The 72,089-nt window shown below is 40.1% G+C and overlaps 1 protein-coding gene across 1 annotated transcript; it reads left to right on the top strand.

Annotated features, from left to right (window-relative positions):
• The first annotated feature begins 15,330 nt into the window (after positions 1–15,330).
• On the top strand, positions 15,331–53,513 carry gabrd (gamma-aminobutyric acid type A receptor subunit delta). The gene is made up of 9 exons (XM_017467219.3): positions 15,331–15,666; positions 41,845–41,960; positions 42,632–42,699; positions 45,935–46,155; positions 46,639–46,721; positions 47,770–47,907; positions 48,111–48,266; positions 51,290–51,498; positions 52,812–53,513. The coding sequence occupies exons 1-9, from the start codon at positions 15,602–15,604 to the stop codon at positions 53,094–53,096; spliced, it is 1,341 nt and encodes a 446-aa protein (XP_017322708.1). The 5' UTR covers positions 15,331–15,601; the 3' UTR covers positions 53,097–53,513.
• Positions 53,514–72,089: the final 18,576 nt, after the last annotated feature.

The following is a 72,089-nucleotide window of genomic DNA, read 5'->3' as shown; positions in this document are numbered from 1 at the left end:
AAGGTCTTGGCTAATCCAGGGGCAAAGTCAAGGCACGAAGGGGCAACAGAGAGATATCGTAGATCTTCTATTCGCTTGAGAGATGTCAGGGCCAGCAGAAAAGCTACCTTTAGAGTCAGAAGCATCTTAGAGGCTGACTCTAAGGGCTCATATAGGGCACCTGACAGACCTTTCAGGACCACAGAAATGTCCCAGGAAGGTATGCATGGTCTGCAGATGAATGCTCTCAGCTGCCTGACACCACGCATAAACCTCAAAGTTAGAGGATTTTGCCCCACAGAGGCTCCATCAATAGGGGCATGGCTGGCCAAAATGGCGGCCACACAGACCCTGATTGTAGAAGGAACCAACCCTGCTGAGAAACGTCCTTGTAAGAACTCCAGGGCTGTAGCTATTGTGCAGGTCACTAGGTCTAGCTGACATTCATCACACGACGATACAAAGTTGCTACTAGCAGTAGACGTAGATGGTCTTGGCAAACTCTAGCTAGAAATTGTGGGAGCAGAGCGATCAGGGGAATATGTGTGATATGTGCGATATGTGCACCATGGCGTCCAGCCCCAATGGTGTGGGAGGAGTGAGGGAGGACCACTGCAGGCAGTGTGTTGTCTCCTCAGAGGTGAACACATCCACTTCCGCTTGGCCGAACCTCTGCCATAAGGACATCACCACTTGAGGATGGAGCCTCCAACCCCCAGGCCTCAGCCTCTGCCTCAACAGGATCTCTGCCACCATGTGTGAAGGTGCAAGGTGATAAAGCTAGCCTCATGGGAAGAACCCAATATTGGTACACATTGTCTCCAAATGTGAACCTCAGGTACTTCCTGTGACATGGTGATATTTCTATGTGGAAATATGCATCTTTTAGATCTATTTTCACAACCCAGTCCTCGAATTGAATCTGTGCAACGGTAAGTTTGAGGGTCAGCATCTTGAACCTCTATGTCCAAAGATCACGGGTCAGATGATGCAGATCTAAAATTGGCCGCATACTCCGTTCTTTTTTGCAGACCAGGAAATAATGGCTGTAAAAACCTCCCTCCCTCAGGGAATGGGGTACATGTTCTATGGCTCCTTCGTTCTTTGCTCTGCTCTGTGCTGACTACTGTTGTGAGCACACCTTTGAACCAGGGGGTCAAGCTCTGAACTGGACCCGGTCACCCTTTTCTACGGTACACAGAACCCATGGAGACACATTTGGCAGTAGTTCCCATGCTGCCAGATGGTCTTTAAGTGATGTTAACTTTTCCACATTCTATTGGAGGGAAAGCATCAGATTTTCATTGCCCTGTGACAGCTCGCTGACCAGAGAACACTAAAAACTTGGGACAGTCTTGGCTAGGGGAGGCCCTACAGTACTACTGGGAGCTAACTGCCCTAACAATCTCATGTCCTCTGATACGTCCCTCTGCAACACTGCCATTGTATTCAGTGACCCACAAGCAAGACCCACTGCTGCATAGGCCTTGCTCACAAGTGCCTCCTCCACCTTCGGCATAGCTAAATAACCATGCCATTCATTCTCCATGATGGCTGAATAATCCAACATCATGGGGTTATAAATACCTTTTATGTATGGTTTTCCTCAGGAACGTGATATTTCATCATGCACTTTTGGAAAAAAGGTGAGTTTTCTGCGTTGTGAGGGAGATTTATTTTCACTGGGGAGAAAAAAGCTTGTCCAAGCTTAGTAATCACTTCAAGCAGCTTGAGAGCAACTCTCCGTTTTTGGCACACCCTTCTATCACCTCGGAGTCAGAGATGAATTTCCATAGCAGAAGAAGGAGTCGCAACGCGAGCTCCAAAATCCAGTGGAGAGTCAGACCTGGAAGACACAGCAAGAGATAGAACAGCGCTTGTCTCCGGCTCCTCTTCCAAATACAATATCCCCAGGACCTGAGCCGGCTGGCTGTCTTGTCAGCTGATCCCCGAGGCTCTGAAACCCAACTCCCTTTGGCCGCGAAGAGAGCAAGTCACGAGTGGAGCTGCCTGATTGTAAGATGTTCACAATGCACACAATCAGACCTGTCGAGGGCTGCCCTGGCATGCTCTATCCCTAGACACTTCACACAGAAAGTGTCCCCCCCCGCCCCCCAACCCGGTGAAACGGGTGCAAGGTGTGATACACTTCCTGAATCCTCTCTTACTCATACTTTTCTCTCTCTTTTTTTTTAAAAAGACATACAGTCTCACTGAAGATATTAAGGCTGACGGTGTGGTTCAAAGGTGCCGTTTTTATGTCAGGTGATGCACTTAATTGCCATGTCACCTGATCACGGAAGGCCTATAAATATGCATGGTGTTACACAAGCTTCAGATACCGGTCAAGCGCGAGGGCGCTTCCCACACCATAAAGTTCTTGCAACGTTGAGTTCCCTTTGAAAGGGAACATGACTTACGCTAGCTCATAAGCTGAATTTCAGATTCTAGATTCATGTGTAATGGACCATAGGAGATTTTGGTGTGTGTGTGTGTGTGTGTGTGTGTGTGTGTGTGTGTGTGGGCATGGGATAAGATAAGATAAGATAAGATAATACTTTAGTAATCCTCAGATGGAGAAATTATGGTGTCACAGCAGCAGCAAAAAAAGAGATAAAAGAGAAAAAGAGATAGAAAGGAGAACAACACAGGGATATTTAAAGAGTATATACAAGATGTATAAATATGTATAGACATAAGTACAAACGCTATACACACACACACACACACACACACACACACACACACACATACACATATATACAGATGAGCAGTATATACAACAAACAACAATGTACAGTTCCACTATACAAATAGCCCATGTACATATCACATATGTACAGTGTACACAATACTATATACATATTGCAGCTGTACGGTACAATGTAGTAGCATACAGTATCTCACAAAAGTGAGTACACCCCTCACATTTTTGTAAATATTTGATTATATCTTTTCATGTGACAACCCTGAAGAAATGACACTTTGCTACAATGTAAAGTAGTGAGTGTACAGCTTGTGTAACAGTGTAAATTTGCTGTCCCCTCAAAATAACTCAACACACAGCCATTAATGTCTAAACCGTTGGAAACAAAAGTGAGTACACCCCTAAGTGAAAATGTCCAAATTGGGCCCAATGTGTCAATATTTTATGTGGCTACCATTATTTTCCAGCACTGCCTTAACCCTCTTGGCATGGAGTTCACCAGAGCTTCACAGGTTGCCACTGGAGTCCTCTTCCACTCCTCCATGACGACATCACGGAGCTGGTGGATGTTAGAGACCTTGTGCTCCTCCACCTTCCGTTTGAGGATGCCCTACAGATGCTCAATAGGGTTTAGGTTTGGAGACATGCTTGGCCAGTCCATCACCTTCACCCTCAGTTTCTTTAGCAAGGCAGTGGAGGTGTGTTTGGGGTCGTTATCATGCTGGAATACTGTCCTGCGGCCCAGTCTCCGAAGGGAGGGGATCATGCTCTGCTTCAGTATGTCACAGTACATGTTGGCATTCATGCTTCCCTCAATGAACTGTAGCTCCCCAGTGCCGGCAGCCCTCATGCAGCCCCAGACCATGACAATCCCACCGCCATGCTTGACTGTAGGCAAGACACACTTGTCTTTGTACTCCTCACATGGTTGCCGCCACACACGCTTGACACCATCTGAACCAAATAAGTTTATCTTGGTCTCATCAGACCACAGGACATGGTTCCAGTAATCCATGTCCTTAGTCTGCATGTCTTCAGCAAACTGTTTGCGGGCTTTCTTGTGCATCATCTTTAGAAGAGGCTTCCTTCTGGGACGACAGCCATGCAGACCAATTTGATGCAGTGTGCGACGTATGGTCTGAGCACAGACAGGCTGACCCCCCCACCCCTTCAACCTCTGCAGCAATGCTGACAGCAATCGTACGTCTATTTCCCAAAGACAACCTCTGGATATGACACTGAGCACATGCATCCAACTTCTTTGGTCGACCATGGCGAGGCCTGTTCTGAGTGGAACCTGTCCTGTTAAACTGCTATATGGTCTTTGCTACCGTGCTGCAGCTCAGTGTCAGGGTCTTGGCAATCTTCTTAAAGCTTAGGCCATCTTTTAACACTAACAAGTCACATGATACCAGGGAGGGAAAATGGCTAATTGGGCCCAATTTGGACATTTTCACTTAGGGGTGTACTCACTTTTGTTGCCTTTTGTTAGACATTAATAGCTGTGTGTTGAGTTATTTTGAGGGGACAGCAAATTTACACTGTTACACAAGCTGTACACTCACTACTTTACATTGTAGCAAAGTATCATTTCTTCAGTGTCGTCACATGAAAAGGTATAATCAAATATTTACAAAAATGTCAGGGGTGTACTCACTTTTGTGAGATACTGTATGTATATGTAGTGTAGTAAAAGTAAAGTCAAGGGAGGGGGTGGTTAGGTGTTGTACAGTCTGATGGCTGTCGGCACAAAGAAACATCTGAAGCGTTCCATCTTGCCCCGGGGTGGGGGGGATGTAGTGAGCCTACGGCTGAGGATGTTCTTGCTCTTATGTATGCTACTGTTTGTATTTAAGCAAGGAAATGCTTTTAAATATTCTGTTCTGTGCTAAAATGCACAAATGGAGAAGATGAACATGGACAGCAGGATAAGAACACGGAAATTCATTTACATTATCAGATTTAAATTAAACAGCATGCAAATATATGCCCTCCGCCTTTCATCGTAGTGGCAGTGTTGATAAGGATCTTCTTCTCATCAGCAGAATTTCTAGAATACCTGAGGAAAAAGCACAGAATAAGCTGAATATCAATTCATTGAATCCTTCAGATGCTTCTGATTTGTCTGTGTGCATGTGTGTATGCCAAATTCAGCTTCTTATTTTAACATAAGTAGGTGAGTTAAGTATATAGTGAAAACCAGCATTTGTGCCACAGCCCATACAGCACAACATAGAGTTAAATGAGCAGTAATGTATCTCAAATTATCCCATGACACTTCTGACGATAAAGATGTGTAGTGTCCTGAGGGCAGGAGACAATGCTCTTCATGCTGAAACACCTACTCTCGTCTCTTGAGGAATGAAATGTGGAAACCAGGGCAGATAGGAATACGTTAGGAAACGCAAGCTGCGTCTCAAACCTCCGGAGAACTGCAGTGACACAGATACTGTACTTCAGCCAGTAGCTGAGAGCTCCTTCCACATTGCTGGGCAGATAAGTGAAAAGCCAAACATAAGTCGGTCATGTTTTGGCAGCATGTGTTGGACAGACCTGTACTGCTTATTTTTTAGATACAAAATGTAATATTATGATTCAATGGACTGTAAGTCGCTTTGACTCATGAAATCTGCATCCTGGACATGATCCATCTCAGCCGTCATGATGATTTATTACAGCATTTAGCTTTAAAAAAAAACATCAATGGGTTGTTTTGTGATAAATCGCTTGCTGGCTGTTTTGAGCGATTAAGCTTTCAGCACAATATCAGTTATCCAGGATCCACTAAAATAATTTCTTTTGGAAGTAGCAGGATTTGGGTTGACCCTGAAAAGCTCCAGAAAACGGGTCAAATGGTTGCATAGGAAAGTATAGGGTGAGAGTACAGACAGCCTCAACCATCCACAGATCATGAAAACCCTGTCAGGTAACTGTTATCAAGCAGTCTATCAACTAATTTTAAATAATAGGTCAACACTTTATGCATGTTGATGTGTAGTAGATAATCTATACATAGTCTATAACTGGTAGATGGCAGTCTGGATACAGACCCAGCAACTTGAAGGAAAAAAACTGGCCATCAACTCTAATATTTTTAAATATGAACTTGCGTGGCTTCTGTAGCAGACCCCCTGTCGCTGTTTATCCAATCACATGCATTTATGTAAATGATTTAGCAGAAGGCAGCTCATCGGACCAGGCACTAGAGACACTATCTCAAAAAGGGAAAAGTTTTCACAGATTTGAATAGATTTATCATTTTATTTATCCTCTCTGGTCTGATAAGGGCACTGATGACATGTATTTATTCTCCCTGCTTCAAATACAAAACTCTTCCAATCTATTCAGAGTTTTGGTGATAGTCAAAAGTGGTAAGATGAAGCACCACTTTTAAAAAAAATATTACCACTTTATTACCAATTATCTCAGTTAAAGCCATAAAATCATCATTGCTGGCTAAACATTTACAGTGAACTGGTGCCACCATTCAGTCATGTTAGTTGATTTTCCAGACTTTTGTAAGCAAGGCATTTTATGTTTTATGTTCACTTTATTTGGATGGTCCAGTTTACAGCTATTGATGTTTAACAGATCTAAACATCTATAGACTATATCAGTTCATCCCCAACTCATTCAGTTTGTGCAGACATTGACACATTGTAGACTGCTACATTTTATGCTCAGTTAATGTTTTTGAAAGATTGCTAAAAAATCAGTTGACACATTGAGAAGCAGTTGATGGCTGGTTCATTATAGGGCTTTTGTAGTGTCTGCAGTTGACTATTCAAAACTATATTTTGTTATATTTCATAAAATAAATCAACAAATCTGAAAAATGTGTTTGGTAGGAGAGTGTGTTTAAATTTTACATTCTTGTTTTTTTTTTTTCTTTCTTTTTAACAATGCAGGTAAAATTATCCCTTATATGCATGCGATAGGGGCATGGTTGCTTAGTGGTTAGCATGTGTGCCTTGGGTGTTCAAATCCTGCCTCCACCCTGTGTGCCCGGAGTTTGCGTGTTCTCCCTGTACTTCGGGGTTTCCTCCGGTTTCCTCCCCCGATCCAAAGACATGCATTGTAGGTTGATTGACATTTCCAAATTGTCCATAGTGTGTGATTGTGCACTGCAATGGGTTGGCACCTCATCCAGGGTGTCCCCTGCCCTGTGCCCTGAGTTCCCTGGATGGGCTCCATGCTCCTGGTGACCCTGTGAAGGTATGGAAAATGGATGGATGGAAGGATACATGTGATATTCCTGGTATGCTGATATTTGAAAATGGTTCAAGTTATTAAAAAATACCTGGACCTCCATACTGGCCTACATATTTACTACAATGCTTAGGCCTTCACATATAAACACATGCAGTGCACATTGTGGTTATTCTCAACACAAAAAGACAAATAATGAGTAATAAAGCCAGCAAATTACCCTGCAACACATACTCATGTTCAGTAACCAATTTATCCTGATTGGGGTCATGGTGGATCTGGTGCCTATATCCTCTGAATACTGAGCGTGAGGTGGGAATTCATCCTGGATTGGATGCTATGCATCATGCACAGAAACACTGACACACTCATTCACCTACTACCATGTTTTTAGAACAGTATCGAACCTGGAACACTGAAGCTGTGAGACATCAATGCTACTCACTGCACCACCATGCCGCCTTCCAACATGCACGCATACACAAAATGTATATATGAACAAATAAATTATTTAATAACTTCCCACAGTTTTTCAGAGAAAATCGTATATGCAGGGAAAACAGTACACACACACACACACACACACACACACACACACACACACACACACACACACACACACACACAAACACACACACACAGAAACAATAGCGAGAGAAAGCACTGGAAACATGGGGAAGGGGAAGAAACAGGGAAATACACAAGGCTCCGACCCGGACCATGACACCTGGATAGCCACAACACTGCCTAATTTCAGTGCTTTGATACACATGAAGAACTTTTTCAGCAGTGGGTAACAAATACAATTGAGTCACAAATGAAATCAGCAAAGCAGTGCACACTAATGAGTGTGCAAAATAGACTGCATTGTTGTTCTGTACAGACAGGACTGTGAACAATGTTTAGTAGAAGATTGGATTTTGTCTTGATGCTTGCAGCAATTTACGTCCTCACACACACACACACACACACACACACACACACACAAACACACACCCTCCCACGTACAGTAACTCCTTATGTATATTTATATACCACGTATATTATTGCTCCTACAGTGAGAAAGATGGACTGCTGGTGTTAATGCACCACTGGAAAACAACTAAAGACTGTGTTGTTGTCTGTTAAACAATTCTGTGTTTTTTTCTATATTCTCTCCTTTACCTGCTCATTGTGCTTCAGTACACTCAAACCTATGGACAATTAATGCATATTCATGTGTGGATATGCAGATATACACATATACAGAAGCTGAAAGATACTGCAGGGATTTTTTTCCTTAGGTTGTTGTGGCAACTGCATTGTGTCTAGAGGAGCCTATATATACCAAGAAGGTCAGAAAATTACATGTGTGCACTTAATAATATAAGACCACAGTGATAATTTAACACCTACAGATTTTATTTATCACATGCAGTGATGTTGCAGGTAGTGTTGTGGCCTCACAGCTCCAGGGTGTGTGGTTCAATCCCAAACTCAGTTTACTGTCTGTGTAGAGTTTGTAGGTGTGTTTTCCGTGTGTCTATTTCCTCCTGAATCTCTGGTTTCCTCCGAAAATTATGTTGGCAGGTTGACTGGCTATAGTAAATGTGTGAATATGTGTGTGAATGTGTGTGTGCATGTTTTTCTGTGATGGACTGGCATCACATCCAGTGTGTATTCTCACCTTGCCCTCAATGTTCCCGGGATATTCCCACCTTGCCCCAGCGTTCCCGGGATATTCCCACCTCACCCCCAGCGTTCTTGCAATATTCCGACCTCACCCGCAGCGTTCTTGGAATATTCCCACCTTACACCAGTGTTCCCGGGATATTCTTACCTCGCCCCCAGTGTTCTTGCAATATTCCGACCTCACCCGCAGCGTTCTTGGAATATTCCCACCTCATCCCCAGCGTTCCCGGGATATTCCCACCTCTCCCCCAATGATCCTAGGATATTCCCACCACGCCCACAGCATACCTGAGAAATTCCCACTTCACCCCCCGTGTTCCCGGGATATTCACACTTCGCCCCAGTGTTCCCGGGATATTCCCACTTCGCCCCCAGTATTCCCGGGATATTCCCACTACGCTCCTAATGTCCCAGGATATTCCCACCTCACTGCCAGTTTTTTTGGGGATATTCCCACCTCTCCCCTGTCTTCCCAAATCATTCCCACCTCGTCTGCAGTGTTCTGGGGATATTCCCATCTTGCCCCCGCGTTCTTGGGATATTCCCACCTCCCCCACAGTGTTTCTGGGATATTCCCACCTCCCCCCAGTGTTCTTGGAATATTCCCACCTTTCCCCTAGTGTTCCTGGGATATACCCACCTCACCTCCAGAGTTCCCGGGATATTTCAACCTTGCCACCAGTGTTCCTGGGATACTGCCACCTTGCCCACAGTGTACCAGGGATATTGCCACCTCGCCCACAGTGGTCCTGGGATATTCCCACCATGCACAAAGTGTTCCCGGGATATACCCACCTTGCTCCAATGGTTCTCAGGATATTCTGACCTCACACCAAGTGTTCCCGAATATTCCCACCTCACCCCCAGTGATCCTGGGATATTGTGTACTCACACAAAGTGCTCCCAGGATATTCCCACATCACCCACAGTGTTCCCAGGATAATCTCACCTCACCCACAGTGTTCCCAGGATATTACTACCTCGACCACAGTGTTCACGCAATATTTACACCTCGCCTCAAGGGTTCCCGGGATATTCCCACCTCGTCTTCAATTTTCTTGGGATATTTCCACCTCGCCACAGTGTCCAGGGATATTCCCACTTTTCCCCTCAGTGTTCTCGGGAAATTCCTACCTCATCCAGTGTTCCCAGGATATTCCCACCTTGCCCTCAATGCTGTCGGGATATTCCTACCTCACCCACAGTGTTCTGGAGATATTCCCACTTTTGCCCAGTGTTCTCAAGATATTTCCAGCTCGTCCACTGTGTTCCTGGGGATTTTCCAACTTTGCCCTGAGTGTTCCCAGGATATTTCGACTTCACCCACAGTGTTCCTGGGATCTTTGCACCTTGCCTCCAGTGTTCCCAGGATATTCCCACCTCACCCCAAGGCCCCAGTGTTCCTGGGAAATTCCCACGTCACCCTCAGTGTTCCCGGGATCTCCCCTCCTTGGCCGCAGTGTTCCTGGGATATTCCCACCTTGCCTGCAGTGTTCTTGAGATATTCCCACATAGCCCCCAGTGTTCCTGGGATATTCCCACATTTCTCCCATTGTTCTCAGGATATTTCCACCTCACCCATGGTGATCCTGGGATATTCACACCATGCCCCCAGTGTTCCCGGAATATTCCCATCTCACCCACAGTGTTCCTGGGATATTCCCTCCTCGCCCGCAGTGTTCCTGGGATATTTGGACCTCACTACCAGTGTTCCAGGGATATTCCTACCTCAATCCCAGTATTCCAGGGATATTCCCACCTTGCCCCCAGTGTTCTCAGGATATTCCCACCTCACCCCCAGTGTTCCAGGGATATTCCCACCTCATCTGCAGTGTTCCCGCGATATTCCCAACTCACCCTCAGTGTTCCATGGATATTCCCACCTCGCCTCAACTGTTCCAGGGATATTCCCACCTTGCCCACAGTATTCTCGGGATATTCCCACCTCGCCCCCAGTGTTCTCGGGATGTTTCCTCCTCGCCCTCAGTCTTCTACGGATATTCCCACCTCGCCCCCAGTTTTTTTCGGGATGTTCCCACCTTGCCCCAGTGTTCCCGGGATATTCCCACCTCACCCCCAGTGTTGCATGGATATTCCCACCTCGTACACAGCATTCTTGGGAAATTCCCTCCTCGCCCTCAGTGTTCCAGTGATATTCCCACCTCGCACCTAGTGTTCTTGGCATATTCCCACCTCGCACGCAGTGTTCTCGGGAAATTCCCACCTTACACAAAGTGTTCCTGGGATATTTCCACCTCACCCACAGTGTTCACAGGATATTCCCTCATCGCTCCCAGTGTTCCCGCAATATGTACACTTTCCCCCCAAGTGTTCTCGGGATATTGCCTCCTTGCCCCAGTGTTTTCGAGATGTTCCCTCTTTGCCCCCAGTGTGCTCGGGATATTCCCACCTCGTACCAAGTTTCCCGGGATATTCCCATCTTGCACCCAGTGTTCTCGAGATATTCCCAGCTCACAGAAAGTATTCCTTGAATATTCCCACCTCACCCCAAGTATTCTTGGGATATTCCCACCTCACCCCCAGTGTTCCTGGGACATTCCCTCCTCGCCCCAGTGTTCCTGGGATATTCCCACTTTTCCCCCAGTGTCACTTGGATATTCCCACCTTGCCCCAAGTGTCCCGGGATATTCCAACCTCACCCCCAGCATTCTCTGAGTATTTCCACCTCACCCACAGTGTTCTCGGGATATTCCCATCTCGCTCCCAGTGTTCCCGGTATTTTCCCACCTCGCCCACAGTGTTCTCAGAACATTCCCATTTCACGTCTCGTTTTCCTGGGACATTCCTACCTCACCCCCAGTGTTCCCAGGATTTCCCCACTTTTCCCCCAGTGTTACAGGGATATTCCCACCTTGCCCCAAGTGTCCCAGGATATTCCCACCTCACCCCCAGTGTTCTCCAGATATTCCCACCTCGCCCCCAGTATTCTCGGGACATTCCCACCTCGCCCCCAGTTTTCTTGGGACATTCCCACCTCGCCCTCAGTGTTTCCAGGATATTCCCACTTAGTCCCCAGTGTTCTCTTGATATTCCCACCTCATCCACTTTGTTCCCAGGATATTGCCCCCTCGCCGCCAGTGTTCATCGGATATTCCCACCTCGCCCCCAGTGTACTTGGGATATTTCCACCTTGCCCCCAGTGTTCTCGGGATATTCCCACTTCTCCCCTGGTGTTCTCTGGATTTCCCATTTCACCCATAGTTTTCTCAGGATATTTCCGCCTCGCCTCCAGTGGTTCCTCCATATTCCCACCACGCCATCCATGTTCCTGGGTATTCCCACTTCGCTCCCAGTGTTGCCAGGATATTTCCACCTTGCCCCCTGTGTTCCAGTGATAGGCTGTGGTTCCACAGTGACTTTATCCACCCGGCTAAAGCATTGTTTAAAGATGCATTACAATTCATTTGTATTCACTTTGGCTCACATCAACACTGAACCCTTTCCTGCCATCTTTATTTAGCGTAGTAACATTTTCAGGAGTAAATCCTGTGCAACAAATCTTTACTCTTAAAGATGATAGAAAACATTTAGAGTGATACCTTAGAATAACCAGTTTGGTGTTCATAGTCTTTCGATGTGTCTTGGAGAGCACAAAGATGTTTTAAAAAGTTTGTGTTAAAAATCAAGGAAGACCAGGACTGATCAAAAGTATGACTGGCTCTTTTGTGCTCACTGTTTTTTTCTTCTTTTAATTGGTGCCACAAAGAATAATTAATAAAATTACCACCATGTTTAAATGATGATGACGATGATGATGATGATGATTTCGGTTGTTGTTGTTTTATTGGGGCTCCAACAAAAATGGATAAAGAATCATAAATATTACAAAAAAGTTCTCTACTGAAAAAAGATTTCATTCCTATTGCATCCAGGGCTGGTTGCTCCCTATAGGCAGAGTAGGCAATTGCCTAGGGTCTTGGGCTTGGAGGCAGGGCCTCCATAACCGTAAAAAATCACTATACAATAGTTCACAAATCAAGACAATCAGCAAATGACTAGGCTATTTGTCCATTGGATATAGATTAATTGTCACTCACCTGTAGTCAAATCAATTAATGTCACCATTTCAAAGTGGGTCCCACCCTCTGAATGTAGGGTAGAGATAGGGTATTATAGGGTATCTCTGAAGAGATAGGGTAAGATGACCAAAATGAAAAAATGTAACTTTTCTGTAGCTGAGTGACTTTTAGTCAGTGGCATATGATGATGCCAAAACGAACACATCCTACGGGGACTGCTGTGCAAAATGTTAAACAGGCATGCAAAGAAAATGCAGCTCGTGATGAAGGTATGTGAGTTGTAATCATCTACTTTGGAGTGATTGTTATGTATTCTAAAAATAAACTGGGTCTTGTTCTATCGATCAGCATCATTTCGGGATACAGTTGCAATCAAGATTATTCAACCCCTATTACAATCCAGGTTTATTGTCAAAATTTCAGACTTTCAGCTGTTTGCAATGAACAAATCAAACAAAAGCAATTTATATAGATCAACACAACAAATTCTTCAAGTGGTTTCCCAAAATTAAACTGAAAATGCAACTTATAATGACTTTTCCAGTTTTCAAATTATTCAACCCCTTAATGGCAAGCATCTTTAGTACTTAGTAGAGCACCCTTTTGCTGTTATGACCAGCTGCAAACGAGATGCATACCCAGACACCAGCTTCTGTCAACGTTCCTGAGGAATCATTCCTCATGAGCAATGGCCTCTAGTTCAGTAATATTCTTGGATTTGCGTGCTGCAACCGCCTTCTTCAAATCCTACCAGAGATTTTATATAGGGTTTAAGTCAGGTGACTGTGATGGCCCTGTAGAATCTTCCAGGACTTCTTCGGCAACCAAGCCTTGGTAGAATTTTGAGGTATTCTTGGGATCATTGTCCTGTTGGAAGGTCCAATGAGGCCCAAACTTCAGCTTCCTTACAGATGGCATGACGTTTTCTTCTAGGATTTCCCAATACTTCACTGAATCCATCTTGCCTTCCACATGCTGCAGGTTTCCAGTGCCAGAGGATGCAAAGCAGCCCCAGAGCATCACCAAGCCACCACCATGCTCGACTGTGGACAGAGTGTTCATTCTTCATTCTTCTTCCTCCAGACATACCGCTGATCCAGCGTGCCGAAAAGTTCCAGTTTTGATTCATTGCTCAACAGAACAGAATCCCAAAACTTCTGTGGCTTATTGATATGATTTTGAGCTGACTTTTCTGGTCCTTTTGGGTCAGTAGTGGTGTACGTCTTGGCGTTCTGGCATGGAAACCTTCTGTGTTTAGTACGCTCCATACTGTGCTCACTGGAACCTCAGTGCCTGTTGACACCAAGTCTTGCTGCAGGTCTTTTGCAGTAATTCGAGGGTTTTTTACAAGCTGTTTTCTCTGAACTCTGGTTGCAGCCGTTGATAGCTTCCTTTTTATGCCCTGTCCAGGTATTTCATGTGTTCCAACTCAAGCACACCTGGTGCAACTAATGAAGCCCTTGATTAGTTGCATCAGGTATAATAATAATAATAATAATAATAATAATAATAATAATAATAATAATAATAATAATGAGTCTTTATTGGTCACATATACATATGTACAGTGAAATCCTTTTCTTTGCATGCCCCAGCACGTTAGGAGGTTGGGGTCAGGGCACAGGGTCAGGTATGCATGAGACATCACCTGTTTTGCATATTTGTGCTGTTGTGAGGGATTCTATTCAGTGGGTTGAAATTTTTGAAACTGGAGAAGTCATTATAAGTTGCATTTGTAGTTGAATTTGGGGAAACCACTTGAAGAATTCGTTGTGTTGATCTCAATTGCTTTTGTTTGATTTGTTCATTGCAAACATCCAAATGTCTGTAAATTTTGACAATAAACCTGATTTGCAATGGGGGTTGAATCATTTTCATTGCAACTGTAGATCATTTGCAGATGTATTCTGAATTAAAAAGAGCGTGAACGCCATCCACACGTCAAGACTGTCAGACACTGCAAACTACTACAGTGAAAGTAAAGAAGTTTGTATTCAACATCAAAGAACAAACATACTAGAGCATTTTTTTTTACGTTTCAAAAAAAGGACCTAATCTGTCTTTATATTAGCATACAATTTTATGAAGAAATGAACTATTCTTTCTGATTAGTAGTTTGTCTCTTTCACTTTCACTAGCAGTTGATTTGTGTATATAGTGCATATTTAAGATTTTGCACTGCAATAGCTACATAATATGATTTATAGTCTATACTGGTTCAGTAGGAAGGGGAAATCCTGTCCATACCCAGTTAGGAAAAAATGATGAAGGCACTGATGTTCATTTACTGAAGTGGTGTCCATGGAGTTTTCATCTGTAATTATTTGTTGGCAATGTAATGTTGTCTTGTCTTTTTTTTCTTTTCATTTTACTGTATATAGTAGGCAAAACTGTTTGTTATCCCAAATTGTGCTAATTGCGTCACTTATAAGAACATATCCTGACACTGGTAGTAAAACATATAATGTTTAAACGAGAAAGATCACTGTTCTAGCTCTGAGAAATCAAACAAATGATGTTGGAGAGCGCCTGACTCCGGGAGTTCAGCAGAAAACTGAGCGTTATATAAGAACCCGTAAAAAAAAAGAGAAAGAAAGAAAGAAAAAAGAACTGTGGGTTCTCCACGCGCTCGATTTAATCTGACGCTGTTCTTAGACTCAGATGGAATGGGATTACTGCTGATCTGACCGACTCTAAAGGAAAAGGAGAGAGAGCGCGCGATAGAGCGAGAGAGAGAGAGCGAGAGGGAGAGAGAGATAGAGCGCGCGCGAGAGTGTGAGAGAGAGATAGAGATAGAGAGAGAGAGAGCGAGCGTTTCCGTGGCGCTTGAAGCGCTTCACCAGTTGGGACAGTAGGACGCAGGGACGCGGAGACTCCTCTCTCTCTCTGACCGCAGCATGGATCACCCCGAATGTTTACTTTCCTCACTTCCACTCTACACAACTCTGGTTTGATCTCTTAACTTCTCTGGAATACTTCAATATATTCCTGCAAAATGGAAATGACGTTCTTTCTTTCGACGGTTTTCTCACTGATCCTCGTGGGGAACGAATTGGCCAGGTAAGAGTTTTAAGCCTTCTGTTTCAAGCCTTCATAGTGATTAAAGTGTGGAATTAAGTCCTACACTGTTTATTTCGCTCTATATGAACAGAATGAGATAGCCTATTCGAGGCGCCTTTTCCCCCCTTCTGTGCACGCGCACTCGGACCCGCTGTAGCACGAGCATTACCATACACAGTATTACCTTATTAACTCGTTCCACAAACTTGAGTCCAGTTGCACTTCAGGCGTTTTTATACATTTAGCTGTTTGCTGTGCGCTCTCGAACCCTAGAATAAACAGTGCACTTTCATGGCGTTTGTCTTCCGGGTGTTACTTGATCTCTGAGCTGTCACTATCATTTAAGATCATATGTAAAGCTACCAAAAAGTGTTTATGAGTGTGGATGAACCTGACCGTAACCTAGATTATGGCTCTGGATAGATAAAGAGAACAAGCGCACATAGAGAGAGAGAGAGAGAGAGAGAGAGAGAGAGAGAGAGAGAGAGAGATTAATTTTACAGTATTAACTGTATTATCACTCAATTGATCAAGAATTGATTACATCTTTATTGCAATAAAGATAATTTGTACACTCTTAAAAATATAGGTTATTTAATGGTTCTTTACAGCACGATAGGTTCTGCAAAGAACCTTCTTCGTCAAGAACCATTTTTCATTGTATAGGGTGCTTGAGTTGATCTGTATGGTTCTTTGGAGATTAAAGAAGTTCTTTGTGGTTCATCATAGGTTCTTCAGCGCAATGTATCGGTTCTTCGTGGTATCATGCTTTAACAGGTTAAAGTGAACCCTATAAGGTTTCTTGTGGGATAGGAAAAGGTTCTCCTCCATCACCTACAAGAACCTTACTTTGGTTCCTAAAGGCACTAACTAAGGTTTTGTTTTTAATTTATTTAGATAACTTATGATAAAATGGTTCCTTGAGGCACTGCTGTGAAGAACCATTTCTGGGTTCTTTAAAGCACCAGTAAATAGAAGAACTTAAAAAAAGAACTTGAGAGTAAAAGGTTCTTTGTGCAACTTGAAAGGGTACTCTTGAAAAACTGGAAAAATGCTTTTTGGTTCCAATTGGAACCTTTATTTTTAAGAGTGTATTAGTAACACCTGAGAAATGGAGGGAGGTTTTACCCTTTTTTTTTTTTTTTTTTTTTTTTTTTTTACATTAACATATCATACGCAATATTAAGAGAAAGCAAATACATCAAACGGTAACAGAACAGTTAGCACAGATTATTCAGAACTGCTGCTGTAATCAAATGGCCATGGTTTATCTGGTCACAGTCCCACTGACAACCGACAACGCCACACACATCACCTATTGATACCAGGCAACACCATCGGCACTGAACCCCCTTCAGTACATAACTCAAAGCAAGAGTGAGGCGAACAGTCAGGTGATCTCTTACAGCTCTGCGGCATAGTGGGTAGTGTTGATGCTGCACAGCTCCAGAGTCCCCGGTTCGATTCTGGCTACATGGAGTTTTGCATGTACTCCCTGAGTTCGCGTGGGTTTCCTACGGGTTCTCCAGTATCCTCCCATGCAAGTACAGTAGGTGAACTGGTGGACTTACAGTAAATTCCCCCTAGGTGTGATTGTGTGTATGGTGTTCTGTGATGCACTGGCACTCGGTGTCCTTGGGATCAGTTCATGATCCAATGCAAACCCAGATTTGGATAAAGCGGTTACTGACAATGAATTAATAGACATCACTAGAAGATACTGGCTAAGTAAAGGATACTGTGGCGGAAATACTGGATTGTGCAACTGATTAGTACATTGTAGATGTAGCCTTTAAAGCAGCAGAAAGTGTAAACACTTTCAGAAAAAAGAGTTCTTCAAGTGTTCTTCCATAAATCTAAGGGTTCCCCTAGAGTGGCTGTTCATTTTCGAAGAGTGTAGAAAATTTTTTTTTGAGGAAATGACTGCTTTTTTTAAGACCTCAAACAACAAATGAATGACGGCTTAGTGTTAGCCCTCACTTTCATCCTGTGATGCAGTGATACAGAAAAACATCCCTGAACACCGATCATCTGAAAATGGCTGTCACGACACAGCTGCAACTCAGCCCCAACACAGATATACAACTAGCATTACTTAATTTGCATAAAAAGGCACAAAACCTTTCTCAATCATATGAATTGTAAATGAAATCCAATCATATCACTCTTGCTTGTTCAAACTGATACTGTTATCAGGTGACTTCAGCATGGTATTGAACAGCGCATTATTTTTGACATAGAAATGAAATGCTGCACATCCATTAGATATGGTTGCTTGCATTTGTACCACTTTTGGTCCAGATTTCAAAGGCTGTGAAAAACTTAAATATGGCTACTTCCAGCTGGGCCACTTTTGGTCCATGTTGTACTTTCCATGATGTTCCTGAAGTGAATTACATTTAGTTGGGAATCATCTGCTCTCCTTTGTGTATTTACATATTTTAGACTAGGCCTATGGTGGAAACACATAGAAAAGCATCATTTTGTAGAAAACAGGCTTCGGTAATACTTTATAATAACATTACATGAATAATCATGCAATAATACCTGAATTAACACTTACTTAAATATGAACTAATGTTGATTTAAGGCATGTACTAATCACATACTAATGAAGTGCTAACCTTAACTACGATGTGAGTCCTATGAATTCATGCGTGAATAATGACCACCTTAAGTACATGTTAGTACATGTTTGTTAGTTAATTTATTAATTAATATGTAGGGGTAAACTAAAGCAAACATGCTCTATAAGAAAGAATATAAATTGAACGTGCATAATTTCAAATTGTTTATATAATTTGCCATATGCAGTTGCGTCCACAAACATCAAGAGAAATGGATGGAGAATGACGTAAAACGGGTTGAGATGAAATTGTTGGCGTTTTTTATTAGTGCGTCTTTCTACGTTCAATAAGGAGGATCGATGTAAATTATGAAAATAATCCAGTGCAATCCAGTGCTGTTTGTGTAAACAACTAATAACAAACATGTACTTACATGTACTTGATGTGGCCGTTATTCATGCATGAATTCATAAGACTCGTGTTATCGTTAAGGTTAGCTATTAGGGTTAGTTCGCGATTAATACGTGCCCTAACCCATCATTATATCAATTCAGGTATTAGTGAATGATTATTCATGTACTGTTACTGTAAAGTGTTACCAAGGTTTCATGTCTTTTATTATGCTGAATTGTCAGTAAAAGGTAGAAAACATTTCAACGGTATTGTTTGCATATCTCTCACTTTCTCAAAGCCAATAAGTGCTGGTGAACTTGTAAATAACACTTTAATAGTGTTTCGCAAGAGAAGGGAAGGGAAGGGTGTACTGCATTTTACATTCATGCACCACACCATAGAAGCAGTAATGAAACATCAATTATTGGTTCATTTCAAGAAGTAATTATTCATTGATTAATCTCAGACTGTCAATACCTAGCATTTTAATTCACTGCATACTTTGATTTTGGCTAAACAGGTATGTAGTTACAAGAGTAAGGGCTGGAAATATGGACTTAAGAACCTTTATTGTTTAATGAGATAAACAAAAAATGGTATTGAGTTGTCTTAAATGTACTCTAAATGAAAGCAATGTTGTTTGACATATGTAATCTGTTATATTGGGTTATGCGAACTTGTGAAACAGTGTGAACCCATGTCTTTCACTCCCATTTCATAAACTGCATCTTTGTTGACTCATTATATCAGTCACGCTGTTTTCCAACGATTCATCCAACACATTTTCTTCTGGCACTTTGAATTCCTGTATCCCCGTTCTCAGGAGTGTGATTTATTTTTGGCAAGTGTGTAGTTTAAAAAAAATATATCCCCCTTTCCCCTCCCCCTCAGTCTTTTTTGTGCCGCACAGTACCAGTACATGCCAGGAAAGTATGAAAGCAGCTGGTGTTACCGTGTCACCTTCTGTGAGCTACAGCTAACAGTTTTTCAATTAACCCTCTGCACTTGAAGCAGAGCTGAAGGTCCCTCGATGCTTAACAGGCACTACAACCTGCAAAGTGTTTCCTGTGGAACTTTTATGGTGCAGAAACATACATTTACTGTATACATGCATTCACACACACACACACACACACAAAGCTCTTTCATAATACATTGCACTATGAGTTTATGTAAGTTCATTTTTACATAAAATCAAATGATGATTTTTATGTACATTCATCCTCAGAGGGATGCTCCATTCTCGGCTTTACTGTGAAGCCGACATTTTATCAGATTTGCTTGGTGCTTGCTAGCATTCAAACCATTTGGCAAAGAAAAAAAAATCACAATCAAAAGGATGCTTTTAACAGCTTTTTTTTTTTTTATCAGACACCGACAATAGAGCCTCATGATGCAAATCCTTAACAATGCAAATCTTTAACAATGAGGCAACTGGCACAAAAAGACTACAAAAAGATTAGTGACTATAACTTAAATTATTTTATACATTACTTATATGCAATCCAACAAACTGTCACTGACTCATTACCTATAGCTATGAATTTTGGGTGAGATCAGCTTTGTCATCTAGGCTATAAATATGATGCTGATCAGTGCAGATTATTGCTGGTCCAAATGCTCTACAATGAAAAAAAGTTAATTTAATTTAAACCAATATCTATGTACTAGATTGAATTGTGTAGAGTGAATGTGATCAATTCACGTTGTATTATAATAATCCAATTACATTATAAAATTTTGTGAGGATGTTGGCATTGAAATGGAAGAAATGACTGTACTCGTAAATTAGCCTGATTTAATCATGTGTGGCATTGTAGCGCAGGCTCCCGGGTTTAATCCTGAACTCGGGTGAGTGTGCAATCTTTCATTTTATTCCAGGGCTTTGAAAATACACAATCAAATCATGTTGGATGTACAAAAACAAATTGTCTTACTGTAACTCAATTCAGTCATCTGGAACAGATGTACACATTTGAATTAAGTCAATTTAAGGAGCTTTTTCCCCCCAGTGTATATAAAATATTAATTAAAAGAACAAGTTAACAAGATGTTAATACTTAAATATTTCCATTATTAATAACTATTCATAGGTGCTGTATATATTTTATTATTTCCTGATAAACTTAGGGTTAGTGCATGTATTAATTCTTCATTAAGTGTTGATGTATACTCTTGTCACCATTTGATTAGATTTGATTAGATATAAAGTTTCACCATTTGATTAGATTCACTTGACATTATAAGACCTTTTGTCACCATCTATGACCTGCATGACCATCATGGCCTCTGTACTCTGCTCTCATTTGTGTTAGTCATGGACCTTTAAAAAAAAAAAATCAATTTTCCATCTAGACCGTCTTAAAAGTCCATTTTATGTTTGATGTACTGATTCCCCATTTGTCACACTGCTGTTATTATATTGGTAATACAACTGATGGGCCATATAATTTCAGTTTATGCATCATCACCTGTAGTTGGTTCTGGCTGTTTTAATGTTGCATGATAATTTATGCTCTGTTTAACAGTCATGGTTGAAGTGTTGCAATGATGCAGGTGCTGCTGCAGTCAAGGAATGAGATTCAAATTTGTTATGCTGATTTAAAAGGGTCTAGCATTTTTTATGTTTTATGTTGGAATTCCTGAAGATGATTGTAGCATTTTAAGGCAGTTGCACTAGACGATGCCGATATTTATGTATGAACAATTAACATAATCATATCTGCATGATACAATACTACAGTATACTGCACAGTCTAACTATATTTCATGAAAGAGGCATGCAATTTTATAGGTTTTGTTTAGACAAACAATTTAAACAGACTTCTAAGAGGATCTCAGCATTTAGCAGTTAATAAATAAAATGTGAGTTTACTTGGTATGTTGGTTCTTTTAGAAAAGCTGGTCACCTGGCATTATATTTGAAATCCTGTAGCATTCCTCAATATAGATAAATCTTGTAGCATTTCTCAATATTTATAACAGTACAGATATAGTATTTAGTATAGAGTTTATTAATACAATTTAATTTTAATTGTTTGCAAATTGCTGTGGTATAAGAGGAATAAATCATGTGCTGTTATAGGGAAATAATCAACTTCAGTGTGGGGACAATCATTCTGATTCATCACACCATCTCATTGTTGATTATTATCATTGATATGATGGTGTATAACAGCACACCCTGCCATGTTGTATTCCTTACATAAGGTCCCAGATTATGTTTGATATGTTTTTTACTTTGGTGTATTTGTATTTAATTTTTGGACTAAAAGTGTGCCAGAATTCACCTCAATGCAGTGGCGAGCTGAGTGCTTAGCAGTGGCTCTATGAAAATCCTATAATTTAAACTCAAAACCATCCTATCTCTAACACAGAGCTTTTACGACTAGAGTCCACCTGACCATACCGCATGTGGTCCTATCATACTGTTTTTGTCATGTAGTTCTATGGTTTTGCTCTTGGTATCACAAAATTAAGATTGTAGTTGATTACACTTTTCTGTTTAGATGTTGTGCATATAATGGTAAGTGTTTGCATCTCTAGTCTGTTCTTTTGAACTTCCTCACTGCACCATGCGTGTTATTAAGGGATAGTTAAAGCCTCAAGGAAGGCTGCATTAATGAAGAGATATAAAAGAGCAAGAGCCGTGGCGATGGAGAGGAAATTACTTCTTAACAGTTTCAAGTGAATGTATTTGAGCGGTGAATCCAGACATTTAGCAATACTCTTAGGGACAATCAAAGGGATGGCATTACGATTTTACATCTTCCCAATTTTTCTCCAAACCATCTTCCTTTAATTTCACCATTAAGCATCTATCCATTCATCCATTTTCCATACAGTGAAGGAAAGAAGTATTTGATCCCCTGCTGATTTTGTACGTTTGCCCACTGACAAAGAAATGATCAGTCTATAATTTTAATGGTAGATTTATTTGAACAGTGAGAGACAGAATAACAACAAGAAAATCCAGAAAAACACATGTCAAAAATGTTATAAATTGATTTGCATTTTAATGAGGGAAATAAGTATTTGACCCCTCTGCAAAACATGACTTAGTACTTGGTTTAAAAACCCTTGTTGGCAATCACAGAGGTCAGACGTTTCTTGTAGTTGGCCACCAGGTTTGCACACATCTCAGGAGGGGTTTTGTCCCACTCCTCTTTGCAGATCTTCTCCAAATCATTAAGGTTTCGAGGCTGACTTTTGGCAACTCGAACCTTCAGCTCCCTCCACAGATTTTCTATGGGATTTAGGTCTGGAGACTGTCTAGGTCACTCCAGGACCTTAATGTGCTTCTTCTTGAGCCACTCCTGTGTTGCCTTGGCCGTGTGCTTTGGGTCATTGTCATGCTGGAATACCCATCCACGACCCATTTTCAATGCCCTGTCTGAGGGAAGGAGGTTTTCACCCAAGATTTGACGGTACATGGCCCCGTCCATCGTCCCTTTGATGCGGTGATGTTGTCCTGTCCCCTTAGCAGAGAAACACCCCCAAAGCATAATGTTTCCACCTCCATGTTTGACGGTGAGGATGGTGTTCCAGGGGTCATAGGCAGCATTCCTCCTCCTCTAAACACGGCGAGTTGAGTTGATGCCAAAGAGCTCCATTTTGGTCTCATCTGACCTCAACACTTTCACCCAGTTGTCCTCTGAATCATTCAGATGTTCATTGGCAAACTTCAGACGGGCATGTACATGTGCTTTCTTGAGCAGCGGACCTTGCGGGCGCTGCAGGATTTCAGTCCTTCACGGCGTAGTGTGTTACCAATTGTTTCCTTGGTGACTATGGTCCCAGCTGCCTTGAGATCATTGACAAGATCCTCCTGTGTAGTTCTGGGCTGATTCCTCACTGTTCTCATGATCATTGCAACTCCACGAGGTGAGATCTTGCATGGAGCCCCAGGCCGAGGGAGATCGACAGTTCTTTTGTGCTTCTTCCTTGAGAGGGGGTCAAATACTTTTTTCCCTCATTAAAATGCAAATTAATTTATAAAATTTTTGACATGCGTTTTTCTGGATTTTTTTGTTGTTATTCTGTCTCTCACTGTTCAAATACAACTACCATTAAAATTATAGACTGATCATTTCTTTGTCAGTGGGCAAACGTACAAAATCAGCAGGGGATCAAATACTTTTTTCCCTCACTGTACCACTTATCCTACACAGGGTCATGGGACACCCTGGAACCTATCCCAGGGAACTGTGGGCACAAGGTGGTGGGACACCCTGGACGGGGTGCTAACCCATCACAGGGCACAATTGCACACACCTTCACACACCCTTTCATACACTATTTGGAAATGCCACTCAGCCTTCAATGCATGTCTTTGAACTGGGGGTGGAAACCAGAGTACCCAGAGGAAGCAACCCTACAGGTGCAAGGCAGACTTGCTAACCACTAAGCCTCTGTGCCTCCTCATAATTCATCATGTCAGTTTCAATCAATGGCATACTTGTGTATATATATATATATATATATATATATATATATATATATATATATATATATATATATATATATATATATATACAGTGTCTCACAAAAGTGAGTACACCCCTCACATGTTTGTAAATATTTGATGATATCTTTTCATGTGACAACACTGAAGAAATGACACTTTGCTACAATGTAAAGTAGTGACTGTACAGCTTGTGTAACAGTGTAAATTTGCTGTCCCCTTAAAATAACCTAACACACAGCCATTAATGTCTAAACCTCTGGCAACAAAAGTGAGTACACCCCTAAGTAAAAATGTCTAAATTGGGCCCAATGTGTCAATATCTTGTGTGGCCGCCATTATTTTCCAGCACTGCCTTAACCCTCTTGGCATGGAGTTCACCAGAGCTTCACAGGTTGCCACTGGAGTCCTCTTCCACTCCTCCATGACGACATCACAGAGCTGGTGGATGTTAGAGACCTTGTGCTTGAGGATGCCCCACAGATGCTCGATAGGGTTTAGGTCTGGAGACATGCTTGGAAATTGTTACTGGAAATGTTTAGTTGTAGTTTTTGCTGCTACAACTGGCATAACCAGTTATTAAGGGGGCAGTTACTTTTTCACATGGTTGATATAGGTGCTGTATAAACTTTTCCTTCAATAAATAAAACGATCCTTTTAAAACTGTGCTTTGTTTTTTCATGTACTTCTTGTTTTATACACCATTTTATATGAGGATCTGGAACCATTTAGTGTGCAATAATAGAGGAAATCAGGAGGGGGCTAATTGTCATGGCATTGACTGGGCATGATCTCTCTCCTACTCCGGAGTTCCCACAGGAGAGGGGCCTCAGGATGGTGTGGGTATACTCACCAGTCCCAGGCTGAGGGCATCACAGTAGGAATTTTTCCCAGTGGACAGGAGGGATGTCTCCATGAGTCTCCATCAGGAAACTCTCACTATTGTTTTTGCACATGCACCAAATAACAGTTCAGAGCATACAGCCTTCTTGGTGAAGTGCGTCTGGGGGATATCACTGCTCATGGTGGGAATAATGGAGATACCTGGAAGGGCGTGATTGGGAAAAACTACCTACCTGATCTGAATCCATGCTGTGAAATGTTATTATACTTCTGTGCAAGAAACAGAAGTGTTCTGGGTAGCAGAGCACCTTGGACAAAAGGTCAATGATCAACGCTCGGGCAGGGTGGAGTTTTGAGAGCATGGAGAAAGACTTACAGGCGGCCCCAAATATGTTGTGGCAAACCATTCTGGGCCTCAGAAGGGGGAGATGAGGTCATGAACAAATTCTCTAAGCAAGTGCGAGGGGAAGTGTTGAACTCTACTGGGAATATTGATGAGCAATAAAAGGAGCACTTTGAAGAACTCCTTAACCCAGTAGACATGCCATTCCATAAGGAGGCAGTTTTTAAGTCCGTCTCTGTGGTTGAAATCACTATGGCAGTTAGAAACCCTTATATAGTAGCAAGCTGCACTACATGAAGTCTGGACAGAGAAAGTTATGGTTGTGTGGATATGTTCCTTTAGTGTTGCATGGATATCTTTGGAAGGGAACCAGGAGTGGAGCCAGTAGTCAGTTGAGCTGGTTTGGGCACCTTAAAAAGATGCCCTCGGGTCAGCTCCCTCTAGAGCTGAATCAGGCACATCCTACTGGAGGGAGACCCCGTAGCAGACCCAGAAGCCTGTGTTCTATGGCTGGGGACAGAGAAATACAGACTGACCTTCTTAGCCAGCAAGAAATGTGGAAGTAAATTGAATGAATGAGTGTGTGTATGTATTTTATGCATTTAGTAATAGTAGTTAATTAATAGTTAATACTACTAAGAAATTAATTCAAGTAATCATAGGGCCTAGTCTTTTTCAAAGTGGACTTGCTGCTTGAAAATTTGAAAATAATATCTCAAGCTAATATAACTTAGAAATTGTTTAAGCTGTGTTGTGTCACGCACATTGAATTACTCATAACCAAATCAGTCCCTTGAAAAAAAACATAATAAAGCAACTAATGACTTCCAGGTATGTTGACCTAGAGCAAAATGTAAGATGACCTAAGCCTCACAACACCACAACTATAAAAAGATGTTAAATGGTCAAACAATGTTGTTGCAATCTTTATATTTACCTGTTATATTTGCATTGTATTAGGCATTAAGGTGGAGTATCATAATATGACTATTTAGAATACAGTCTATTATTCAGTATTTTGGTTACATATTACAATTACTGTATGTGTTTTTGTTAAAGCTGCTTAAATGAGTGTCAATTGTCAATTTGAATATACACATTTTTATTCATTTACATTTATTCATTTGGCATCTGCTTTTATTCAACAGAAAACAACCAGCCAGAATGCAGTATGAAAGAGTTGTGGGACGAACAAATAGTCACAACTAAAACACAAACCCACAACCAGAGTCACAGAGAGACAGAGATACTGTAGGACTAAATATGAGGGTTGGAGTACATGCTCCAAATACTAGTCACGAAGCAGTCAGTCAAACTATGCATGATGCAATCTTACAATTCGAAGAGAACTGAATTGCACAGATTGCAAAATAATACATGTAATCATGAGCAACATGGGTTATCAATCACTTTAACAGATAACACTATCAGGACAGAGAACACACTTAGACAGAAAAGCAGATGGATAATGCAGAGGATAGATCAGTGTTTAACCACATTTTGGATGTTTATGAGATTTATTTCTATTTAATTGCATACATCCTGCGGTAACAGGCAGAAATATACAGAAGACTGTTTCATAAGAACGATTAGAACTTTCGATAGGTATTTAAAATTGATTTTTTTTTTGATCATAGAATTTTTATAGGGAAATAGCATTTTACACATTATAACACCACACCCAACAACCCCAACAAAACAACCACAGCCAAAACCAAAAGAAAGGGGGGAACAAAAAACAATAACAAATAAACATTCAAAGAAAAAACACAAAGAAAAAAAATCAATAAAAAGGGTAAGATGATTAGTGTTCACCGACTCTTAAATGGATTTCAATAATAATTATTTTAGATTACTTTGTTGGATTACGCAAGCTAGTTAAGAGCAATTGTCTAGTCTAGGTAAGATTAATACACATTTCACTATTGAAAGAAGCCCATTTGTTAAGTTGCTTAAGCTAGCTAACATTAGCCGGCTAGTTGAATCATGCCATGTTTGCTAAACAGGAGTCATTCAAAGCACCTGCTCACTTTTAGGATATGTAATTTCTTTCACCTTCAACATTATTGTTCAGAATCAACTATCAATATAGGAATATATTATTTGCTTGCTACTGTTGGCTCTATATGTGTTCTACCACAGGGCCACCAGAGAGACACCAGAGAGTAACTGTGCTCTCACTCAGCAGATGTGCTATCCAGCTCTGAGGCTTCACAGCATGTGTGCCATGGCAGTTGTGCTCTGTGTTCCTGCAGGCATACACACTGCATGTGAATAACACTTATTTCAAACACTTATGCTGCCATCTTTCTGAACAGTAGCTTCTCTTAGATAGGTGACTACACCGGCTGTTGGATTGACCTGCCATTTTCCAACATTAATTAAATAATTAAATAATTCAACTAGGACGCACCAATTGTGCCACCTATGTGCATGTTTTATTTTTATACTACTTCTGTAATACTAAGAAGACAGCAATTACAGCAGCAGATAATTACACCTTCAACAGTCATGCTCACAAATAACGCCCAGTTGTCTGAGCAGTCTGTGAGTCCGTAGTTCTGCCTGAGGTCTGAATACCGTAATGATAATTTCAGTATTAACTCCTTATTGCATGCATGTACCTCAATGCTGAATAGGGATGATGCAAATCATGATTCGAATACTGAAACTCGAAGAGCACTATGCACAAACACATTCATACACTCATTCAGACCTACAAGTAATTTAGATTAGCTAATTCAACTACTGGTATGTTTTTGGGAGGTGGGAGGAAACTGAGGACCCAAAGGAAACCCACATGGACATGGGGAGAACATGTAAAACTCCACAGAGACAGTAACCAAGCACAGGATCGAACTTGGGGACCCTGGTACGTTGAGGCAACAATACCACCGTACCACATACTGTGTAAATATACCCATGTAAATCAAGTTAAAAATGAGAAAGGCAGCAAGTAACGTTTACCTAAATAGGTAAGTATACCAAGTGTATCGGGAGTATAAAAAAAATTCACGAGACTAAATTAGACTAATGTATGAGAATAAATGATGCCAACATAAAGAAATAAATTCCTACTAGAATGATTTTTGTTAGAGGCTAAATGTAGACACGTTCTTTAATTGTTTGAGTGAGAAATTTGAATCAATGTACATAGTTTGTTTCATGCAATGAATAATTCTAGTGCCAGTAATTTTGGAGCTGATTTTATGTAAAGATCAAATGTTCATCTCAGTCTCTTGGGCCTCTAGCTTTACACTGCCCTCCTGTAGCAAATCTCTATGCTATTTACAATGTATATGGAGCAAATAAACTATTAACAAAGAGATTTGTGGATAAAAATGCTTATAAGAAAGCCACTATGAAAAAAGCATTGGGAAATAGGCAAATAAAATACACTATGTGGCCAAAAGAATGTGGACACCTGACCCTCACAACCAGTTGTTCTTGTTGAGTATCACTTTCAAAAACCATGGGCATTAATATGGACTTGAGCCACTACTTTTCCGGGAAGTCTTTGAACATGGCTGTGGGGATTTGCCCATTCAGCTACAAGAGCATTAACAAAGTTGCCGCTGATGGTTGACAAGGAAGTCTGAGGTGCACTCAGCATTCCAGTTCATCCCAAAGGTGTTCAGTGAAGTTGAGGACAGGGCTCTGCGCAGGCGAGCAGCACTTCTCCCTTAGCAAACCATGTCTTCATGGACATCACTTTGTGCACAGGGGTATTGTCATGCTGGAACAGATGTGAGCCCCTTAGTTCCAGTGAAGGGAAATTGTAATGCTACAGCATGCAAAGACATCCTATACAATTATGTGCTTTTATCGTTGTGGCAATAGTTTGGGGTGTTGCGTTACCGTTTCTGATAACATGGAATAATAAAGAGATAGCGTACTGTTTTAACCGTGTGCTTTAATGATAACCTCGTGCGCCACATGCAACAACAATGTATGCTTTTCTACTTCCTGTGTTACAGTCTAAAGTGTCTCCCGCTCCCCAGGTCTACATGCATGACAAAACAGTTACACCACATCTCTCCCTTTTAAGTTTTTCAAAACAATGATAATAAACATAGCTGTAAACTCAGCCTTTATGCCATTAATTACCGAACACTCCCTTCAAGCAAAAACGGTAAACTGTACATTTTTCCACCATAGTAACATAATAACTTATGACATTCTCACATAAACGTCAGTATCTTTTGAAAACGTCTATTTTCTCCAAACTAAACCTTTCAGTGTTTCTTCCATTCATTAATCTCTTTTCTACAAGTCTAATCGACGTGGTTTCACCACTACACGGCCAGATCTGGTTCTGACTGTAGTGGAAGCTGAACCAGGTCCAGGTGTTTGTTGTCCAAGGGAAGACACAACTGTGTCTTCCGGTGTAGGTATCTGAGTGTCCTGTACACTCGCGGGGTTGTCCATGGGGATAAGGTGTTGATGGTTCCTCCGAACAGTCCCATGAGTCACATCCACCAGGTATGATCGGGATGTTGAGTGTTCCCCCACCACACTCCCTGTTACTTTCGTGTTAGTCACCCACAGCTGTTCTCCCGGTGAGATGTTTTTGGGCTCATGTGCTCGGTGACGCTTGTTGAAGCATTTTAAGTCCGCACTCCTTCTCTTGTTTTCCTTTGAAACGACTGCTGTGCTGTCGGGAAGTGAATGGCTCAGTAGAGATGGTAGAGTCGGTAGAGTAGAACGGAACTGCCACCCCATCAGCAGTTGAGCTGGACTGAAGCCGTTGTGAAGTGGTGTGACACGATATGCCAACAAGGCTAGATACGAGTCTGTAGCCTTTTTGAGAATGTTTTTGACAGTTTGTACTGCCCGCTCCGCTTTGCCATTGCTTTGGGGGTACTGTGGACTGCTTGTCACGTGTTTAAATCCGTACGATAGAGCGAAAGCTGACATGCTACTTCCTGAGAACTGCGGCCCATTATCAGTCATTAGAATCTCAGGAACCCCATGGCGTGCAGACATAGATTTTAGATGGGCCAAAATGTCGGTAGCTTTTGAAATGCTGAGGTTTCCTTTCTCGACATACCTTGAGTAATAGTCCACTACCAGCAGATAGGTTTTCCCTCTTAGTGTGAACAGATCCGCCCCCAGTTTTTGCCAGGGTCTCTCTGGGAGATCTGTTTGAATCACTGGCTCTGTGTGGTTGGTACATTCTTTAATGCATGTTCTACAGTTCAAAACAAGTTTGTTCAGTTGCTGGCTCAAACCCGGCCACCACACACTCTGCCGTGCACGAGCTCTACATTTTACCACACCTTGATGCCTCTCGTGCAGCTTGCTTGTCCCTTTTAACAAAAGCCCATCTTGAACTGTGAGGAAAGCTCGCTCTGCCCAGTACAACTTTAAGGTGCCCCCACATGAGCTGAACTCTGGCCACCCATCCCGGCACATGTCAATGACCTTGGAGCACACACTGTGTGCTTTACGCACCCTCAGATTGTCCATATAGGAAGTGCTCATCGGCATGTTTTCCATGATGCTATCCACATAGATATTTGTGCTCTCCATGAGCTCTTCGCTGCTGTCCACAGGTTCTTTCCAGGGGCATGTGAGATGGTGTAAGAGTATCTCATGAGTCTCATCCTGAAACGCTGTATATGTGGGGGTAAGGCATCTAAAGCTTGGGCCCCTAGGAGACTTAATAGTGGCTTATGGTCTGTCTCCAGTTCGAAATGTTGGCCTATGAGAAAGTCTCTGAATCGTTCACAAGCCCATGTGAGACCTAGAGCCTCCTTCTCCACCTGGGCATATCTCTGTTCCACAGGTGAGAGAGAGCATGAAACGTAAGCGACGGTTCTCCAGTCTCCACTACATTTTTGCAGCAGGACTGCACCTAGCCCATAAGAAGACGCGTCTGCTGACACTTTAATGTCTTTCTTTGCATCATACAGGGCTAGCACAGGTGTGCGTGAAAACTCCTGCTTCAGGCTGTTGAAAGCTTTATCTTGGCCCGCTCCCCAGTACCAGTGGTTCTTTTTGGAAAGCAGATCTCTCAAGGGTTTGTCTTTCTCTGCGAGCATCGGGATAAACTTTCCTAGTTGGTTCACCATTCCAAGGAAACTGCGTAACTCACTTATGTTAGCAGGCACTGCCATTTCTCTGACAGCTGCTGTTTTTGCTGGATCTGATTTGACTCCAGTTTCTGAGATAATGTGGCCTAGGAATTTTACCTCTTTTCGTGACAACTCACATTTCTCCGCATTGAGGGTTATGCCTGCTTTTTCAATCTTTGAGAGGACTGCATGCAAAAGGGAGTCATGCTCTTCCTGTGAGCACCCCCAGATCAAAACATCGTCCATGCGGCAGACAACACCCTCCAGGCCCTCAGTAACCTCTGTAGCCATCCTGTTCTGGAAGTGTTCAGGTGCAGAAGCTATCCTGAAGGGCAGTCGATTGAAGTGAAAACATCCAAACGGCGTGATAAATGTTGTGAGCTTAGCACACTCCTCTGCCAGTGGAATTTGCCAGAAGCCCATATTGCAGTCAAGCTTGCTGAAGATACGAGCTGCACCCAGTGAACCCAGCGTCTGTTCCACGGAAGGGAGTATGTATTTCTCCCCTCATACTGAATCGTTGAGCTTGGTGAGGTCGTCACAGATGCGAGGGTCGGCTATCTTTTTAATCACCACCACCATTCCTGAGCACCAATCCGTAGGCTCCTCCACTCTGTTGATGAGCCCAATCCTCTCCATCCTCTCCAGTTCTCTTTTAACTTTGGGCATTAATGGAAGGGGCACCCGTCGTAGAGTCTTGAGGGAAAAAGTTACTGCATCAGGTTTCAGTTTTATGGTGTATGGCTGCTGCATTAGACCAAGACTGCTGCACACCTTTGGATATCTTTTTTTCATTGACTCGATGTCAATGCTGTCCACTCCAGCTACGAGCCCTAGTTCTGTACTAGCAGGTTGGCTGAGTAGTGATGAATGTAAAACTCTGATCACACAGATCTCCTCTTCTATCTGTTTGTCTCTTTTGCATAGCATCACCTTTGTGAACCCCAGCACGTCTAATTAGGTACGTCCTGGTCCCAGTATAGGCTTCTTTGCTCTCTTAAGCATTGGCTTCTCGCTTTGATACACTGTGTTGAACACAGACTCTGGTATAACAGTTACATCTTCACCAGTGTCAATTTTAAATGTGACCTTTCTGTCCTTCAGCTTTAGATCCACTGTCCATGGGTCTCGATAGGTGTTTACTGTACCAAGAAAAGTGCTGTCATCTTCTTCTTGTATCTCATGCACTGTCTTTGATGACATACACACACGTTTGTAGTGTCCTTTTTTCCCACATGCATGACTTCATTTGCCGGACACTGTGTTTTTGCATGAGAGGGGCTTTTCCCACATTTGAAGCATTTAGATTGTCCGTTATTCTCTGCGCGCCCTTGGCTTGGTTTTTCCCTCTGTGGGTATTTCTTCTTTTTCTGGAACTGTTTACTATTGCTCATTACTCTATCCACAGAGCATATTTCTCTTTTGCCCACCATTTCACCACGCAGGCTGGTATGTTGTTGTTTAACTGCTTCAGTCTGTCTTGCCATCTCGATCGCTTTCTCTAGCATGAGGTCTTTGTTTAGCTGCATGCGCTCTGACAGGCGCAGTTAGCTAGTCCTACTACTAACCTGTCTCTAACTCATCATGCAGCGCTCCATGGTTACAGTGTTCAGCCAGGGTGTATAAAGCAGTCACAAATGAGTCGACGGTTTCATTTTCTCCTTGCTTTCTTGTGTTAAAACGTGCTCTTTCATATATCACGTTTTTCTTAAGGATGAAGAAGCTGTGAAATCCGTCTCTTACCGCGGCATACTGCTGTTTCTGGGCGTCGGATAAGTTCAGTCCTTTAAGTACATCATCCGCTTCGTCCCCCCATACAGTACACGAGGGTGTTAACCTGGTTTCCATCCGCAGTTGTATGGAGATTGCTGGCTTGCCCAAAGCGCTGGAAAATCCTAATCCATTTTTCCCATTCTTGAGTTTGGTGAAGTCAAAAGGCTCCGGTGGCTGGATGCTAAAAAGTAATGCAATCTTCATTCCAAATCAGTTAAATTGGTAAAATGACCAGTGCGTTTAGGGTGATTTACCTAAAAGAAAATGTGCAGTTAGTATTCATAGAGCAGTATAGTATATTGCAAGAAATACTAGCAGCAATGGGCATCATTTACATGTGAAAAAATAAGTTTTTGACATATTTGGACAAGCAAACATTTTTGAAACAGTGCCTGTTAATGAAGTTGATATACTTGAACAAATCCACAAGGAAAATGAGCATTTTCAATCATTTATTCAACAGAAACATCAATAGATGTGATATTCTTCTGTGGAAAAAGTAAGTACACCCTTGGCCTCATAAAGCTAGTATTACCCCCTTTAGCAGAAATAACTTCTTCTAGGCATTTTGCATAATTGCCCACCAGTCTCGGACACCGGCTTGCTGGAATTTTTGACAACTCCTCCATGCAATTTTCTTTCAGTTACAAGATGTTTGAGGGTTTTTTTTGCATGTACTGCCCGTTTCAAATCCCCCCACAACATTTCAATGGATTCAAATCTGGACTTTGATTAGGCCATCCTATAATCCCCCATTTCTTCTGTTTGAGCCATTCCTTGGTGGATTCGTTAGTGTGCTTAGGATCATTATCCTGTTGAAAGGTCCACTTTCAGTTCAACTTTCGGACAGATGACCTCACGTTATCTTAAAGCACTCTTTGATATGATACAGAATTCATAGTTGAATCAATGAATGCAAGATGTCCAGTTCCTGAGGCAGCGAAGCAAACCCAAACCATAACGTACTTCACCGTTGGTATGAGGTGCTTCTCCTGAAAAGCTTTCTTTGATCTGCACCAAACACGTCTGCTGTTACTGTTGCCTATCTTTAATTTGTGTGTCCAGAGCACATTATTCCAAAAGGCTTGTTCTTTGCCTATATGCTCATTGGCTAACTGTAGTCTTGCAAAGGCTTTTTACTGGCATGGCTCCCATGCAGGTCAAATTTGTGCAATCTTTTTCTGATTGTAGAAGCATGAACTTTGACACCAACAGTTGCAAGACTTACTAGCAGATCCTGTGATGAAATTTTGTGGTTCTTGGAGGCTACTTCTTTCATCAGATGATCTGCACTTGGGCTGAATTTGCTGGGACGACCAGTTCTGGACAATTTGGCAGTCATTTAAAATCTGTACCATTTGTAGATTATTTTACTTACAGTGGGATGCTGTATTTCAAATGAATTGGAGATCTTTTTAAATCCCTTGCCAGACTCATTGGCATCTTCAACCTTTTTCTGAAGGCACTACAGAACTCTTTAGATATTGGCATGATGGTACCACACACCTCAATACTGTAACAAAGGGAACACCAGACACTAGATATGAGAGGGGTATATATAAAACAGATTCCACCTGCACTCCCTAAGCAGGTTCTAATCACTGGCACCCAATTTTGAACACCTGGTTCTAATTTACTGGATTTGAAGGTGTGATACATGTAGGGGTGTACTTACTTTTTCCATGTGACTGATCTGTTTTTTGCTCATTTTAAATTGTGAAAATTACTACAAAATGTCAATTTTATGTATCAATTGATAGAGTCTATCACCTTTATTAATTGGCACTGTTTCAAAGATGATCAAATGTTTGCTTGTCCAAAATATATATTTAAAAAGCCAACAATTTGCACAGGGTGTACTTATTTTTTAACATGATTGTAGCTTTTAGTAAAGTTTTTGTGTAAGCCAAACCAAACAGATACTTTCCAACTGGTTTGAAAAAGCTGATTTTCTTCATACTCGCATACTTATAATATGTTGATGAATGGCAATCACCCATAAATTACCAGGCACGAGCATGGCACTGATTTGCATTTGATGATGCCCTCAAAAAGGCAAAGCTCCCACAGCTAAAATGAGGATTTAACAAATACCACCACAAGATGAGTTATAGGACAGAGGCAATCTACAACCCCTGGCAAAAATTATGGAATCACCACACTTGGAGGATGTTCATCTGGCTTTTTTACTTCATAGCAAATGAACAAAATCACAGATATTTTTTCTTCAACATTGAGTAATTCCATATTTTTTTCCACTATTTGATCTGGAAAAAATATCCCATTAATTTAAATAATTTCATGTAACTTGTTTGAGGTATGTTTTCACGAAGGCAGAAGGTTCAGTTATTAAACAAAAATTGTTTTGTGTCATATCTGTGATTTGTTTATTTGCTACGAAGTAAAAAACCGAAGGCATTGGCAGATATCCTGACAATCAAAAGAGGGCAGGAAAACAAATTGATTTCATGCTGTGTGTAAAGATGACGAATGACGACAAAACTGCAGTTTGTAATCTCTGTAAGCACTGCTAAAATTTTACACCGGACGCCACAGCAGTGATGCAGGAGTTTCGGCATTGAGTCTAATTTTTTTTTTGCCGCGCTGCTCGAGCTGCTCGTGCTCAATTAAAGCGCCAGTACACAGTTGAAAGATTTAAACGAATATGAGTTGACAAAAAAGTATATTTAGCACAGAAAAATATATTTGTAGAGTAGTACATTTCAAATCCAGTTCATGTTAATATATTAAAAAGTTTATATTATATATTACCAGTTTGATGTCAGTGATGAAGTAGAAATGCTTTTGTCTGTGGTGAATGAATATAAGCCTAACAGGAAGTTTTTTAGAATTCAGTCAATTAATTCTGTTAATATGAATTAATAACATTCAATAAGTTAAGAAATCTTACTTTAATCTTCAGAATTTAGTTAATGTGTTAATGTTAATTTGAGTAATGTGTTCCCTTTCAAAGGGAACTCCCTTGCACGTGAACGGTATCTAAAGCTTGTGTAACATCATGCCTATTTTTAGGCCTACCGTGATCAGGTGACGTGGCAATTAAGCGCGTTGCATGATATATAAACTACACCTGTGAACTGCGTCGTCAGCCTTATTATCTTCAGCGAGACCGCATGTCGGTTGTTTGTTAATACTCGCAAAAAGACTCTTCATTTCATCTCTATCTTTTACAAAACAAAGAAAAATCTCTTTTCTGTCCCTTTAAAAAAAGGTAGAAAAGTATGAGTGAGAGAACTCAGGAAGTGTGTTACGCCTTGCTCCTGTTTCATCACGGGGAGGACTGCACACTTTCTCTGTGAGGTGTCTAGTGCTGGAGCACGCCACGGCAGCCCTCGAAAGGTCTGACTGTGTGCGTTGTGAACGCTTTAAAATTTGGCAGCTCCACTCACGACTCACTCTCTTCTCGGCCAAAGCGAGTTGGGTTACAGAGGCTTGCTGATCTGGGCCAGCCGCTGCCGAGTCAGCCAGCCATCTCAGGTCCGGGGGCTCTCGAATGGATCTAGAAGAGGAGCCGGAGACGAACGCTGCTCTGAACTGTACTTGAAGGACATACATGTTCAAGATGCTGGCACCCAAATTTATCGTTCCACAGATTCAGTTTGAGGACTGGTTTGTGACGATAGATCTAAAAGGTGCATATTTCCACACAGAAATATTGCCCAGTCACAGGAAGCTCCTGAGGTTTGCGTTTCAAGGTAATGCATACCAATATTGGGTTCTTCCCTTCGGGCTAGCTTTATCCCCTCGCACCTTCACAAAGTGCATGGATGTCATTCTGGTGCCATTGTGACTCCAGGGCATCTGTATACCAAACTACCTGGAGGACTGTTTAATTGGGAATTGGGAACTGGCGGTTCAACATCGAGATGTTGTTCTCACCCACATGAAGAGCTTGGGGCTTAGGTTGAACCTCAGATAAATATGCTTTCTCCAGTGCATTGGACAACTTTTCTAGGGGTTATAAGGATTCTACTACAATGAGGGCGCTTCTATCCCCAACACACGTAGGGTCAATCCTATCAACATAGAGCAAGATAAAGCTGGATCTTGGCATCCCCTCCTGTCTCTACAAGAGACTGTTGGAGCTTATAGCAGCATCAGCAATGTTATACCGTTGGGCCTATTGCATAGGAGACCATTTCAGTGGTGGCTGAAAAGTTGGGGGTTTCATCTGAGGATTTCATCTGAGGATCCCTCACGGGCTGGGTTTAATCTGAGGATGAAACCTCTGAGAGTAATCAGTGTCATGCGGCGATGCCTACGTGCTCTGAGAATTTGGAAGTGTCCCCGGTTTCTAGCCTTGGGTCACACTGAAGGAAGGTCTCCTTAGTGCAAGACGGTAACGACAGACACCTCCCTCACGGGCTGGGGCGCGGTCTTAGATGGCTGTCCAGCTCACGGTCTCTGGAGTGGCCCTCATCTGGAGTGGCATATAAATTGCCTAGAAATGCGGGCCATATTTTTAGCACTGAAATTCTTTCTTCCTCAATTGAGAGGTCACCATGTGTTTACAGACAACCAGCGGTGGTCTCATATATCGACCACCAGGGCGGATTATGTTCGCACCCCCTTTTCAGGCAGGCACAATTAATTCTTCTCTAGGCAGAGGTAAAGTTTTTGTCAGTGAGTGCAATTTACATGCTGGGCAACTGAAATGTTGGGGCAGACATCCTGTTAAGGCAGGGGCTGAGGCCCAGGGATTGGTGGCTCCATCCACAAGTGGTGGAGTCCATATGGCAGAGGTTTGGCCAAGCGGAAGTGGATGTGTTCACCTCCAAGGAGACAACACACTGCACGCTGTGGTTCGCCCTCACTCCTCCCGCACCATTAGAGCTGGACACCATGGTGCACATATGGCCGAGGTCACATCTATATGCCTTTCCCCGATTGCTCTGCTCCCACGAGTTCTAGCGAGAGTTCGCCAAGACTGTCTACGTCTGCTGCTTGTAGCACCTTATTGGCCAGCTCGAATATGGTTCTCAGAGATTATATCTCTGCTAGATGGCACTCCTTCGGTGATTCCCATCCGCAGGGATTTACTGTCTCAAGCCGGAGGGCTGATTTATCACCCTCTGCTGGAACTATGGAAACTGTGGGTCTGGCCCCTGAGGGGCACCAGCTCATAGAGTCTGGTCTCACAACTGAGATTGTAGAGACCACATAGAATGCTAGAATGCCATCCACGTCGAAATTGTATGCGCTCAAGTGGCAACTTTTTGTCTCGTGGTGTGAGGAACGTCAGCTAGACCGAGCGAACTGAGCAATAGCTACAGTTCTGGAGTTCTTTCGATGATGTTTATCAGCAGTGTTGGATCCTCCTACAATCAGGGTCTACATGGCCGCCATTTCGGCCAGCCACGCCCCATTGATGGAGCCTCTGTGGGGCAACATCTTCTAACTTCGGTTTATGCATGGTGTCAGGTGGCTGAGGCACGTCTGTAGACCAAGCATACCTTCCTGGGACCTTTCTGTGGTCCTGCAAGGTCTGTCAGGTCCCACATTTGAGCCCTTTGAGTCAGCCTCTGAGAAGCTTCTGACTCTAAAGGTAGCTCTTCTGCTGACCCTGACATCTCTCAAGCGAGTAGGAGATCTACAAGCTCTCTGTTGCCCCTTCCTGCCTTGACTTTACCCCTGTATTTGCCAAGGCCTTCCTGTATCCTAGGCCTAGGATTATATTCCTAAAGGGCCCACATCAGCTGCCCATCCAGTAGTGTTGCAGGCTTTCTGCCCTCCTCCGTTCCTCATACTGGAACAAGAGAAATTGCACCGACTGTGTCCAGTAAGGGCTCTCAGTACTTACGTCCATTGCTCCAGCCAGTGGCGTAAGTCAGAGCAGCTGCTGGTTGTCTTTGGCGGTGACAGTAGAGGTGATGCTGTGTTGAAGCAACGCATGTATAATTGGATAGTGGAAGTAATCTCTATCACTTATGAGGTGCACTGTCTTGCTACACCTCTGGGCATAAGGGCTCATTCCACTAAGGATGTTGCCTCCTCAAAGGCTTTGTCCAAAGGGGTATCCTTACAGGATGTGGGTGCTGTGGTGGGGTGGTCTACGCCTCACGCATTCATTCAATTTTGCAGCCTGGATATACATTCCAGCCCGGGCTCAAGTGTCTTGCTGTGACCCTCGGGCTTGAATCTTTTTAAACAGGCCGTACCCTCAGTATGACGGAGTGGGTGTTCTCATTCCCACAGCATTGAGCTAATGCTGGAGTTGGAATGTGGAGTTCCCTTTGAAAGAGAACATCTGGGTTACGCATGTTAACCTGTTCCCTGAGAAGGGAACGAGACGTTGTGTAGCTTTGTCATACTGGGGCATGCCTGTGAATTGTGTCATCGCTACAGATAATAGAGGCTGACGGCGTGGTTCACAGGTGTCGTTTATATATCACGCAATGTGCTTAATTATCACATCACCTCTTCACGGTAGGCCTATAAATAGGCATGATGTTACACAAGCTTCAGATACCGGTCACGTGCGATGGCGCTTCCCACAGCGTTCAGCTAACGCAACATCTCGTTCCCTTCTCAGGAAACAGGGTTACATGTTTTCTGTTTATGAGACCAGTTACTTTGAAACAACTTGTTGAAATGGATAGAATAAAGTTTTTATTTGCATTTCTTTCAGAATTTTGGAATTAATTATTATTAATTTAAAAGATGGCATAAAAGGCAGAACTATTGGTATTGGCCGATATCACTCTGAATAATCGGTTATCGGTTTCGGCTGGGGAATTAAGTATCGGTGCATCTCTAGTTATACTCTTAACAAAACTTGCAGCACTGATAGAACCAACGAAATTCATGTTTAACTAACTCAACCCCGTAGTTCAAGCTTATAATCAAAATGAATTTCACAAGTTTTATTGAAATGGCAAGGTAAATTATTTTGTTTTAGCTATAAACTTAGGATATTTTGGTTTGACATCAGAAGATGATTGAGATTATAGATACGAATTTCAGCTTTTATTTCCTGATATTTACATCTAGATGTTTTAAACAACTTAAAACGTGGCAGATTTGGTGGAAGACTACGTAATTTTTAGGTGATCAAAAGTAATGGAACAGATAGTCTTAAAGTAAATGAAAGTAAATAACACTTAATATTTGGTTGCATATCCCTTGCTTGTAATTACTGCATCAAGCTGGTGAATTACTGACATCTCCAAATTGTTGGTTTCTTCTTTTGTGATGTTGTTCCAGACTTGTACCACAGTTTCCTTCAGTTGTTGTTTGTTTTCGGGGGTTTCTCCCTTAAGTCTCTCTTCAGAATGGGAAATGCTGATCAACTGAGTTAAGGTCAGGTGATTGGCTTGGACAGTCTAAAACCCTCCATCCCCATGGAGAAAAATGCTTTACTCCCTTAGACAGCTCTCTGGTCTTCATGTTGGTTTATCCTTCTTAACAACAAATGCAGTCTTCACAGTCACAACCCAGGGCTCAAAAGAAGAATAGATATTCAGAGCTATTTATACTTTAAACAATCAATCTAACAGGACACACCTGGGCAACACAAAACACCTGCTAATCATATGTTCCAATATCTTTGGTTGCATGAATAATTTGTGGGTTCAAGCCAAATTTGTCATATTCAAAATTGTTCAACAGATCTAGTTGTATATATCAGGAAATTAAAGCTGAAATTTTGATTTATTGTCTCTAATTTGTCTTTTGATTTCAATGTATTCAGTGAAAATAAAATTATTGTTCTTGCCATTCCAATACCTTTATAAATGACTGTACATAAGCTATTTAAACTTGACAGCGTAATCTTTATATAAAAGTGCATGAACTCATTGAGAGTTATATGTTTAGAAGCTGATCAATCAAAGTTTATGTCAGTTAGACTTGTTATGCATAAATTTATACACACTCAGGAGCACGAGTAGGATATGAGCATTTTTTTCTCTCTAAATTACAGGATCTTGATAAATGTGGCCCATTATCCTTACGAAATAGAGCACTCACACTTTCAAAATGTATAAGAGACAAGAAAAAAATACTAATTCTACAGAAGATATTTGTCATGTAATATCAGAGAGGGAACTCTGGACTACAGTTCCCAGCAGCCAATGCACCTCACTGCATCATGGTCACATGACCACCTGTACCTGAATCACGGTCATGTTAATGAGCACTTATTTGTATATTAGGCACTGTTTGCAGTGCACTCCTAGGCTTGTGTTTGTTCAAGCTGTGTTTATGGTCTTTGTTTTATGTTCATTCCTAGCCTTAGTATTTTTGCCGCTATCCATCTCCGCCTCTAAATCGTGACAATATTAAAGAGTTCAACGTTAACATAAGGTGGTATCAATTTAAAACATTTTCCCCCAGAAACATTAGTTAGATTCTTCTTTCATTCATTAAAAATGCACCACGTTAGCCACAGAACCGCTGAATATTTGTTACAATTTCAGGTGATACTATAATGGAATTCAAATATAAATTGAGGGTTATATGAATATGTGATGTCAAGTCACTTGTCCACAAAGACATGAAATAATATGAGCTTTGGAGATCATGAAATTCATCAAATAAAAATCTCATATAAATAGTAATGATTGTTTTATTTTATAATATAATAATATCATTTCACTGTTCCAGACCATTAAATAATAGTGTTTTATTGCTTCATGAGATCACGCATCCAATGTTTCATTCAGATACATATGATTTTGTGTGCCTTTGCTCTTATAGGGCCATGCTGAATGACATTGGTGACTATGTAGGTACGGATATTGAGATTTCCTGGTTGCCAAATCTGGATGATTTAATGAAAGGCTATGCTCGAAACTTTCGTCCAGGGATCGGAGGTGAGTCATTCTATTGCACTTTCATCCCTCCTTACATTTACAGGTTTTCTTAGCATATGCATTAGAACATAACAAAGTTGTGTGGTTCGATGAGATTGCTGACCAAACTGTGCTCCAGTTCCTGAAATCTAATTTTAACCATTATGTTTAAGCCACACATTTTTAATGGACTCTAAATCTGACTTTGCATATTAATGAGTACTTGATGTGTGATAAGCACGTAAGCCCACCGAACTGCCAGTGCAACTGCGAATTCATTATTAACAAACAATTGTCACAGCGCAGTTTCTATATCTCACAGCTTCACTCCATCAGGGTGAAGATGCATTTGAACCTTATTTTGGTTGTATAATCAACAAACAGTTATGACCATTATGGAACTATAGGATAGATCCATTCAAAAATCCTGTTAAGGGCCACAAATTCCTCACATTAAGGTTAATGTTAAAAAAAACAAAAAACAAACAGGAGCAAAGCTTTCAGACAGTGTGTCCATGTATAAAAAGGCATGATCAAGATGCATTAACATTTCAGGCTTAAAAAACAACACATTTGCACTCATTAATATGGCTATTAAGTGATTAGTGTGTTTGAGTATAATGACAGTGTTGAGTCTTTAGGGAGTATGAGTAGGAGGTAAATGTTACTTTGTCTTATGTTTCTCTTTAAAGGACCTCCAGTGAATGTTGCCATGGCTATTGAAGTAGCCAGCATTGACCATATCTCAGAAGCCAACATGGTATGGACTGAAAATAATAATAATAATAATAATAATAATAATAATAATAATAATAATAATGTTTTGCTTTGCCTAGGTTAAAGTTAAATTGTTGCCTGTATGCTGTTTACAACATCAACCACTTTAGTTTTGAATGATGCTGTCGATTTTAAGGTCAAAATTTCAATATAGATTTAAAAAAGTGAATTTGGGTAAGTATGTCAGGATGTGGTGAATTTTTAGTTAAGAGCAGGGTTGGGGGGGGTTACTTTAAAAATGTATTCCGTTACAGTTACAAATGACTTCATAAAAAATGTAATCAGTAACGTAATCCAATTATCACAATATGAAAGTAAGGTAATCTGATTATTTTTGGATTACATATGTAAATATGTAAAAAAATAAAAAAAAAAGTCAAGAGAAAAGCAATATGATCTAAAATATTTTTTATTTAACGCTTAAAAACATGTTTGGATTTGTTTTAATAAAGTAAATGAATAAATAAATACATAAAAGATCACTGTCCCTGATGTGGGTAACATTACATCACAAAAGCTAGGGTGACCATGTTCTGGTTTTCCAAAAAACAGTTTTGTGTGTGTGTGTGTGTGTGTGTGTGTGTGTGTGTGTGTGTGTGTGTGTGTGTGTGTGTTAGTAGCATTCAAAACAATGTTACTATGAATGCAGACTTTAATACACTAAAAAATACACACTATTAGCACCACATAAATATATATAAATAAAATAGGTTTTACTCTGCCCGCGTTTAAATTTTTTTCCTAGATTCTTTAGAATGTCCATGGAATAGAATAAAATATGAGATGCCACGATTGTACCTTCTGCCATCATTTACACATTTGAATGACCATGTAGGCTAATACGAAGCAATGTGATAATATGAAATTAAAAATGACCTTATATGGTCATAGGCATTGTTTCGGCTTCATTTGCTGCTATTTAGCAACTGTTTGACACCGTACACAACAGCGTTTCGCCTTAGCATGTCCGCTGAGAGTAGGCTAAGGGTTGAGAGGCAGGAATTTGGCCAGTAGTTGCTGCAAGCCTTTTAGAATCAACCAATTGGTGTGCGAGAAGTTACAGAGAGGGGTTAAAGCAATGCAAATATACACACATGCTGCAGTTTTAGACCATAAGCACATCATAATGAAACTAAAGCCGAATCCCAGACACTTTATCAAATTTAGAAATCCCGGCCGGACGCTTCTTTAAGGTCCTAAAAAGAGGACATGTTCGGGGAAAAGAGGATTTCAAAAACAAAAGCATTTCAGAGAACAATTTGTGTTAATTTTTACCAAATTAACTTTGCACAGAATTTATTTGCGTATGCACCAGGAGGTTGCTCATGTGAGCCATGACTGGCAAAAGAGAACCAGAACTATAATCGAGCCACTGTCTATACTGTGTTATGTCAAAAGTTTAATTTCTTTGTTTTAAATGGAAAACAAAAATTGTAATCCTGATAGTATTCCCAATTTTTACAAATTTTACCTGTAATGACTTTATTTTTTGATGTAACTGTAATGAATTAGAGTTACCAGTTTTTTGTATGCTGATTACGTAATGCTGTTACACGTATTCCGATACTCCCCGAGCCTGGTGATGAGACGTGAAATTTGAAGTGGAAAAGAATATAATGAATATTTTAATTTAGTTATGTTTACACTTTGATAATGAGTCTTTATTGGTCACGTATACATTATAGCACAATGTAAGTATTTTCTTCACATACCCCAGCATGTCAGGAAGCAGGGTCAGCCATGATACAGCACCCCTGGAACAGAGAGGGTTAAGGGCCTTGCTCAAGGGCCCAACAGTGACAGCATGGCAGTACTTGGGCTTGAACCCCCGACCTTCCAATCAGTAACCCAGAGCCTTATCCGCCAATCCACCACTTTGTCATGGCCTTTTAGTTTCTTGCTATGAATAATATCACCCAAAGTAACGAACACTTGTATTACCGCTAACAAGTTGTTGTTTTTTTTTTTTTTTTTTTTTTACCAGTACCTTGTTCACTTTTTCAGAACTTTTCACACTACTTTCTACAGAAACACATCACAAAATATTCTCATTCCAACAAAACTACAGCACTAGTTTTGAACACAAGACTACATTAGTGTCAAAGACATTAATGAAGGTCCCCTATATTTACATAAATCTATGAAGTAGTTCAGTTAGAACAATTACAGTATTTACACTGTGGTTTGTATAGAATTGTAATTAGTTGTTCTGTGGTTAATTTATTTAGTGTAAACAATGCATAGATTAAAAAACAGAAAAAAAAATTACAAAACTGTAAAAAAAAAAATTAATAAATTTGTATATAGTTACTATAAAGTAACTCCAGTAGTGACCTCTTTGTAGTGTATTATAGATAGCAGCACCTGCATAGGACAGAAAATGGGAGTGAGAGTTAACAATGTTTGGCCAATTTACATACATTCAGTCAACAGTTTGTCTTTATAACCATTATAATTTTTTGGGCTTTGTTTGTTGTCCAATATAGTATTTATGATCAGCAAACTGATATCCAGTTTATTTTCATGTTAGGTTTAGCATTTGTAGTTGGAGCTATATAAATACACAGTTTTGCAAAAGATTTAAATTGCATGAGAATTGAATGAAAGAATTTCAATAATTTCCTATTGTATTCAAGCAAGGAAAATATTCTTCATGCTCACATAGATAGTAAATAGTTGTGCTGACCATGTGAAGAGTTTTGAAAAAGTTTCTGAAAATGTTTCTTAGCAATTGCAAAATTGTATAATAATATTAATAATAATAATAATAATAATAATAATAATAATAATAATAATAATGTCATTGATGTTAAGTAATAACCAAATAAACTAATTATTCAACAGCTGTGTACACCAGTTTTCATTCCATCAGTGAGTACACTGAATCCCACAATGACCAATATGAACCAACACCTTAATAAACAAATCCATGATTGTTAAACTGGCAACATTTAGAACTGAAACTGAAAAGCAAGTTTCAATGTTTACACCTAAATAATAGAGTTCATTTGTCAGTGCAGGTGTATTTCATTAACATTTCATAGATTTTTGCTTTATTAAAAAAAGTCAACTAATGTGTTAACACAATATTTATTTATTTTTTATTAATGCTGTAAATATTGTTTGTTAAGGAAACCTTAATGGAAAGGGTTACCCAAATATAATTTTCTGTGTATGTGTGTGTATTTGTGTGTGTGTGTGTGTGTGTGTTCTGGCAGGAATATACCATGACTGTGTTTCTGCGTCAGAGCTGGCGAGACGATCGCCTTTCTTACAACCACACGAACAAGACCCTGGGGCTGGACAGCCGTTTTGTAGATAAACTCTGGGTTCCAGACACGTTTATAGTCAATGCCAAATCGGCCTGGTTCCATGACGTCACTGTTGAGAACAAGCTCATACGGCTACAGCCTGATGGTGTCATCCTCTACAGCAGTCGGTGTGTGTGTGTGTGTGTGTGTGCACGCGTGCATGCGCATCATTCATAATATATAATATATAACAATTGAATGACTGAATTATTAACGAATAAATGGGCACTAAAGGGACATATGAAACAAATTTATTTTGTTTAACTCCATGGCTTGTATAAGTCCATGGTTCCAATTCCATTTTTCAATCATTTTTGGTGTTCTTATATTAAAACACTTGCATACTGTATAGGATAAGCAAGATGTAATATTATGCTAATTATATTAAGTAAAATTGAACTTTACACTTTACCAATCAGCTACTCATTCCATGGTTTATATGGAAAATTTCAAGAGCAAATCCTGTGAACTCCTTTGGAATTCCTTGAACACAGAATTCATAGTAATAATAGTTAGTAGAATAATAATAGTAGTTAGAATTTATTAAAAGGGCTTCCTGATACATCTTGTACTTAGTCTTGGTGGTTTGTGTCTCTGTTTCTCTTTTCCAGGATCACATCCACAGCAGCCTGTGACATGGACCTAACCAAGTACCCAATGGATGAGCAGGAGTGCATGCTGGACCTTGAGAGCTGTACGTTGCAATACTTTTTGAGAGAGAGAGAGAGAGAAATTGGGATTTATTGGATTAATTGGGACATGTCATGAACCTACACAAAATAGTCCATAATATTGAAGTGTGAGGAAAAATCAATATAGTTTGGCCCCAGTCTTTGTTAGAGAACATATTTAAACATACAGTATTCTAAAGTCATGAAGATCAAGGCGCTATTAAAATCCGCCATAAATCAGTGACTGGGTAAGGAGTGTATTATTCAGAGACGCAACCAAGCAGCCAAAGGTAACTCCGAATGAACTGGAGAGATCCATGTTGGAGACTCTGTAAACATGCAAATAAATGTGCTCTAGTTTGATGAGACCACAAATGAACTTCTTGAGCTTGGCTACAAGTGCTACATTTGATTGAAACCCAAAACTGTTCATCACCCTGAGAACCCCACCCCCACATTGAAGAAAGGTGGTGTTAGCATCATGTTGAGAGTTACCCTGTGGCCTCTTGGTTGCTTCTCTGACTAATGCTTTCCTTACACCTCTGGTGGACGACCTCCTCTAGCCTCTTGGTTGTTCCCTATTCTTCCCTGTTTTTAATAATGGATTTAATGCGCTCCACAGGATGTTCTAGGATATTTTTATAACCAAACCCCAATTGATGCTTATTGAGAACTTCTTGGTGTTCATGATGCTGTTTGTTAGGTATGTTCTCTAACAAACTCTGAGGCCATCCAGGAACAGGTGTATTTATATTGAGATCATTTGACACATAATGATTTGTACATCAGTGGACTCCATTCTGTTTATGTGTCTTATGATGGTACCTGGTTGCACCAGAACTAATTTAGTATTATGGGATATTTTGGATAAATCTATGACATATAATCCCTATAAAATTAAATTCAGTTTTAGGTTGTAATACTAGAAAATATGGAAAAGCTCAAAGAGGGTAAATACTAAAGATAATGATTAGAGCAAAACTCTGCTAGGTGGTAAATCTTCTGGATCAGGGTTAGGCAGTCAAGACATAAACACTCCTCTCTTATCACTTTGTATTATTGGTTCTGCAGATGGCTACTCTTCAGAGGACATCAGTTATTACTGGTCAGACAGCCAGAAACATATTCATGGCCTGGACAAACTGGAGCTGTCCCAGTTCACTATCACAGACTACAGCTTTATCACTGAGATGATGAACTTTAAATCGGGTGAGTCAGTTTGAGGTTTTTTGCTGAATTATTTATAACCATGTACAAGTACAGCAATATATTTGACTTTATTATAGTAAATCCCTAGACATCAATTTCTGCCAACATCTTTTAAGGTCATTCCTTGTTTACAACCAAAGTTATGAACGAAATATTTAATAACTCAAAGGTGTTGGATTTTAAATGTTTTTCATTTAAAATAGCTGGGCGATTCCCTCGGCTCAGTTTGCACTTCCGGTTGCGGCGGAATCGAGGAGTGTACATCATCCAGTCCTACATGCCCTCTATCCTGCTGGTTGCCATGTCCTGGGTGTCTTTCTGGATCAGCCAATCAGCCGTACCTGCAAGAGTATCACTAGGTTTGTCACTAGATCTGACATATAATTATCATATTTGGCATAGACACAGTAGGATACTGTGCAATATTTGGTGTGACAACTCTTCACATCATCAGTTCTCTTAGGCACACTGTCATGCAGTTTTATCAGGCAGCTGACTGGTAGGTTAGTTCAAGCATCATGGATCAACCATAATTCAGTAATGTTTTTATTGCAAAAGTGGTCTATTATACAACAGCACTGTATTGTGATTGTTCAGAGAGTGTACATTAATTTTCTGTAACAGAAGCGCTGACAGTAATACAGCTTCAAGTCACAGATTTATATTAATGTGCTCCTTCAAGTTCATTAACATTTTCATAATAACAGCAAATGCACATGCTCTAAGTCTAATAATAAATTGATGAAATAATGTGTTGCCACGCAACATAGAAAACCTATTTTTGTTGAATGTTGCTATTGTGAAGTCGTTCGTGAGGAGACGTTTCTTTAGCATTTTTGGAAGGAGACTCCAGTGTCAGCATAACCACAATAGGCCATAAGGTGAACTAGGAAAAAGTGACTAGAAAGTGATTTTCATTCCCACACCTGGGTACTACTTTTTAAATGAATTTTTGACAACACCCTTTTGGACTTTATGTTAAAAGTTCTCCACACAATATCCTGAATTTTTTTATAACGATCCATAAAATGTATATAATTGTGAATTTTAAAAAACTAAAATCTTATGCTGCTAGTTTTGCTTGTAACTTTATTTCTATGCATTTTAGCAACACAAAATATCTCTCAAACTGACATGTACAGTGCATCCGGAAAGTATTCACAGCACTTCACTTTTTCCACATTTTGTTATGTTACAGCCTTATTCCAAAATTCTATAAATAATAAGCCATAATGACAAGGTGAAAGAAGTTTGTTTGAAATCTTTGCAAATTTATTAAAAATAAAAAACAAAAAAGTACATGTACATACGTATTCACAGCCTTTGACATGACACTCAAAATTGAGCTCAGGTGCATCCTGTTTCCACTGATCATCCTTGAGATGTTTCTACAACTTGACTGGAGTCCACCTGTGGTAAATTCAGTTGATTGGACATGATTTGGAAGGGCACACACCTGTCTATATAAGGTCCCACAGTTACAGTAACAATGCATGTCAGAGCACAAACCAAGCCATTAAGTCTAAGGAATTGTCCAAGTCCAAGGAATTGAAATGAAAAACGGCTACAGGTAAAGCTGTAACCTAAGAGTTTTCTGACATGGGAAAGTCTTCAGGATGGAGGGTTTTTTCGTTTATTGGCAAAATGACAAGCTCTATTTTTTTTGTCTTACTACCTTCAATAGAGAGAAAAAAAGAGGCTGGCGAGTTGATGTTTATAGATGGTGTGATAACAGGAACTGGCTTGTCTTGTGGACTTTCCATGCCATTAAAAGTAACTATAAACAGATTAGAAGTATGAGCTGACACTCTTTAACAAAAGAAAAATTGTAATCTTTGAAAATTGTGGTAACAGCAACTCTAATAACAGCATGCGTGCTGTTTAGATTTGTTACATATTATCCTTCCACGCATCATACAAAAAATGATCTGCATCACTTTACTTTTTGGAAATTAAATGTTTGCAAATCGAAATATGTCTCTTTTCCGCTGTCACACCAATGAAAACTTAATACAAGCATTTAGGAAAAAAATTTATAAAATGATGTATGTGTCTATGACTGTTACACTACGGTATATTATATAAATATGAGATCGGAAGGGGGGCGCAAATTGTTTTCAGGAAAAAAAACACAGACAGGGCATCATTTGGGTACTCTGTGTATTTTATTGCTTTTCATATATAATGTGCATAAATGAAAAACCCTGAGTTCTCTCTCCCTCTGTATTTTCTTTTTGCTGGAGAGAGGTGGAGTTTAGCCTGCCTTTTATCTAGCTGTCAGTGCAGACCAGTGTTGCCAACTTAGCGACTTTTCAGACCCCTTGTGCCTAATGATAAATCTAGCGACTTTTTGGACAAACCTTAGCAACTTTCCAAATGTCTCCAGTCCTGACCTGCAAGCGCGAGGTCTTGCTTTCCCACTGCACTCACACCTCTCTCTGCGTCTGCTCTGTTCAGTGAGTGGCTGAGAACCGGAGCAGCACATTCAGTTGATCACACAACAGCTGACATAGACGTGAATGTAAAAAGAAGCAAGCAAGGTGTCCCACTCATTGATTTAGCAATGTCATGGCTAACGAAACGCACCCTTCTTCCCAATTTACATCATTCATATGCGAATGTTTTTAGAATGCAAGACGAACAGAATGCAACATGTTTTACATGTATAATAGTACACGTTATTCCAACCTAGTTGTAAACCAAAGTAGTTATAGTGTTCAGAAACATTTTTGATAATTCATGTTCCATACCCGTCTGTTATATAGTTTTATAAAAGTCATAAAAGTAATTAAAAAAGTACAAAAACATAAAAGCAAAAATATCTATCTATCTATCTATCTATCTATCTATCTATCTATCTATCTATCTATCTACCTATCTATCTATCTATCTATCTAAACAGATAGATAGATTATATATAGAACAGATAATCATTATACCTGGTCTCCTCCAATATGGGGGGGTGCCACATGGTAGGGGAGGCTTGGGGGGGCTTTAGTTACAAAAGGTTGAGAACTATATATAAATATGCTATAAATCATTTAATTCAATTCAATTCAATTGTATTTGTATAGCGCTTTTAACATTGGACATTGTCTCAAAGCAGCTTTATAGAAACATATAAACACAGAATTAAATTCTGCTTGATGTGATCAGGAATGTACATTTGCACTCAGACTCATGTGAAAAATGACCCTGTTTTCAACCATGGAATACTGTACATTTTTGTTAATGACTTATTGCTTATTAAATGGTACTAAAAATGATCATTTTTATTGTTGTTGTTGTTAATAATAATAATAATAATAATACACACATGTAAGGTATGTCAATATGTGAATAGATGTACTGTATATTAAAGAAATGTAACCTCTGTCCTCAGGAATCACTACTGTGCTGACCATGACAACGCTGATGGTGAGTGCCCGCTCCTCGTTGCCTCGTGCCTCCGCCATAAAAGCCCTGGATGTATATTTCTGGATCTGCTATGTGTTTGTGTTCGCTGCCCTGATTGAGTATGCCTTTGCTCACTACAACGCTGACTACAGCAAGCAAGAGAAAGCCAAGGTCAAAGTGAAAAAGACTGCAGAGGTAAGACAAAGGAGGTCAACTTTCATGTAGACAATTGAACATGATAGAGCCAATATCACGTGAGTGATATTCAGTTCAATTATTTTTTAATTATTATAGTGCTTTTAACAATGGACATTGTCACATAGCAGCTTTACAGAAATCCATATATAGATTTTGATTTTTTAGCTTCGTAATGAGCAACCCAGAGGCAACAGTGGCAAGGAAAAACTCAGAGAAAGAAACCAGAGAGTAATCAGACTCAAAAGGGAACACATATTCTGCTAAGTCATATTGGATAGTGCGATAATGAGTCATTACTCATCCACAACTGTATACTGTAATGTCACAAGCACTGACTGTGTTGAAAGGATCTTACATTTTTTCTTTTTTGATTAACATTAAATTCAAGTCAAGTTGTCCACTGAATAATGAATGACTTGAGCGTAGACTATAAGTGCAGTCAGTGCAATCATTAGGCTAAGTGAGAGCATCCACAGCATGATACAGCCGTGTTTGTCCCTTCTGATTTATTTTCATTATAAAAACATGTCAAGTAACACAGTAAACACATTAGTTTAACACTTCATGTTGTTGGTAAAATGAACAATTCTGATTGTCCATTCTTATTGAAACTAGTGGCCTTCAGTCGTCTAACTTCTAATATGTTTGTCTTTACCTTAGGCTAATGTAAAATGAATTTGAGATCATATTAGGGGTTTGAGTACAATATATATGAGGGATATCAATAATATGAGGGAGTGTGAGAGCGATGACACCAAATTTATCACACCTGCTCCCCATTCACACCTGAGACCTTGTAACACTAACAAGTCACATGACACCGGGGAGGGAAAATGGCTAATTGAGCCCAATTTGGACATTTTCACTTAGGGGTGTACTCACTTTTGTTGCCAGCGGTTTAGACATTAATGGCTGTGTGTTGAGTTATTTTGAGGGGACAGCAAATTTACACTGTTACACAAGCTGTACACTCACTACTTTACATTGTAGCAAAGTGTCATTTCTTCAGTGTCGTCACATGAAAAGATATAATCAAATATTTACAAACATGTGAGGGGTGTACTCACTTTTGTGAGATACTGTGTGTGTGTGTGTATATATATATATATATATATATATATATATATATATATATATATATATAAATATTTCGGCATATGTAGCTTATATGTTAATTTCACTTTTAACTACTTTATTGTGGATATTTGACATTTTTAGTGTTTGAAATTTTGTACCATGTCCTTCAGTGTGAGAAAGGTACTATACAAATGAAAGTATCAAACAAAGGTATTCTTATGATTACTTTACAGTCCATGGTGAAGAATGGAAAGCAGGCCATGGTCCTCTTTTCACTGTCAGTGACAGGCATGAATCAAGGCTTTGTGGTCTCCAACCGGCAGAACCGCGCCCAATCTGAGACACCTGTAGAGCCTCCGGAAGAGGTGGAAATGGCTAAGCAAGAAAGCAGTGAGGAGAGGAAGTGCTGCAAGTGCAAACCCATAGACGCAGATACAATTGATATCTACGCCCGTGCCGTCTTCCCTTTCACTTTCGCCGTGGTCAACGTCATCTACTGGGTGGCTTATACCATGTGACATACAGATGTTAAATCAGCTAAAAATCTTGAGATTTTGGATTTTTACAATATGGGATCATCACGGTTGTCAAGCTATGATTCAGATTGTTGAATCCTTATGATTCAACTCTGACTGCTTAGGTTTTGTGTGGCTTTACATCTGATAATGCTAGGTAATGAAGTTGGGAACATCTGGTGAGAAAGCACTTTTCCTTTCAACAATCTCAGATGAAGGTGAGTGGAATATGAGGAATCGCTGTGAGGGCTGCTGATTGTCTCGCCTCTGCAACATTACATTGCCTTGGTTTCTCTTTATGCATTACTATTATAATATATTAGATTTATTGTTATATTATATTATTTTGTGACATTTAATTGCAGTTCTTTTTCACCTAAAACCTGGGATAATTAAATTAAACCACACAACATGACTGCATGACTAATGTTTTTTGATATCAGTAAAAAAAAAAAAAAGGTTTTAAGTTTCCTGCCATTCTCTAGGCTTTGGTCTGCCTTCAAATTAATTTCAGACTTTACGAAACTCTATCCAGTGTTTGCTTTTCAACATAAGGTAATTACTTGAGCAAATGACTGAAATGCTGCTCCAGTCATGAAAGAAGGACATAGTTTAAATAATGACATTAAATAATGACAATTTTATTCACAATGCCTACATGCATGTTAATATATTTATAATGTGATCTATATACCTATATAACCTTTATAATGTGACCATATAATGTGAAGGTAGCCGAACTCTAGACTTATCACAGACCAAATGTATGTCTATGTAAAGTTTTGGGTTTAAAAATGGCCGCAAGACATTGAAAATGATCTAGTGCCCTGAACAAGCCTGGTATGGAGAGGGTTTTATGGGCAGCTTTCTTAAATAATTCAGCTTCTTAATATAGTTTTCCTTTTAAGGCTCCAAATAATTAAATAACAAGACAAAGAGAAAATTGTATTGAGTCTATATAGAGGCGATGACTGCTGCAATAAATTTGAGAGTGACAAAAGAAACAATGTGTGTGATTTACTTCAGTATGCCACAGATTAGATGATCTATGCAAATCTTCAATGATAATATGATACTTCTCCTGAGGAAATAGAAATTCAGTGTGTCCCTACATGGAAGCCAAAGACACTCTGCCTAAACTGAAATTAATAGCTATGAGAATGGTTCAAGAAAGCTCAACACGGCAAAATGAAGCCTTCTTGAAGTGCAATGTTGGCCAACTCTCCAGTCTTGGAGACGCTGTAGAATTTCTTCAGGTTTGCTTACTATAATCATCACTTTGTCTGCTCCACTGTATTGCCTAGCAGAAATGTGGTCCTCAAAGTGCAAGAACCAGCAACCAGAGTATCTGAGTGGTTAAGGATAGAGAGGAGAGGGTTATTGCATTCTACCAGCTTAGCAGACCATAGCACGACTACTGTGCTGTGCCACTCATTATAAGCTCCTGGCTATAGCTGGCCTTATCTTTATAGCAAAGACATTACTGCACCACGCCTCATTCACCTGGCCTGTGTGCATCATAGAGCCTGAGGGTCAGGTGGCAAGGAGGTTGGAGGCCTTGCAGACCTATTGCTTCACAATCTGGCACTGCGCAGGGTGTCTACATGCCAATGCTGATGCCCTGTTATAGTGACTTTGAACAGAGGAAGCCTGCAGGTACTGTGAGCTGTGGGAGCCCAAAAGGGATGAAGTGTCAGAGACGGAGTATGTAGTGAATATATCAAATTGGTGTGGTTTTGGAGTTGGGGTCAGAAAGGGTCTGTCATATTTCCTGGGATGACCATGGAGCCGTACTCTTTCCTGCAGGAAAGCCTGACATTGTGTGGTGGACTTTGGGTCGTGCACATTTGTGGTTCATCAAGACAGGCTGGGCACTATGTAGTACCTGCCAGAAGGTGTACGGGAAGGTGTTTTGAGTAGGGAAAGCTGCCTTGCAAATGTAAAATTGCGATGTCATTATTTTTTTATAGTGCGGCATAGCTTGCCTATATCTTTCTAACCATTCAGCTATCAGCCATTTTGGTAACCCTAGTATTTGCACCATTCATTTTTAAATTTCTTTGAAATATTACTTGAAAAAAATGCATATTTTTCTGTTTGCTGTTTGCCGCTTTTTGTTGGTCATGTGTGTGGGTGTAATCTCTACTTCATAGGCTTTAGTGCAAGGTTTTTTGATTGCTTAATATAGTATATCACCCATACACGAATAAATACTAGAGTAAATTTACTATATAAAATGTAGTAGAATTCTTGTAGTAAATACCATAGTGTTTTTGAACTTTACTATAGTAAAAATATTATAATAAATTGCAGTGCTATGTGGTTTGTTGTGGTAACGCTACTATAGTAATATTGAAAAAAAAACTACAGTCATTACTATAGTAAATTTTCTACAAATGTACTATACTGTACTACAATATGTGTGACAAACTTCACAGCACAGCTGAATGTTGTAAATCTGTGTAGTGCATTATAATGAACACTAGAACACACTATAGTATCATATATTTTATAGTAACTCTAATATTTAAAATACTGTTTATCAGTTCACTATAGTCATTTCTATGGTATGCTGTAGTATATATAACAAAGTGTAGTAAATATTATAAGATACTACAGTATACCACAATCTACTACAGTATTTTTTCATGTGGGACTACATCACCATCGTTTCCTGCTGCCAGTGAGATGCCATGGGAAGGCAGGATGCACAGGCTACCTTTCAGTCTATTGGACTGTATTATGTACTGATCACGTTAAATTGGAGAAAGGCATGTCGTGGTTTGCAAAAATGAGAGTGGGTTCTCAATATACAGTATAGAGCAAAGAAAATGTTCAAATGCAAGTAAGTACAACGCAAAGCTTCGATTATTTTGGAATACAAGCAAGTTTGATTTAAAGGCTTCACCAGAACACTTCATTAGTATTGAGCAAAAGTGGGGTGGGGGGGGCTAATTAAATAATTGCCATAAATAAACAAGAAATATAAAGGGATGCACTTTTATCTCATACACAGGAAAAGTGGCTTATTGAATTGCACCATCAATCCCAAACAGCAAAGCAGGCATTTAGGAAAGTTGTTCAGTAAACAACTAGCTAGCAAAATAAATTAGGCCAAATGTCAAGTGTGTGCAGTAGGAAGAGAGATTGCTTTACTCTGTAGTCTCATCTTTTGACTTCTTTTGACAGCAGCATTTATAAAATAGACTCCTTGGTTTTCTTATTTTAACATCCATGGTGGAATGGGCTGACATTTAAAACTTGACTGAGGCCATGTTAAACAAAATTATGTTTAAATTACAGCAAATTAGGTCATGAAATGCCAGTATGGGCGTTTTCCAATTGGTTGGGCAATAATGAAAAATTCAGATTTTTCTTTCAGTGTGCACTTGATATTCAATAACTATGAACTATGATATAAAGTCTTGTTCCACCAAAGGTCTGAGAAATGGCGCCCTCTACTGGATATAGAAGCTCATCACCTGAAGGCTCATACATGAAGATGGGCGGTCTGAGAAATGAAAGATGACTAAGAAAATGTTGCCTATGAGAGGGAATGTGGGTGGGTGTATGTAGGTGTGTTGCTTGGATTTCCATTAAAATGCTTAAAAAACGACATAGCGTTATCAACTAAGTGTTACCAAACCATGTTGAACACACACACACACACGCACACACCAAACCTATCACTGTTCTGATTCCCATATGCCTACATGCTATTCTGCAATTCATCTGTAATACTAATGTAACTGTCTAGATCAAGATGCAAAAATCAAATCTACTAGTTGTCATCTGTTTGTTTTTTGACACCCAGTTATTAATTTATCCTCTTCTCAGTGTTCCCATGGTAGTAGTGCAAACAAGCTAACGTACACATACCAGCTAGCATTGTGCAAATGAAAAGATGGTAAGGTGGTTTCTGAATGTGAACCATAGCTTCCAGTGGAAATTGAAACATCATATCTCTTCTGGAAAACCATTTCTGAAACAGTTAAAAAAAAACAAAAAAAACAATTTGTTCCCAGCAAGTGAAGGCACCATGTGTCACACATCGTAGCAGAGATACAGCGGATGCAAGTGCAGGATAACAGTTGTTTATTTAAAGAGACAGGCAGGCAGACAAATCCAGAACGTGATCCAAAACGTAATCCATAAACATGCAAGAGGTCAGGCGATTGGCAAACAGGCATACACGGGGCAAGGCAGGAATCTAGGTCGTTAAACAAAACAAGACACGAACTAAGGCGAGGGACTGGAAGCGGATAATCCAGCGCGAACTCGCTTATGGTTAACTGCACTTGCATCCCTCCTAATCTTTTATTTTATTCTTTTATTAATTTTTCAAAGATTGAATTTTGGGTGCCAGCTTACCTCCCAGGTTGAGCATTACCTGCTGAATAAAGTGGAAACTGTTTTTTATTTAGGATAGTCCAGGTACAGGGCATAAATCAGTCCGAAAAGAGCACAGAAGGCCTGAGGCAGGAGCTGCTTAAGCGAATCTCCGAGCGCCGCTAAGTTCAGGCGTAAAGCTTTCCTGCACTGGTACACCGGGAAGGTATGGATGAAATGAAGTTCCCTGAAGCTGAGAGCAACATGAACAACCTGGTGTCCGAGTACCAGCAGTACCAAGAGGCCACGGTTGAGGAAGGTGAATGTCACGATCTCCCCTGCAGATGGCACTGCGGCACGCGACATGCACGGAGAGCCGGAGGGTGCACGCGTGCATGAACCAGAGCGAGCACATGCTTGTGGATTACGTAGGAACTATGGGGACGTTGTTTACAATGGACATGTGCGGTTGTTTTGGTTTCTGTTCTGTCTCCTCCTTGTTTAGTCATTGGTTGGTTTTCAAGGGTGTGTATTAATTGTTTCAGCTATATGTTAAGGTTTATTTATGTGTGTTACTTAAGCCCCTCGTGTTGCTGCGCACTTCGAGCAGTATTAAATGTATAGACGCCAAGGATATGTGAGCTACCTTGTTGCTAAGCGATCGTGTTTTCGTGCCATGTGTTTGTTCCATGCTTTGAACCTAGTCTCATGTTTAGTACCTCGATTATAGCTTTTCCACTTTAGACCGCGATCCCTGTTTGTTAAGTTCTGATTGTAAAAAAAGACATTCAGCTGCAATTGCTTCCGCATCGAGTCTCGATTCGTAACAGTGAGTTTGAGGAGGAAGAAGAGGAGGTGCTTGAGTAAATTTTGCTTGTTTGTGTAAGCTGTAATATGTTCTCCAAACCTTTCAAAAATCTTCCAGTTTTGTTGTGCTCTGTTGTTCATTCCTTTTCTGTACAGAGACATGTTATTACAATTCTTTTGTTAATGTGTTATTAAAATTCTTTTGTTAACGTGTTTAAGTGTTTCTTTGATTTGCTTGCACATAAACAGGGAAACAAAGATTTAAAAAATCTACATTTCCTATATGCTGCTTCATGTGGCGTAATAAGATTGCGTTATTGTCTAACTCGTTTAGTGTGTGTATAAGATTTCTCTTGGACAGGTTAGCATACCATGAAGTTCCTCAGGCATAAGCGTATGACCTGTTAATGTCACGTGTCAAGGTTGATGCGGAAGCAATCGCAGATATTCAACGTTTTATTTAAACAAACAAACAACAAAACATAGACACTAAGACAACTTGACAAAATACTGTGGCAAAAACAAAACATTGAAGCGTGGACAAAAGCATAGATAGACAATTACGTAAGACAAGGAAGCAGTACAAACAGTGGCTATATATAGGAGTGCTCGTTAACAGAAACGTGATTCAGGTGTAGGTGGTCATGTGACATATTGTAGTACAGTGCAGTGGCTGATGGGAACTGAAGTCCAGAGTTACCTCCTTGACATATGACAGTTAAGCTGCAGAAGATGACATTCCTCAAACATCCAGGTCGGCCAATTCATCCATCACCAAATTCCCTTCCAAGACGATGCTCACTTTGAATGGGTTTAGCTGAGGACTTTCTGATTCGAAGCAGAGGATTCCCACTGGAGTTTGACTGTATGAGTCCTTGTCAGTTACATCCCAACAGAGAAAGAACCGGATTGACGAAAAAATGTCCCCTGAACTCACCTGGTAGGGGTTCAAGCGAGAGAAAACGTCCAAAATTGTTGCAAACTATATTTTTTATTACTCACAAACAGCCTCTCAATGGAGAATAGAAACAATAAAAACTGGCTAAAACATACTTTAACCACACATCAATAGCTCCTCGAATTCATTTGCAACCACAAGATAATGGCGTCCCCATATATCTGACTCTGCAACAGCTAACCAGTGGGGAGGCATGGTCAGGACAAAAACTTAATCATTTTAATCCATTTAGCTTAAAATTATTCATACATTGAAATATGTCTATAAATTAGTAGAATCTACTTATAATTTTTAGTAATGCACTCAAATTTAAATAATTTAAGTATGTTCTAATTATATTGTTAAGTAGATATGAAATCTGGGCTAAAAGTGTGTATGCTGTGTTATTACAATTTCACTTCACTGAAACTAACCCAAACCTGTTCCAGCACGACAATGCTCATGTGCACAAAGTGAGCTTGATGAAGACATGATTTGCCAAGACTGGTGTGGAGCCCTGAACTGAACCCCACTAAAAACCTATGGGATTAAATGGAATGCCAACTGTTCACCAGGTCTGCTTACTTGACATCCGTGTCTGACCTCACTAATGCTCTTGTGGCTGAATGGGCAAATCCCCACAGGGGTTCCAAAATCTTGTGGAAATCCTTCCCAAATGAGGGGGGAAGGAAAATGTTAATGCCCATGGTTTTGGAATGGGTGTGATGGGCAGGTGTAAACATACTTATAATGCCATATAATGTAAAACAAGCCATCATATTTTATGTATAGTGTTGTGAAAAAGCATTTAGATTTTGGCTTACTGTTCTTTGCAGAATTGCTTCAATTCAGTCACATTGGAAGGCTCTCAAGCATGAACGTCAGGACTTTGATTAGGCTACTTCAAAATCTTAATTTTGTTTCTTTAGAGCCATTCAGATGTGGACTGCTCTTGTGTTGCAGATCATTGTCTTGATAACCAACATTCTCCTTCAGGATTTTCTGGGAGAGAGCAGAATTTATGGTTTTGCTAACTATGGCTTAACGCAGGCCCTGAAGTATCCCCACACCATCATGCTACCACCACCTTGTTTGGCATAATGACTCTCATTTTTGTTCACTGGAGTCCCAGAGGCTTAGAATTGGCTTTCTAGCCCCTTCCAGGCTGCTATATTTTTTATGATAATGATAATGAAAATGAGTCTTTTTTAACCACATATACGTTACAGCACAGTGAAATTCTTTTCTTCGCATACCCCAGCATGTCAGGAAGCTGGGGTCAGAGCGCAGGGTCAGCCATGATACAGCGCCCCTGGAGCAGAGAGAGCCTTGCTCAAGGGCCCAATAGGGGCAGCCTGGCAGTGCTGGGGCTTGAACACCCGACCTTCCTTCAGTCAACCAGAACCTTAACCGCCAATCCTCCACTGTATTTCAGTAACTTTCTTTCTCATATTTTCCAGAATTTCTTTTGATTGCGGTATAGTGTGCTGCTTGTTGAGACTGCTTGTTCTGGCCTATTTTACGTTCTATTTAAGTGATGTTTAGATTGAACAGGGCTGGCAATAAACAAGCCTGGATATGAATTTAATTATCAATAAATTTGGTTAATTGGTTGATTGAGTAACTAAGGGGGCAATTACTTTTTACCGCAGGGCCAGCTGGTGTTGGATAACTTAAATACAGATAAATGCATCACATTATGAGCTCTTTATCACTTACCTCAAATAAACTAGGACAAAAAACTGAACATAATCCCTATCAACCTGTAAGGGATTGGTGTCTAGTCCAGAGTGTATTCCTTCCCCATGCCCAGTGTTCTGGGGATAGTCTCCAGATCCACTGTAACCCTGGTAAAGCATGTACTGAGGTGAAAACTGAATGAATTAATTAATTAATTAATGGATGGATTGATGAATGGATGGATGAATAATCCCCCACTTTAGACAGTCTGCCTGTATGACCATACAGTTTGACCAGCAGATGGCATAATAGTCCCTACATTTATGGGGTTATCTGACACACATATTGCACAGCCTGCAATATGTAAAACCATCTATAGCCTTTATTTCTTTATGATTTCAATATTTAGTACATTTAACTGAGACTGAATAGGAAAGTTCAAGCTAACCACTGAAACCTGGGTCCGTACAAATATAGACATTTATCCATATGACTTTGAAGAAATGAATGTCCATGACAGTTGAAATCTGTAAAAACATTTTTATTAAAAATAATAAAATAAATGGAAAAATGGATTTTATTTAATATTTTGTCATTTATCACATATTGGACTACAGATTACATGACCTGGTTCATTTGAGCTTGATATTAGAGAAAGAAATTCTAAAATATTTACATAACAACATGTAGGCCCTTCAATATTGCTCATTGTTTAAAATAAAAAGAAATGTTACATGTCACTAGCAGTACTAGATATGCATTGTAGAGTTAAATGCCATTAGTGATGGCTAAATAATATGTCTCAATGCTTTGTCCTCAGAGAATCTCTTACTGACCAAAACCGAGAGATAAACTGGAGACAGTCAGAATTCTAAAATGCTGAACAAACAAGCAAATGCCTAAGCAGAAAAATATTTTGTAAGGCCAAAATAAAAACATCTGGGCCATAGCATGCATCCTGGCTTCTCATTGTGTTGGTCATGTGACAAGGCTGGGACAGGATATCCTGCTGCTGAAATAGCCACCACATCCCCACGCTGATCTGACGAGCTACCCCTGAACCCTGTTCCCAGATCAGCTTTCCCTGAGCCTATCCTGAGCTTTAAATGGAAATGAGACAACAAAACTTATCTTAGATCAGTGTACAGCAGGATTACATGTCCTGTCTACAGCACTTCCTGCCTTACAACTGCAGGTGGGTTCAGAGCAGCTTTGAGTACAGCTCACTTTTATATTTAAAAAGAAGCTCAAAATGCTTTACATACTAACACAATCACATCAATCAGAACACAATTAAACAATTAAATAACAATAAAAAAAATTAAATGCCAATAAGTATACTTTCTGAAAAGTATAAATGGATACTAAATGGTGTTTTATAATTCTCAGAAAAGTACTCAAAAATAACAGCATTTGTGGATTGTCCAGATTTGTAGAGCACTGAAACAAAAAGCTTTGGCGGTACTTTTCTTGTGCTTAAGCCTTAAAACTCTTTTGGAACATTATCTGAAGATTGAACATTCAGCTATAAGTCATTATACTGTATATAAATGATCTTGATTATTTGCAGCAAAGACATTTGTATATGATATCATTATTGCTAATTGACATCACTATGGACAATTTAGAGATGCCAATCAGCCTACAATGCATGTCTTTGGACTGGGGGAGGAAACCGGAGTACCCGGAGGAAACCCCGATGCACAGGGAGAAAATGCGAACTCTGCGCACACAAGGTGGAGGCAGGAATCGAACCCACAACCCTGGAGGTGTGTGGCAAATGTGCTGACCACTAAGCCACCGTGCCCAAAATGAATTTTAAAGAACAATATGGTATTGATTTCTTACCAAAAGAATTTTAGAAACTGAAGCATAAGCTTCAGCAACTGCAGTCTACTTCTTAGTAGACTATAATTTGTGATATTTTGAAACTGTGTGGGGGTGGCATATGGTTTGGGCGCATTTTAATATCGTCTTCCAATTAAAAAGTGATTTCTGTTCATGAAAAGACAATCTGTATGTCTGTGAGTTTGTCCTGAGGGCTAACACTTAAGATATTAGAGAGCAATAGGGAATAGACCCCCATGACGTCTACTCAGAGGAAAGGTAATATGACTTGTGAGAGGCTGGCCTCATTATCATCATTATTATATATCTGCCCTAATTAACATAAATTATCATTCATCCTTATGCAGACTTCTGTGACCTTGATGGAGCTCCACTGGGTGTGTCATCCGAATGAAAACGAGGCAAGTGTCTGTGTATTAGGAGTGAAGCAGTATGGAGTACAATAACTGTGCAATAAAATGCATTTAAAAGTGATGTTTGACAGTTGTAAGCATCAGTTGATGAGAATGAATTGATGCTTTTTGTACATTTGTAGAAAACATTAGAATGAATTATGTATTTGTTCGCCTTTTATGCAAAACAGGTGTCTCATCTGCTCAGAGAATGTGCCGCTAGTCAAACGTGGTCACATGAAGCACCACTACGAAACAAAGCATAACTACTTCAAAATGGACATGTCTTATTTATAAACTTGAACAAATCACTAAAGAATTCAAATATGACTGTTGTCAGAGGCATAGCTACAGAACAGGCAATGCAGGTAATTTCATGGGATCCTGATTTTTGAGGGGTCCCCATGAAGGCTGACAAAAAAACATAAAAATGTCAAATCTCTAGAAGCAAAGTCTTGTATTTCAACCTCCCTCCCTGCTATGGTGTTCTCCTCCCTTCCTATAACCCTTTCACAACACACGGATAATCCAATAGTATGTACCGCTCTAAAAATTTTCTATCAGTTTTGCCGTCATTTTAAATCTATCTCGGCCTCAACCATGGCACCTATATGTAATAACCACCTCTTTCCCCGCTCCTTTACAGACTCCACATTCTCTTTGTGGGAAAAGAAGGGTCTGAAATGCTTTGAGGATCTTTTCATTAATAATGTGTTTGCAAACTTTTCTGGGTTGTCCTCGTCATTCAGTCTGCCTCCGTCTCACCTATTCCGTTTCTTTCAAATTAGGCATTGTGTCTCCTCCCTATTCGCTGGTTTCCCCTCATTTCCTACAAAGTCTGCATGGGAAGAGGTGTTCAAGCTGAATCCTCATAAGGGTGGCATTATCTCACGGATATATGCAATGATCTGGTCACAGGACGATTTTTACAATGTCAAAACCATTAGTGCTTGAGAAGAGGAATTTGGCCTGGAGCTTGAGGATGATTACTGGGGCAGAGCGTTAGATAATATACGTACCACCACGTCCTGTGCTAGACTTAGTTTCATACAATTTAAAGTGGTCCACAGAGCTCACCTCTCTAGGAGTAAACGGTCTAAAATATATTCCAGTGTTCCTGACATGTGTGACAAATGCAAACTTTCGCCGAGTAACCTGAGTCATATGTTTGCACTGTGTCTCAAACTGCAGAACTTTTGGAACTCTTTCTTTGAAACTATGTCCGACGTTCTTAAAATCAAATTGGATGTCTGTCCTTTAATTGCCATCTTTGGTGTTTCAACTCAGCGTCAGCCTCTGAACCATAAAGAAGCTAGTGTTGTGGCCTTTGCATCGTTACTTGCTCGGTGCAGAATACTGTTGTCTTGGATCTCTCCACAACCCCCCTCTATATCAGTCCGGCTTAAAGACTTAATGTTCTTTTTGAAACTTGGAAAACTCAAGTACAACATCAGAGGCAGGGGTGACTCATTTTTGGGAAAATGGCAACAATTTATTACCTACTTCAATGATGAACGCACCTTGGAGGTGGCTTGAGGAGAGGTAGACGGTAAACACTAATCATCTTACCTTTTTTTTGTGTCTGTATGTTTTTTCTTTGAATGTTTATTTGTTATTGTTTTTTGTTTCCCCCTCTCTGTTGGTTTTGGCTGTGGTTGTTTTGTTGGGGTTGCTGGGTATGCTGTTATAATGTGTAAAATTCAAATTTCCAATAAAAATTCTATGATCCAAAAAAAAAAAAGGTCAAATCTCAAAGTGCAGATCTTCCCCAAAACCTCTGATGGGTAATTGTTATACTAGCATGTGGGTCTTGTGAAAGTGCATTTTGAATTGTTGTACTTTTCAAAATGAAGAGAACATACCTGTCTAGAAGCCAGAAAAGAGAGAGAAACAAGAACAAGTGTAAAACTGGAAGCAGAACCGCAGTACACGGTGGAGATAATCTAATAATAAAATAATTAAGGATGTAATGCTAGCTCAAAATTATTTTGGCAAGTTAGCTAGGAGTTGGCAGTTGGTTTGGAGAGCATAAGATTAATTATTTAACTAGCTTTCTTAGTGGACTTTTGCTCAAATTGTCTTGATAACTTGGTCTTTTAAAGTATATACAAAGTATAAAAGCTAACACTTTATCAACAGTATTCAGTTGAAGCCTACATGATGTAACTATGGTTTATCTAATTGGGAAGCTTGATTGAGCTCTAGATCTAGCATGAAGAATATAATGCATATGCAATTCTATTACTATAAAACTATGAAATTAAAACAAAATGTTTTCATTCTAAAATGTTTTTTTGTGGCTTTCTGATACGGGAAACCTAATTGCAATAAAAAGGATAAAATGTCTAGGACCGCTACAGTCCCTAGAGTAGTTATCTCTTACATCAGCACAAGATACAAAGTTGTTCATTGTTTTCACATTAACCACACCCCCTCAATTCAGTAAAGAATTGTGATGAAAAGCAATGCAGAGTGCTCAGTTGTTTGGAAATATGAGAGAACATTTCGTTTTGTCGCTTTACAGTGGCACACAAAGAGACGCAGCATAGCAGAGTAGATTTGATTTCATGTAGATTATATTGCATTTTGACACAACTTCAGTATTTCAGTCTTTATAGGCAAATCCCCACCCACTGTTTCTCAATAAATATATAAAGCGACATAAAAACAATAAATTAAATGTTTAGATTTTTCCACTGTATTTATTCCATTCAAATGTAGTGCAGATTTCACTTCATGCATGTCATAGTTTAATTGGGTTATGTTAAAAAAAAATAGAGAATTGCAAGGGTGGGAAACCACATCTACCTAATAACAGCTCATTTTTCATGCCTTCTTTCTCTCTTTCATTCTCTCATTCTCTCATCTGTCCTTCCCCTTCACTTCAGGACTTCCTAATTCTTTTTTTGTCACCCTATTTCTGATTTATGAGTTTACCATCGTGCATTTGTCTTTATGCTTCCTCTCATTTCCTCTCATTGAACTGCTGTGTTCATTTGTTGATGAGTCAAGCCTAAATTCGCACATAAATGTAAGCAGATAAAAAAAAGCCCATTAAGCAGTTTTCCACACTCCACTTGTTCAGATCACAAGCCTCTCATGAGATTTTAGACCTCACGCTATTCATCTGGTGTGTTTTGCATTATTTAGAAGGGACAATATATGTTCTGGCAGCTGATTTCCCTGAGGTAAATTAAGCATATGCTTGCACAATAGTACTGTATGGAAGATTGCAATCCTCTTTAATATACAGTGCAATATTTTGCAATACAAAAAATGTACCATCAAACACAATGTTAATAAGGCAATATAAATTTGAGATATTACCCCAAAATTTAACATTAAAATATGATGCCGGACTGAAGGCCTTTAAACTATTTTGGAATATATATATATATATATATATATATATATATATATATATATATATATATATATATATATATATATATATGTGTGTGTGTGTGTGTGTGTGTGTGTGTGTGTGTATATATATATATATATATATATGTGTGTGTGTGTGTGTGTGTGTATTATATGTGATCTTGGAGATTGTTTGGCCACTTGTACCATCCTCTTCACAGTGCATTGAGACAATATAGACACTCGTCCTCTTCCAGTTGACTGGAATTTCTTATTGCTCTGATGGTGGAAAATGGGCATGTTCAATGTTTGTCCTATTTCCTTATAGCCACTTCCCATTTGGTGAAACTCAACAACCTTTCATATCACAGCTGTATTCACCTCATTCACCTTGTTATGAATGACTAAGGGAATTTGGCCTCTGTGTTACCTCATATTTATACCCCTGTGAAACAGGAAGTCATGGTTGAACAATGTCCTGTTCCTAGACACCCAGGTATACCAAAAAAAAAAAAATATCAATGGGAATATACTTCAAATATATTTTTCTCATAGGAATTCGTAGGGGTGCCAATAATTGTGACTAACAAAGATATATTTATTTTATGGATAAACCTGTGTTGTATTTGTAATTGTTTGATATCCATCAGACCAGAGTATTTTTGTGAATTTTTAACAAAAGATCAAAAGGTCAAACAATAAAGACAATTTTTCACAGCCTTCTTTGCTCATATTTACAAAGGGTGCCAATATATATACACAGTATCTCACAAATATATATATACAAATATATATATATATACACACACACACACACACACACACACACACACACACACAGTATCTCACAAAAGTGAGTACACCCCTCACATTTTTGTAAATATTTGATTATGTCTTTTCATGTGACGACACTGAAGAAATGACACTTTGCTACAATGTAAAGTAGTGAGTGTACAGCTTGTGTAACAGTGTAAATTTGCTGTCCCCTCAAAATAACTCAACACACAGCCATTAATGTCTAAACCTCTGGCAACAAAAGTGAGTACACCCCTAAGTGAAAATGTCCAAATTGGGTTTAGTTAGCCATTTTCCCTCCCTGGTGTCATGTAACTTGTTAATGTTACAAGGTCTCAGGTGTGAATGGGGAGCAGGTGTGATAAATTTGGTCTCATCGCTCTCACACTCCCTCATACTGGTCACTGGAAGTTCAACATGGCACCTCATGGCAAAGAACTCTCTGAGGATCTGAAAAAAAATAATTGTTGCTCTACATAAAGATGGCCTAGGCGGTAAGAAGATTGCCAAGACCCTGACACTGAGCTGCAGCACGGTGGCCAAGACCATACAGCGGTATAACAGGACAGGTTCCACTCAGAACAGGCCTCGCCATGATCGACCAAAGAAGTCGAGTGCACGTGTTCAGCGTCATATCCAGAGGTTGTCTTTGGGAAATAGACGTATGAGTGCTGCAAGCATTGCTACAGAGGTTGAAGGGGTCGGGGGTCAGCCCGTCAGTGCTCAGACCATACGCTGCACACTGCTTCAAATTGGTCTGCATGGCTGTCTTCCCAGAAGGAAGCCTCTTCTAAAGATGATGCACAAGAAAGACTGCAAACAGTTTTCTGAAGACAAGCAGACTAAGGACATGGATTACTGGAACCATGTCCTGTGGTCTGATGAGACCAAGATTAACTTATTTGGTTCAGATGGGGTCAAGCGTGTGTGTAGGCAACTAGGTGAGGAGTACAAAGACAAGTGTGTCTTGCCTACAGTCAAGCATGGTGGTGGGAGTGTCATGGTCTGGGGCTGCATGAGTGCTGCCGGCACTGGGGAACTACAGTTCATTGAGGGAACCATGAATACCAACATGTACTCTGACATACTGAAGCAGAGCATGATCCCCTCCCTTCAGAGACTGGGCTGCAGGGCAGTATTCCAGCATGACAACGACCCCAAACACACCTCCAAGATGACCACTGCCTTGCTAAAGAAGCTGAGGGTGAAGGTTATGGACTGGCCAAGCATGTCTCCAGACCAGATGCTATCGAGCATCTGTAGGGCATCCTCAAACGGAAGGTGGAGGAGCACAAGGTCTCTAACATCCACCAGCTCCGTGATGTCGTCATGGAGGAGTGGAAGAGGACTCCAGTGGCAACCTGTGAAGCTCTGGTGAACTCCATGCCCGAGAGGGTTAAGGCAGTGCTGGAAAATAATGGTGGTCACACAAAATATTGACACTTTGGGCCCAATTTGGACATTTTCACTTAGGAGTGTACTCACTTTTGTTGCCAGCAGTTTAGACATTAATGGCTGTGTGTTGAGTTATTTTGAGGGGACAGAAAATTTACACTGTTACACAAGCTGTACACTCACTACTTTACATTGTAATAAAATGTCATTTCTTCAGTGTCGTCACATGAAAAGATATAATCAAATATTTACAAAAATGTGAGGGGTGTACTCACTTTTGTGAGATACTATATATATATATATATATATATATATATATATATATATATATATATATATACACACACACACACACACACACACACACACACACACATATGCACACACACACACATATATATATATATATATATATATATATATATATATATATATATATATATATATATACAGAGAGAGAGTATGTGCATAGCAAAACAGTAATTGCAATGTAATTTTAGGCTACTACATATTTATTACTGGAATTATAATTATGCAAACATTGTGGATATTATTACTGGCGAATTTCTATAAAGCTTTCCTAAACATGAACATTAAATGTTGCAGTATATTCACTCCATCTGGTTTACACTTCACACGCAACACTAATATCAATAGCAGACTATACTTTGTGTGGTTAATAGAATGTTATGGCATCACTGTCTCATGGGAAAAATGTAATAAAGGTTGTGTTTATTCAACAGCAAGGGAAAATCAATCAGACTGTTCGACTGCCAGGTTAATATTTAATTACTCTACATTGTTCCTGTGTTTTGGATTTCCAGCCAGTTTTCATCCTGATTCTTTGAAAATGCTCGTTATATAGAATCATTTACATTGGGCAGTTGCAGCTCTGTGGTTCCCTTAAAAACCACTTGCATAAAACTAAGAAGCCTAGAAGGTAACATATAGAAAATACATTCCCCATAATCCTATTTAGAAGGCATGAATGAAGGTGGTGGTAATGTTAATGTTACTGTTAGTGGTTATGGTGGTGATGGTGGTCATGGTGGTGGTGGTAGTGATGATGGTGGTGCTGATGGTATGGTGGTGATGATGGTGGTGTTGATAGTGTTTGTAATGGTGGTGGTGTTGAGGGTGATGGTTGTGGTGGTGGTGATGATGGTGTTGCTGGTGATGCTGATGGTTTTGGTGCTGGTGCTGGTTGTGGTTGTGGTTGGGGTTGTACTAGTGGTGATGGTCGTGTTGGTAATGGTGGTGATGGTGCTAATTGTGCTGATGCTGGTAATGGTGGTGCTGATTTAGATGTGGTGGTGATGATGGTTGTGACAGCGGTGCTGATGGTGGTGTTGATAATCGTGGTGGTGGTGCTGGTTGTGGTCATTGTGTTGGTGGTGTTGGCTGTGGTTGTAGTGGTGGTGATGGTGATGACACTGGTGCTGATGGTAGTGTTGGTGATGGTGTTGGTGGTGAGAGTGCTTGTTGTGGTGGTGGTGATTGTGGTGCTGATGGTGGTGGTGGTGATGGTGTTGGTGATGATGGTACTGGTTGTGGGGATGGTGGTAATGGTGGGGTGGTGCTGGTTGTGGTTGTGGTGGTGGTGATGTTGGTGGTTGTGATAGTGTTGGTGAATTCTTTTTAGTCCCTTAAATTCTCAGGAGTCATAAATGTGTCCAGATTTCATTGCTCGCTTTCATAAACACATAATTTTCTTTTTAATTGGTTGCAATTTGACTGTGGAATAATTCATAGTATTTGACTATTAAGACAAATAACATAATAATAACCATGGATTTAAGTGTTAAAATGGGTGGCAACTACAGCCAGTTACTTGTCCTGAGTGGTTGGATGTTGTTTTTGTTTTTTTTACTCTGAGCACATATTTTACAAAAAGTTATCCAATACCAACTGGGACTGTGTGAAAATGTATTTGCCCCTGTAGTTACTAATTCCCCAAATCTATGAAACTGCATTTGAGCTGGACTAGACGCAACCAGGCCTGATTACTGCAAACCCTGTTCAATCAAATCAACACTTAAATAGAACTTTTTCAACAGAATGAAGTTAGTTAAAAGGTTTTACCCAGTAACACACTATGCCAAAGAAATCCAGAAATTATGAGGTGATGGGTTATAAAGTCTGGGAAGGGTTATAAAGCTATTTCAAAGGCTCTAGGACTCCAAAGGACCATAGTGAGAGCCATTATCTCCAAATGGAAAAAACCACAACATGGTAGTGAACCTTCCCAGAAGTGGCCAACCTTCCAAAATTCCTCCAAGAGCACAGCAACTAGTCATCCAGTCACAAAAGAGCCAAGGACAACATCAAAGGGACTACAGGCCTCTCTTGTGTCAATAACGGTCACTGTTCCTGACTCCTCTATCAGAAAGTGTCCTTGGGCAAGACACTCAACCCCAAGTTGCTCCCGATGGCAAGCTAGCGCCTTGCGTGGCAGCTCTGCTACCACTGGTGTGTGTGAATGGGTGAATGAGAACCAGCGTAAAGTGCTTTGGAACCACTAAGGTGAAAAAAGCACTATATAAATACAGACCATTTACCATTTTACATATTACATACTATGACATTTACCAGCAGGAAAAAAATCACTGTCCGAGTCTTGAGTCCACATTTTCTATTCCTCGATTTTTTCCCCAAGTACTTGTGTTCAGTCTGCGGTTTAGACATTATTGAAAAAAACAGTGTCAGATGCTTCTACAAGATAAGTTTGGCAATCTAAGAGGTGTGAACGACATGCAGATGATTTGCATATTCTGAATAGGGAGTATAATAACTTAAGCAGCTGCATAAATCAAATCTCCTTTCCCTTGTAAATATAAATGCAACTTTTGGACTTAAGGTAATAACTCTGAGTTTGGCCCTAATACATTAGATCAGAGAATCTATCAGTCATTATTACTTCCTTATTCATTTCTATACAGTATAGTCTTCGCATAATTATATAAAAAATTTTTTTGTTATTTTGGGTTCTGTATTCTATATTCTAGCATGTCATATTTGAAATATTTCCTAATTTATAGTCTCCCTGACAACTGGATACTTTTCATTTCTTGGCCACATGTGTGGTGTTTCATTGTGTTATGCAAAAGGTCTACAGTTCACACCTGGTTCTGGTGTCTGTTGCTTCTGGCTCTCAACCTGAGGACCAGCAAAGCACATAAATCAGTGTACATTCATGAAAAATAGAAAGAAAATAGAAAGAAAAAAACCAGCAAATTTTTTGAAAGGAAGTCATGTGATGTTAATATCTATTGAATTCTGCTTGTTCATTGTTCAGGTTTCTAGGTGGGCCTACAATAAATCATAACACACCTCAGCTCTGTTTGCCATCCTGTCATTTTGCTGTACAGCTTATTCTGTCTGCAAGGTAAACATTCTCTATAACCCAGAAGTGACACCTCTAGGAAACCAAAACCATAGCGTGCACTTTAG

Source organism: Ictalurus punctatus, chromosome 5 (genome assembly GCF_001660625.3).
Source record: "Ictalurus punctatus breed USDA103 chromosome 5, Coco_2.0, whole genome shotgun sequence".
NCBI classification, from domain to species: Eukaryota; Metazoa; Chordata; class Actinopteri; order Siluriformes; family Ictaluridae; genus Ictalurus; species Ictalurus punctatus.
This window is presented reverse-complemented; position numbering and strand designations above follow the sequence as displayed.

Coding starts and splice junctions, on each gene's coding strand:
- gabrd (XM_017467219.3), top strand. CDS start 15,602: ATGGAAATGACGTTCTTTCTTTCGACGGTTTTCTCACTGATCCTCGTG. Junction 46,156..46,638: donor GTCATCCTCTACAGCAGTCG/GTGTGTGTGTGT, acceptor TCTCTTTTCCAG/GATCACATCCACAGCAGCCT. Junction 46,722..47,769: donor CATGCTGGACCTTGAGAGCT/GTACGTTGCAAT, acceptor TTGGTTCTGCAG/ATGGCTACTCTTCAGAGGAC.